The sequence below is a fragment of the Vigna angularis genome, chromosome 1 (genome assembly GCF_016808095.1).
Source record: "Vigna angularis cultivar LongXiaoDou No.4 chromosome 1, ASM1680809v1, whole genome shotgun sequence".
Lineage (NCBI taxonomy): Eukaryota > Viridiplantae > Streptophyta > Magnoliopsida > Fabales > Fabaceae > Vigna > Vigna angularis.
In genome coordinates this window covers 8,458,455-8,527,768 of record NC_068970.1, presented here as the reverse complement: position 1 = coordinate 8,527,768, position 69,314 = coordinate 8,458,455, and the positions used below count along the sequence as shown (strand labels likewise).

Sequence of the window (69,314 nt, the reverse complement as noted above, 5' to 3'; positions counted from 1 at the left end):
AAAGAATATTAAAAGATAAAATAATAAATATAAAGTGCGTATAAAAAATTGTTTACTACCCACTTTCAAAAGTTATTAAGAAAATAAATTTTTATATTCTTAAAAAAATTGAAGAGTAAAATAGTATGTATTATGTGTAAAATTTTTATTGGACGTTAGAATATTAATGTCCTATAAAAAATGCTTACATATTTATCTTTCTATCTGTTCAAGTGTTGATTAGGTAGTATCATCATACTAGTAAATTAAAAAAGTTAGTATGACATTTACTAAATAAAATTTGCTAATGACAGTTGTTGTTTATTTTTTAAATCAAAGTCTTTCAGAAGTCATTTGGCTTGCTCTTGTTTGGCTTTGACTTCTACGAAATGAGTAAAATTAAAATAAATAATTTAATCTGTCAACAACTACTTATTTTGTTCTCCTTAAAACTAGTTATCTGGAAAAAAATAACTTTTTCTTGAATCATTGTCCTTGTAATAATAGTTAAAAAGTAACTAAATCCGTATATTTATCCTTGCAATAATAGTTAAAAAGTAATATAAAGAAAACTATGTACTAAATCCGTATATTTATCCTTGCAATAATAGTTAAAAAGTAATATAAAGAAAACTATGTACTAAATCCGTATATTTTTATTTTTAACATTAAGTATTATATTTTCATAATTTTTTAACCAATATAAAAATAACTGTCTTATAGGGTTTTACACGGAGATTAAGAAAGTCGGTACAGATTCTCAATTTTAGAAGAAAACCACGTCTCTCCATTTTATCAATAATATTTCATTTCCAACAAAATGGAAACACCGTTCACAAGATAAAATTGAACAACATTAACAAATATTTTTTGTTTTCAAAATAATAACTAATTAGTGAAAAATAAAAACATTTTAAAGTGAATTATTTTGAAAATGAGGGAATAACATATATGAAGAAAGTACAGTATAACTTGAAATTAAGAAAAAAAATCACGTCTGAAAGAAAGTTCGACAAGAAATTTAATAGTGTTACAGTATTAAATTGTTGTATACACGTAGCAGCCTTACATCAGCCAAACATGGCCTAAGGGAAAACTTAAAAGTGATTTTGAAAATAAAGAAGATCAAAATTAGTTTTGGATGGAGAAGGGCTAAAATACTTGCCATTCGTCAACTTAGTTTATAGAGTCAATGGGATTCGTTTGGAAGTTTGATTCCTGGAACATCATTAGTGGCAATATTTAATAATATCATTAAGGTTTAATAACTAGTAATCAAAATTAAGGTTAAGATCAGATGCAGTCTTGATCACACGGTGCCCCATGAGGTATAAATCCAACATGTGGCTATTAGCCTGTGGTAGGTGTCGTGAAAATAAACAACAAATGATTAGTTCAGCTTTTATTGGATCTTGAGTTTCCATTTCCATTAGTTTATTAAGGGTCACAAAAAAGTCTGAGCTAAAACTCTAGAATATGTGATGTTGATCATTAAAAACATTTTCTTCAGCTTGCTTCGGATTGTATTTCTGTCTGAACAATGTTGTTTTATTATCCTAAAACAATGTCATCATTCGCCAATGAAATTATTCTCTAGTTTATTATGGTATGATAATTTTGTTAAAGATTTTGAGTTAAACTATTATATGAATAATCACCCAGCAGAAAAACTACAGAGGGATTTTTAATGTAGAAGAATTGTTACATCATTAAAGCAGCTTATGTAGTTGGTTATTGTAAATTTGTAATGCCATTCCCAAGTGATGTTTGACAAAAGCAAAACTGGGTTATTGAAAATGTAGGTGATGAATGTCATGGCTACATTCTGGTCAATGTTAGTTTGCATGACATGGTACCTACACCTAACAGGGACAACAACAGAACTACGTTGTGATTTCCCACTCTGATAAAGTACTTATAAAGTATGATTTATGTCTAATTAAGTCCATGGACATGGTAATGGAAAGCATGCACAAAAGTCCTTCTGTTTCAGCTATTCTTGCCTTATTAATGTATTCACTTTTCAGTTCTTGATGTTGGAAACAACATTATTTCCTCCATCTTTGTTAAGTGATTTAGCTAATTTGATCATGTATAAACTAATTTCTTGTGTTCCAGTTCCAACTTATATATCAAAATCTACTTTCTGAAATTCAAAGTAGTGGGACAGTAGGCTATTATGCCTAATAAAATGGTTGGGAGATATATGATTAATTATCCATTAAAATTCAAAGCAATCAATGGATAAAATTTACTACATTTTAAAGCAATAATCTTTATTATCACGTGGCTTCCATTTTCAATAATTTATTATCTGATAATTTAATTCTATTGTCCAAGTGGGGGAAACTTTCAGCTAAAAAGAAAAGCAAAATGCTAAAAGGTGAATTAAACCAACTTAGACCTACACCGTGCTTAGCTTAGCTTAAACCACATTTAATTATGGACCACTTTCTCTGGATTTTTGTAATTTAAGCCCAATGCTTTAGAATCTATTTAGGTTCGGGTGGGTTAAGAAATTGGAACCGGGGTGTGTATATTAATTAGGTGGTTCAACATGGAAAGTAGGGGTAAAAATTTATTCCTCAACATTCCTTCAATGTAAGGAAAGGTATAATTAAAAAATAAATAAAAAATCAGGGTAATATTTCCCTTCACGTCTCTTTTGGTCGTTTTAACTTTTTCTTTTTCTAAAATATAAAACTCTAACTAACATTTTTTTCTCAAATATGTTTTATTTAATACTCATTATTAGTTCTGTATGCATTAAGAATCAAGGAATTAAATAAATATATTTTTTATTAATATAGTAATTTTCACTTTCATTAAATCTTTATTAATTCATGCGCTTATCCTTAAACAGCTAAAGCTGTGCAAAGGAGGTGGATTTATATATTTTTTTACATTTTCTATCTATTTATTTTATTCAAATAAAAATGATTTTAATATTTTAAATTATATCAAACTATTCTTTTTCACGAAATACTTTAGTAAATTATCAAAAATAATTATGAAAAGGTATTGTAAAATTGAATAAATTGGATTTTATTGAAATTGATTTTCTATAATAAATTTTAAAGAGAGGTAGTTTTTATGTCAAGATGTTTTAAACTTATTATAAAACACAAAACTATCTAAAATATTATTATAGCGGTGACTTCTCCCACACGCTAACTCCAAAGATGAATCACTGTTTACAATCAGATTCAACCCCTTGGGATTTTTTTTTATTTTTATAAATTAACGTTTTAGATCCTTGTTTATGTACAATCATCTTTTTATATTAAAATAGATTACTGATTTAAAAATAATATAAAAAAAGGGTGTGTATGAGAAGTTTCATTAAATTATGAATATACTGAAATTCAAATATCAGTATATATACAATGTGTGAGAGTGTTAATTGTGTTAGATTGTTAATTTAAGAGCGCATTAGATTTAAAATGTTATTGGAAACATGTTAATTAATATAGTTTGGGGTTTTCCAAAACCTATTTAAACTAATTCAAAAGCATTTTTTCATTAGTGGGAAGAAACAAAAAAGGAAGCAGAGATGAAGAAAACTAGGTAACCCTAGTAGCATACGTCACATAGCATAATGAAGCGACAGAATTGGATGCAACAACTATGGACACTTTTTGAAAACAAAATCCAAACTGTTAAATCAGTCTAAAAAGTTAAAAAATAAAACTGAACAAAAAAGGCAAAAATAAAAACTCATTTCTATAAATATATTTCTATATTATATTATTTCAATTAAATACTTTGCAATAATTTTCTGTCTTTGATAGTATAATTTAAAAATTATAAAGCTTTTCCCGTGTTATTTTCGAAAGAAAGGTTAAACAATGCTAACTTATACAACGGAAAGGATTAACCGAGGACCAATACGTTAGCATTGAAGCATGATCACCGGAGTAACATTTTATCCTTCTCCTTCACAACAAAATTGTAGCGCAGAAGAAACGCGGGAGGAAAATAGCAAGAAGAAGATTTGTTATCGTTTTAAACAAAGGCAATAATACTTTAACATTTTTTTAAATATTTTAATATTATTTAAAAATTGATTTAAAATTACTCCACAACTAATAATAATAATTATAAATATAATACACATAAATAATATTAAAATATTATTATAAAAATATTGTCACAAAGTTTTAATTGTGTAGAAAAGAGGTTAGTTCTCACTCCTCACGTGACATCGGCACGTGGTTGATAATTTGGTAGACCTTTAAAGTATGTGTAAAATACTTACAACTTTCACCAGTAAAATAATCTAGTAAACAAAAATAATTCAATTTTTTTTCTTATGTTCTCGAAGATGGATATGAAGGGAGAGATGGAGTTGTTTGTCTTAAGAAATGAAAAATTAAAATAAAATAATTTGAAACTAAAATTTATAAAAATTTGTAAATGATATGATGAATATGATAGATAAATAAATAAAAATATTTTAATAAATAAAATTGTTACATTATAATTTTATCTTTATAATTAAAATTAATATAAAATAAAATATAACCATTATTATTTGTATTAATATTCGGTGTAAATGTTGTCCGATGTGTCTTTGTTGTTCCTGGCTGTCTGGGACGCTTGCTCTTCTTCAATTGTTGTTGTTCATACTCGCCAAAGGAGGGGGAGGTACCTGCAAAGATACTCCGACGCTCAAGTCAGATGTGAGTTATGGAGCCTCAGCTCTCAAGAGAGTGATTATGATACTGCTCTGAAATATTATTTAGGGTCTCTAGACATAAAGAGAACGTACCTGAACTTTTGCCCTGTCATTGTATTTATAAGCAAAATAAAAATAACCACCTTACCTAAAAATGTGGTGAGTTACTTATAAATATCTTAACCGTTTAAGATATTTTATGTAATAAATATCTTACTACATAACATGCCCCCCAAGTCCGAGTTAACGGTTCCGTTTTTACGGACATGGTAACTATAGGACTTATGAGTTTGAGGGAGGCTGTATTCGCTGTATTAGAGAGCGTGTTTCTGGTTGTTGCTCATCTGTGGTTTTAACGTTTCAAACCAAGGATGACCGAGCGGTAGAGTTTGAAGGACCAAAAAAGATGTGAAGCCAAACGGCAAAAAAGCTGGAACGAGTGAGGCCGAACGTGAGAACCTGGATGGCCGAGTGGTAGAGGTTGTATAGCCGAAGGTCACAGAAGCTGAATGCTTGAGGCCACGGACGGTAGAGGTCGAGTGGCATGTGGGGCCGAATGCTTGAGGCCACGGACGTCATGGAACGAGTGAGGCCGAATGTCATTGAGGCCGAATGGACAACATTAATAGCGTCGAACGGCCGAATACTTGAGTGCTCGTGGGCATGGATTGACGAGCGGTTGAAGCCAAGGGGACGACTATCTTTGAGGTCGAACGGCCGAATGTTTGAACGCACGTGGCTATGTATGGTCGAGCAGTTCAAATCAAAATGCGAATACCTTTGAGGCCGAACCGCCGAATGTTGAACGCTCGTACGCATGGATTGACGAGCGGTTGAAACCAAAGGTCGAACACCTTTAAGGCCGAACGGCCGACTGCTTGAATGCTCCTACATCGGGATTGTCGAGCGGTTGAAACCAAATGGAGGCCGAACGGCCGACTGCTTGAACGCTCGTACACATGAGTTGTCGAGGGTGGTATACCGGGTGTTCAAGGGAGAACAGTTACCCGTGGGAGTGTATCCCGAATGGAGTGGGTGTTCAAGGGAGAACAGTTACCCGTGGGAGTGTATCCCGAATGGAGTGGGTGTTCAAGGGAGAACAGTTACCCGTGGGAGTGTATCCCGAATGTACTGGGTGTTCTTGGGCGAACAACTACCAGAGGGAGTGTATCCCGTAGAACGCTCATGGACATGGATTGTCGAGCGCTTGAAATCAAAGGGCAAATTCCTTTGAGTCCGAACGACTGAATGTTTGAACGCTCGGTTTTCGGTTGACCGTCTACTGCGACCTGCATAAGATATGTAATATATATATAAAAATATAGAGCGTTTTAAACCTGGCGGTCGAACGTCAGTGAGGCTGAGTGTTGGACGCTTTAGGCCGAGCGTTCGTGAAAACGAATGCTGGAATGCTTGAGACGCAAATCGCCGAACGACTGAGGCGAAAGGGTGGAGGCCAGGCGGCCGAACGTCATTGAGACCTACAGCTGAACGACTGAGGCAAGCGGACGAACGTTATTGAGTCTGACTGGCTGATCATCATTGGGGTCGAATGGCCCAATGCTTGAGTGCTCGTGTAGATGTATGGTCGAGCGGTAGAGGTCGAAAGACCGAGAGTCAATGAGGATGAGTGGCCGAAAGCAGGAACGTTCGAGGTTGAATGTTTGAACACATGAGACCGAATGGTCGAAAGGTTGAGTGCTCGGGAGGCCGGATGGTTGATCGCCAGGGAGGTCGAATGGCTAATGGCCAGGGAGGCCGAAGTGTCGAATAGTTAAGGCCCAGGTGCCGAACGTCAGGAGGCCGATCGTGAGTATGGCCGAATGTTGGAGCGCTCGTGTGGGTGTATGATCGAGCGGTAGAGACCGAACGTCAATGGTGAGCGAAATGCCGAACGCTTTAGGCCGAACGGCCGTCAGAATGAATGCTGAAACGCTTCATGCTGATTTTTCGAACGTCAATGAGGGTTGTTGGCCGAACGGTTGAGACCAAGACGCTGAACGTCATTGAGGACCAATGGGCGAGCATCAGGTTAGTCGAATGGGCGAACGCTTATGGATCCGAATGATCGAATGTTGGAGTGTTCGAGGCCATGGATGACCGAACGATTTGAGGGCGAGCGAACGAACGTTATTAAGGACGCCGGCTGGACGTTTGATGCTAAATATTGTCGAACGGGAGTCCAAGTGTCTAGACGTTATTGAGACGGGTGGCCGAATGGTTGAGGCCAAGCTGCCGAACGTCAGGGAGGACTAATGGGCGAACGTTATTGAGGCGGGTGGCCGAATGGTTGAGGCCACGGGTGGCCGAACGTTGGGGACCGTGTGGACGAACGTCAGGGACGCTCAATAACCGAGCATCATTTTGGTCGAATGACCGAACGCTGATTGAGCCGAGCGTCCGCATGCTGGAGTATTTGAGAATGAAGAACCGACAAAAGGTGAGGCCGGACGGACGAGTAGTGGTACGCTTGTGGCCACGGAATGGTCGATCTGGACATTGTCGAACGGTGATGAGGAAGGTTTTGTCGATCGGTCACGGTCAACACTCGATCTTGCTGTCGACCAAGGTGGACGACCTAGGTGGCGGCTTATTCGTGATGGTCGACAAGGAAATGGTCGAACGACAATGAAGAAGTTTATGTCGATCGGTCACGATCGACACTCTGTCTTGTCGGTTGACCAAGGTGGACGACCTTGGAGTGCGCCGAATGGTTGATCGCCAAGGAGGTCGAATGGTGCGGTCGGATGACCAAAATATTTGTGGGGGCGAACGGCGAGAATTTCGGTCGTTCGGCCTCACTGTCGTTCGGTCGAGTGCCACAACGCTTATGGTCACTGATGGCCTCGCTGTCGTTCCTCTAAATAAACGTACGATCGGTTAAGGATGACCGTATGTTGTCGATCACCAGTGGTCGACAAAGTGGACGATCAATCGAGGTGCTGTCTCATCAGTGTTCGACAAAAATGGAGGATCGTTGTTGAGGCGGGTGGCCGAATGGTTGATTGCCAGGGAGGCCGAATGGCTAATCGCCAGGGAGGCCGAAGTGTCGAATGGTTAAGGCCCAGGTGCCGAACATCGATGTGACGGATGTCGAACGGTTGAGTCCAAGCGTCCGAACGTCGTTGAGACGGGTGGACGAACGTTGTTGAAGTTTGGGGAATAAAAATTGGGTTGGATGACGTGGAGGCAGAACCGAACGACGCGTGGGTTGCGCGAGGGTTGCGGAAGACGTGGAGAATGGGTCTGACAAGACACCTAAAGGGTTTACCCTGGGTGACAACCGTCTTCTTCCTGCCACTCTGTAAAATCCCTTTCTGCCCCAAAAAACCCTAGAATCAGCCACACTGCAGAACGGCCGATCCTGAGGTTGTCGTCGACGGAAGCCGCGATCCAAGGTGTCGAAGACCATGGAGTCCCCAGGCTTGGGATGGACTGGCGAATTTGATAGCGATGGCCCTGGTGTGGTTGTCGCTTGAGCTGCACCTGATGGAGTTTGGAGATGATGGAGGATGGAACCAACGCTGCGACACTGAAGAGGATAAGAGCGCGACAGCGGCTCTTAAATCACGACGGCGGTGGGCGGTCAGGACAGGGCCCGGTTTGGGGTTGTCTTTGGAACACATTGGGGATTGGGGTTTGTGGAAATTGGGAAATTAGGGATTCCCGGTGTAATTGGATTTTCATTGATTGGAATTGTGGTTTTGATCGTTTTGTTTTTGCGAGTAGAGGTTGTGAAGTTTTCGAATTGGGGTTGGTTTTGATTGCGCGTTTTGGGATCTGAGGAGTGGCGCCAATGAAGGTGTTGGTGTGGGCTGTTCTTGTTGAGATGCATCGTGGATAGGAGTTCGGTGGTCTCCACCACTGTCGTAGGCTCAGCGTGACCGTGTTTGAAAGGCGATGGGGATGAATTAATGATTCCCCTGTGACAGCGGTGTCCGGTGGCGCGACGGAGGCTGATGGATGGACCTGATTTGGAGGCGTTCTCTGCGCTGGGTCTGACCCGCAAAGAGGCACAATTTCGCAAAGGTGTTTACAGTGGCATTAATGGCTCACGGGGGAGAATCCTTGCGATGATGCGGCAATAGCTTTATCCGAAGAAGGGATTCATCAAGGCCGAGGCTCCTCTTGTGGCTTCTTTGGGTTGGCACTCGGCCCCACGGTGGGCGCCAAAATGTTTCGGTGTAAATGTTGTCCGATGTGTCTTTGTTGCTCCTGGCTGTCTGGGACGCTTGCTCTTCTCCAATTGTTGTTGTTCATACTCGCCAAAGGAAGGGGAGGTACCTGCAAAGATACTCCGACGCTCAAGTCAGATGTGAGTTATGGAGCCTCAGCTCTCAAGAGAGTGATTATGATACTGCTCTGAAATATTATTTAGGGTCTCTAGACATAAAGAGAACGTACACTTTTGCCCTGTCATTGTATTTATAAGCAAAATAAAAATAACCACCTTACCTAAAAATATGGTGAGTTACTTATAAATATCTTAACCGTTTAAGATATTTTATGTAATAAATATAATATCTAAGATATTTTATGTAATAAATATAATATCTAAGATATTTTATGTAATAAATATCTTACTACATAACAATATTATTATTATTTTATCTTTGTCGTTACTATTATTAAATAAATTATTATTTTCTTTTTATTCTTATATATTATAATTATTATTTGGTTATCTCTTACCATCAAGGATAACCTTTAAATGTGAACCAATAAAACTCTTTCGATAGTAATGAAGCAAGATATTTATCAACTGAACAGAAGGCCACACCACCAACAATGAACTACAACGTCACTGGTATGAAACCAAGATCACTCACATGCAAAAAACTAAAATCACCACCTGCATAACACAATGACCAATGTAACACAACTGTGAAAACAACACACTCTCCACACCAACAAAGGGAAGGGCATTTTTGTTACTCTCCACCCAACTCATTCTTTTGTAAAAACATATATTTTTTTCGTGTTACAATGACTTATTTCACATTTTTTTTAATTTCATTATTTAAAACAAAACAACTAAAGTAGAGAACTTTTGATCCAAAACAAAATTACAATAATTTTCATTATGTTTTTAAGTAACTTTTCACGCCAACAATTACATGACAATATTTTACTTGTTTTATATGATGGTTTGAATATATTAATAAATATGAAACATAATTATCTATACCGATCAATGGATTTTTTTTTTAAATTTTATCATTTAAATATTCTTTTATAAAAATATTATTAATTTTACTTTTTAAGTGATGGTTTCTTGTAATTTTTTTTGTTGGTTTGACATTTTTTAAATTTAACTGTTTTTTTAATTATAAAATTACCTGCCAAATAAATAAAATTACTTATAATAAAGTTATTTTTAATTTTATAGTAATAATAATAATTTTATTATTTTTTATTATTATGAAAAATGTGAACGTAATTTTTTTTAATTGTTTTTATCTTTATATCTAACTTTTAATTCAGATATCATTATTATAAACATTTGTTTTATGCATCATATCATACTAGTGTATTATGTCGGGAGTATAAATTTTAACATGTAAGAATTAAGATTTCCGCTCCTCTTAAAGTACTTATTTATTTATAATTCCCAATCAAGTGCTGGCAAACAGTGCATTTAAAAGGAAGAGACCGGCGACGGAAATGCAATTCCGCGGCGCGGCAGTGGGCCTCTAGTCTCTTCAACCGCCGTTGCTGTTCCGATCACTTCTACGATCTTTTTTTCACTCCAATTTCGAATTTCCGTTTCAATTGCTTTCTTCACCCTTCCCACTAATTCCCCTAAAATCTAACATTCATTAGAAAAGTGTAAGCGTTCTCAGTTTTGCTTATTTTATTCTTGTTTTTCTTATTCACTGGTTAGGAAATTTTTGACATGCTTTTAGCAAATTGGTTAGGGTTTCTCTATTGTCATGGAATTTTTGACATGTTTTATCTGCAATGAACTTTAAACAGGTACTGTTCTTCCTATGTCTTTGTGTCGAATTTGTTTACATAAATGTCAAATAGTTTCAGAAGTGATAATAGCTGTCCCTTAAACGCGGAGGAACTTAGAAACCAGGTAGTCATCCCTTCCTTTTAAACATAACTACTTCTTGTTGAATTCCTAATTTTATGAATGTATAATATTACGAGGTCTGAGTAGAATGGAGTATTTTTTCTATTTTAATGTTGTAATTTTCAAATATTGATTGGCTGTTCCACGCAGTTTGCGAGTGAAGTTATGCATCATCTCGTTTTCTTTAACCACTATATATTTTGTCTATGATTTGCAGAACAGAAAAGAGAAGCGCGTTTTACAAAGTTCTCAGTCCCTAAGCATTCAATCAGTCAAGGTATGTTACGTGGTTGGTAGGTTGTTGAGGTTAGTTCGACAGCGGTGTTATGAGATTTTAATGCTTGTTGATCCTATATAGAGAACTCCAGTGTCAAATTTTACTGCACACACTCTTCTTGCTGAACTTCAAGGTCAAAATAAAGCATGCTTAAATGTTAACATCACTCAAGTAGACATTAGTTAAAGAGAGAGGGAGAGAAAACACTTCTTAAAGGAACAATACAGAGTGAAGTCAAACCTTGCATAGATCCGTTTGAACTTAGTTCGGTAAATCTTGCTGTAGTGGTATATGTTGAAATAAAAAAAGAGAGACACAGACTGAATCCCTAATATGTATAGAGCACATAGAATTATGCATTTATAAATACGAAAATCTAGATATAAGAGCCTAAATCCATTACATCTAATACTCTCCTTCAAACTAGTGCATACAAATCATATATGTAAAGCTTGTTACAAATATAATTAATTTTAAATCTCTATAATGATTTGAAAAATACATCTGCCAGTTGATCATTAAAATTAACAAACTTAGTCTTGATTTACGATGTAGATGCAGATACTAGACCAATGTGAGAAGTCATTATCAGAAGCTCGGGCAGGAGATAAGAAACGCATTCAGATGTTGGAAAAAGAGCTGCTGAACTGTTCTCAAGAAATAGGTAGTTTGTTTTCTTTAATTATTTTTATTTTCGTGGCATACATTTTAACTTCCATGGATAAAAAACTTGGCAGCAGAGATCGTTGTCTTTGAAAGAGTAGTCCTTCTTTACCCCTTTCTTACATGTCTCTTTTACCTCAAAATTACTTTTTAATAGTTGTTTATATGGAATGCATTTATTGAATGCTGCTGTAAATTTTTTGAGGTTTTTAGCACTCTTTCACCGGCCTAATCTGTTTGTAGTTTATACAGATTATCTTCAGGATCAACTCAGTGCTAGGAATGCAGAGGTGAACTATCTGGAAGAGCGTGCTCACAGCCTTGAATTGAAATTAGAGGGGATGGAAGTTTTACAAGATGAGGTTGTCAGCTTGAGGGAAGAGCTGAAAAGATTCAGTTCAAAGCAATTTTCGTTGATCCAGGAACTAGGTTATAAAGAAATAGAATTAGAGAAGTCCGCTTTGTCCGTGGAGAAACTAGAGGACTCAATTTCATCCATAGTGTTAGAGTCTCAACTTGAAGTAGAGAGCATGAAGCTTGACATGATGGCCTTGGAACAGAGTCTTTTTGAGGCCAAGAAAATCCAGGAAGAAACTCTGGATGAAAATAATAAATTGAGTAAATCAATTGAGGAGCTCCAGGTTGCATTGCAGGATGCCCAAAAAGTAATTCTCTGTCTAAATGAAGAGAATAGAGAACTTAAAGAGAAGCTTGATACTGCCAACAAAACCTCTAAAATTTCTTCTCAAAAGGATGAATACTGGCTAGTAAATAAGGACAGACCACTACTCAAGACTCAATCTTCCTTGAGTAAACAAGGCAACAATTCTACCATAGCGAAGGACACGAGGTACATATTTGAAGCTATATTTAGATGTTTGAATAATTATTTTTAAAATGGGACCTTAAGTGTGTTATGTTAGTTGCATATAGTTTCGGAAGGATGAAGATGTTTTCAATGGGATCTGTTGTTATCTTTCGGGGCCTTGACCTTCAATTGATAGTTTCATAGTGGGGACTTATCAGTTAACATTTTAGTGTTTAAGATTTAGGATATCAAGAGGGAGAACCAAGCCACTTAAGTATTTCACTGAGCACCTACCCTGATAGGACAAGGAATCTGGGCTTAGACAATAGTGGTAAGCCCAAGGTTTGGAGGGTGTGTGAGAGGAGAAAAAAAAAGGGTGTGAAGAGTAGTGCTGAGGTGGCAAAAGATGTAACAAAATCAACTTAGGAGTGAGAGGGATAAGAAGAATATAAGGGAGTAAAATAAGAGACAGTGGGGGGAGGAGGAAAAATCTGTTAAGAGGGAGGAATGCTGTATTCCTTTGAAGGAGCTTGCTGTGTGTCAGTAGGATCATTAATCCTATTGTATTTCTGATACTTTTTGAGTAATAATGCTGAAATTATCCCATCCATATTGTTATTCTCTTAGTTCTTTCTTGGTAATCCAGTATACCCAAGTTCGTATCGCTTTGGATTGGATTTTTAAAAATGATTCATACGTTTCCACTAAATTTTCATGTAATGTTTTTCTTAATATTTCCTCAGCACTTCTGAAGTACATGGTCCGCATGTTGGAAGATCTGTAATCTTCTTAGATCCAGCTGCAGATTCGAAATGGGAGATGGAGAGGTCACAACAGATCCAAGAATATGAATGTGTTATCAAGAAGCTTAAGGTATGTCCATCCATCCAAACCTAATCATTGAAGTGGTCTATGTGAATTTGTTAATGACACTATGTTTCATAACTCCACGCGAATGATTTATTTAGCTGAGATTTATATGGTATTTTGAACTCCTCTGCTAGGAAGAATTAAGAGAGGAAAAGTCGAGGGCTAAAGAAGAAGCGGAGGACTTAGTTCAGGAAATGGCAGAGCTGAGATACCAATTGACCAATTTGCTGGAGGAAGAATGTAAGCGTCGTGCTTGCATTGAACATGCATCCTTGCAAAGAATTGCCGAGTTAGAGGCTCAGGTATGAATTTACAAGCTGAAATCTATTTTTTATATTTATTTTTCTTTCTCTTGCTAATTCATTATAGTTCATTGAAAGTGCAACTTGCTTACATTTTCCTATTTTGTTTTTATTTCAGCTTCAGAGAAAGCCTAAAAATTAAAACCCCATAAGTGCTGCCTGTCTCCTCCCTCAAATGTAGGCTGGGACTGTTCTAATTCGTCCAGAGTCAGCAGTTGATAATGACCTCAAAGGTTTGTATCAATGTGTCTCAACAGTTTCTCTCTGAACATAAAAGTAGCTTACTAAATACTGTTGTCATTACAACTATCGAATTCAAAATGCTGGTTGGATGGAAAGTCCAGCCCATAATCCTTGTATCTTACATCTCTAACCTTTGACCAGACTGGCTTGTGTACTTACTGAAGACAGTTTGGTAGTTTTCAGGCATTATAGCTGCATAGTTCACATAGTGCGGCCAGAAATCAATTGAGGAATAATTTTAATATCTAATTTACGGAGGAAATGAAATAATAGAAAATTTTAATGGTGGAAGAACAGAATAAAATGAAAATGCAGTGATTCTCCCTTCCCTTTGTTTGAGTCTTTAAAAATTGAAGTTTGCTTCATTTTTCAATCCTGAAGTATTGAAGTTTGCTTCTTGGCAGTTTCTACAACATTCATGTCAATTTTCCTCTTCCATTTTGACTCTTTTCAGTCTCGTTCTTCAGCGTCTTACAAAACCGAGTCCACTAATTCGATTTACCATTGTTCCTCAGGGTCCTGGCAAGAAAATTGCTTTATTCTGGACAACAGCACAGTCCCTCTACTTGTGAAGTAAGATTTCTTTAAGACGTCTTCTTATGGTTTCTATTGAATCTGAAAGAATCAAAGTAGATAGCATAGAAGAACAGGGGAAGACCTGCAGAAGTGACTAAGGATGCCCGGAGATATTTACTTTTTTCCTTTTTGTGTGTTTAGGGAGCAGGGAGGGGAGAAGATAGGATTGTAGGAATTGTGCGTCATCAACGTATGGATTTAGTTGGCATACAATTTTTTAATGAATGATTCTTGACATAATTCATTTAAGATTGATAAAAGTAAACGATTATGTTTTTAAATAGCAAATGCACGTTAAAAATAAGATGACTTCCAGCATGTTGTGCCTACCTCTTACCATAATTTTACTTTCTCTCAAATGTCAACGGAGTTTTATCAGAGGGGAATATTTTCTCCTTACAAATTATGCACATCTCCAGAAAAGGAAGGATAAAGATAGAAAAATTGGTCACTCCACCAGTACACGTTTTCACAAAACAGAGTGTTCCCCTTGTATATAGAATTATGACATCTTCGGACAGTGCTTAAATATTTTAAATTTTCAAGGTAGTAGTACACCAATTACCAAATTTTAGTTGCAAGTTGCATGTCTTTTCTTGAATTCGGAATATACAATCTTATGTTTCTTAACGTGATAATTACGTTAATTGTTTTCATTATGTAATTTAAATACTTGTAACAATTATAGATGATTAATTATAAATTTTGAAATAATATAATTTAATTTAAAATAATTTTATTACCTTAATTTTAATTATAATATGTACAGTCTGTAATAGTCATAATTAATACAACAATATATTTTTATAAACCAAAAACCAGCGTTACATCAACGAAACACTATCATTTTGCTTTACTTTAATACCTCGGTATAGCTTTTTGCAGCAATTCTGACTCTGGTGTATAATCGATTTAGTATTATTAATTATTTAAGAAGAAAATGCAATTATTTCTGTAAAATGAATCTTCCCGGCAATTGTAAATCCTAGGGCTGTAGCAAAAGAAGAGTGTAGCGAAAGTTTTGCATAGAAAAGGTTGTATTTAAATTTAGGCTTAATACTCCTCCCCTAATGCTTCCTATTTTCGTTAGGTGTGTTCGATTTGGTCTTAATTTTTTTTTTCTGTACTAAAGAATGTAATTTTTGTTTAATTTAGTCATTTTTGCAAACGACGTTTAAATCGTTAACGACAGCCAGTCCAGATGTGCACAAGATTAATGAGATGGCATTTAACTTCTGCCATGTCACCATCTTCTTCAACCTTCAACCCAAAATTAAGGTTCTGCATTTGGGGGAAATCTTCCTGCACCTGCGCCACGAGAAGGAAAGCGCTGCTTGCAATTTTGCTTCAATGGAGGATGATTTCGCGAATTGTGCGGCTCATGATAGCATAAAGAAGATGAACCTTGTTGTGTAAGAAAGCACTCATGGTGGCCGGTGGAGGCAAGCAGCGGTGCGATTTTAGGTTTCTTTGATTTGGGATTTTTTTAGATTTCGTTATGGTTCTCTATAGGTTGGAGAAGATGATGACCTAGGAGCTTTGCGCGACAAGGATTGTCGCGCTGACGATGAAGCTCTCGATTTGGTTGGTGCGATTTGGCTTTCTCTGTTTCTGGCGGTTTGGGTGGGCGGCTTGAGAAAATCCTGTGATGGCAGAGGCGCGAAGGTGATCTGGATAGCACGACAGCTTGAGGAGATCGCGACTTTGATGGTGGTGGCCATGGAGGTTGCACGTGATGGCTGCCATGGTTCTCTACAGGAGCGGCTTCGCGACGGCATGGTGACTTTGGATGATCTCTGCGACATGGTGACTTTGATCTCTGTGACGGTCAGCGTTAGGGTTCGGTGGCGGCGCTATGATTTCGGTTTCTGTTTGGGCTGAAGGTTGAAGAAGATGGTGACGTGGTAGAAGTTAAATGTCATCTCATTAGTTTTGTGCACATCTGGACTGGCTTCCGTTAGCAATTTAAACATCGTTTGCAAAAAGGATTAAATTGAATAAAAATTACATTCTTTAGGAGAACATTGAATAGAAAAAAAAAACTGGGACCAAATCGAACACACCTAACGAAAATAGGTCCATCAGAGTTATTAAGCCTTAAATTTAAGAATGAATAATTTTGTAGTCAGATAGAAGGTGAGAGTATAGGCATTGAGTGATTGAGTAATAGTGACGAAATTGAGCATAGAGATGGTGTAGTGTTATATAATGGAAGAGAGTGAGAAACGAAAGGAAGCGAAAAGGTTGAGATGCATTTGATTACATTACATTACATGGATTAAAAAATGATACAAAGTGAGCGCATAAACATCCCACACTGGCTTCCTCTATCTGATCTGAGAAGAGAAGAAAGAAAAAAAAGTAAAGTGAATAATAATGAGGGAGGAAAAACAAAGCACAGAAATGGAAAGCGAGAGAGAGAGAGAGAGAGAGTGAAGAAGGGACCTTGGGAAGGGAATGAATTGGGCTAGACATCCTTGGCAATGAGGTCACCGTTGATGAGCTCTCTGTAGGCAGCAACGGGCCAACTGAATCCCCGGAAGAGCAAGCGAGAGGCGAGAGGAACGTCGATGATGATCTCCTTCATCGTCGGTTTTTTCTCATCCCTGATGGCAATAAGGTAGCTCCGACCCACCCACCCGATCCACCCGGCGATGTACAGGAATAGGAACCCAGGAGTGATGAACTCGCCCCAGTGCCTCTGGTCCCCGCTCACGATCAGGTGCGGTAGCCCGTCGGCGCCGCACAGAAGCCCCTGCTTCGCGTAGTTGTCGAACCGCCGCTTCGTCTTCTCCACCGACGCCTTTATCGCCAGGGCGGGAGCACTGTCCGGCTCGTACAGCTTCAGCGATGACTCCAGCTTCTTTATCGACTGCTTCTCGCGCTTCGCGAACTGCTTGGACTCCTTGCACGGGGTCAGACCGGAGATGTCCGCGACGGCGGGGAGCGGCGCCGAGAGCAGGATGGAGGAGAGGGCGAGGGCGGCGGAGAAGGCCTTCAGATCGGAGGATATGATGTTGTTGTTGTTGTCGGAGTTGTTGGGAGTGGCACTGCAGACGATGGTGGGACGCAGTTTGGAGCCTAGTTTGGGGCGGAGGGCGGCGGGCTTGGATAGATTGGTGGGAATTGTGAGCGACATGGTTGGTTGTTTGGAAAGGGTGTGTGAGAATGGAGTGTAGGGTGGTAAGAGAAGTAAGAAGGAAAGGTCTTTAGATTCTGATAGAAGCAGATTGGTGGTTGTTAACTAAGGAGAGGGTTATGGATTGTGGATAAGGTTAGGAGAGTGAAGAAGCTGAGTTGGATTCTCGTTATTGGTTGTGCCTCAGTGCCACTCTCTCATCTGTTATCTACTTTGGGTCGGATAAGCGAACGTCATGTGCCTGCCTCGTGCCTCATACTTTAATCAACACACTCCTTCCTTCCTTTCTTCTTATATCTTAGCATTCCTATTCATATTTTCCGCATCAAGTTTCATCTTTTATTCACAATGTGGATAAAAATATCCATGATAGATACATGGGCACTTCCATTTCTACTCTACACCCACACAACATCAATAAAATTTTATTTTTATTTTAAATTATAAAATAGCTTAAAAAGAATTAAAAAAGTATTAACTTTTATTAGATGTTAGGGATAGAAAAATTAATGATGTTCGTATAGAATTTTTCTATCTAAAACTTGTAGGAGTTTTGTTCTTATTAAGGATCATGCACATTGAAAATGCAATCATTCCTGTTTATCTTCAAGTAGTATTCTTAGTCACATCAAATAACATGTTAAGTTTTGCTAGTTATAACTTGGCTCAACTGCTGAAGGAAAAGCTTCATGTTAAGCGGATTTTGGGGTGTCTATGGTAATAGGCTCAATTGTTCATTGTCCGAATTCTGTGCAACTACGGGATTCGGCCAAGTACAAAACTCCACCAGACCAGTTTGTCATATAATGGAACATTCCAAATTTGGAACAGAACTCCAAAGTTCCAAAATTTTCTAAATAACTAAAGTAGGATGTTACATATATCATAGTATATTTGACCAAAGGCATAAAATATTTTTCTTAGCCTTTGATCAGTAAACCATATAACTCAACTCAGAAGAATAATCAAAACTATTTGTGTATCCTCCTGTATAATTAAGCCCAAAACAAAACGTACTTACTGTTGCCGTACTTTGTTTTAAACAAAAAGCCACTAAAATAACTTCTTCACCAATAACAAAATAAAGATTATTGGTAAACATTATGAATAAGAATAGCAAATAAACTCTCCGAGCACATTCTTGCTTGTGTAAAAAGACTCAACAGCCATGTCCGAAGCATCCTCAAACCTCGAAAGCTTTAAAAAGGCGGAACAGCAGACACACGAGTGACATGCCAGTACTTCTAACTGTTAACTTACCTACAGAGATAGATAGGAAAACAGAGTCAACACTAACAAAAACACATAAGCCACGGCATCTGGACACACGCAATTAAAGTGAGAATTAACACAAAATGATGCCTTCCTTTCATGGCATCTATTGAAATTCAAAGTTTGTAATCATCCCTATCCTAGTCAACCATATAACGTGAACACTGGGCACCCTACAAGTCAATTTACAAGCACAAAAATTCGAATATATTTTTGATGAACCACGAGGTCTTCCAGCCATGACCAGCATATAAAATCATAAGTTTTATTTATCAGATAGAAACCTATTTTTCTTACCAGGAAGGATACAGCATTCAAACAATAATACGTCTCAAAAAAAAAACACGTGAAACCATCATAAGCATAGGATTCAAGCTAATGCAATCAAAATTATCAATTTAAATCATGATGGATAATTCGATACGCCTGAAACACATTTCAAAGTAAAGTGAAGGAACTTGACACAAGTTGAAATAATTCAAGCTAGCTTAAAATGTCTCTAAACTTACTAAAGAGCCAATCGCCCCCCCCCCCAAGTAAAAGTCAAATTTGTTAGATTTTGATAGCTTTGAATATTAATATATATACAATATTTGTGTCCATTTAATAAATCCCACTGTACTAGCATAATGCCTTATTTCTGTAATCTATCTGTCATATCCCTGTACTGTGATATCTGCTTCTACAGTATTGGGGCATATCATATCAGTACATGTGGCCTTGTCTAATGATATTGATCTACTTTCTCCTTTTAACTGAAGGTTTCATATAATGTAGGCATACATGTAGGAACCAATGCATTCCATTTTTGTATAAAGTCATAAGCCAATTTGAAGACTTACAGAAGATGAATGGAAGAAGGACCAGACACAGCAGCAGCCTTCTGTGCCCGATGTGCTTCAAATCTATAAAGCTCTTTTGTTTCTTTTTTAGTGCGACGTGCCTCACGTCGTTCCTCCTTCACAGCAGCCTACAAAACAACACAACCATTCCTGTCATTGTAAGTGGTAATAATAAGAATTGCGTATAAAAGGAAAACATCAACATAGGTATCATAGAATCAAGTAGGCAATATAGATACCTTCCGTTCTTTCTTCTCCTCCTTTGTCTCAAGGCCATGTTGTTTTCTCTTGTTCTGTTCAGTTTTCGTAATGTTCTGGCCTTTAGACTTTTCAGTGGAAGCTTTCCTACTTCCAGGAAGGAAGTCTACAGGAAGTTTCTCTTTTCCTCTAAGGGATATTATTTGATCAGAGGAACCCAAGACTGCAGACACAGTTTGAGCCAATCTCTTTTTCCTAGAGACTCCAGGTGCTTCAATCTTTCCAGGATGATTATCTAAATTAGAATATGTTGAAACAATAGTCTCACAGTCCCAAACTTCTGATTCATCACTACTTTCTTGTACAAATACAACATCCTTGTTCTCATCTTCAACTTCATACCCCTCTGCGTATTCCTTGCAACGACGGATCACATCAGCAGCAGAATCATCTTGTTCCTCCTGTGGGGCCTCTTTATTCTTCAATAAATCTGCAGGAACCTTATACTTGTCATCATCAAGTTCTACATCATCCATCCCATGATTCTTAAGAGAGTGTTTGAGCTTCTCAGCAAGGGACTCATCTTCATCGGCTTGATAATTTTCATAATAATCACCATCATCTTCATCTTCATCATCATCAGTTCCATATTCTTGACGTTCAAGCTGTGAGAGAAATATGCAGAGAATGAGAAACATAGGCTAAAAGGCACGGACAGTCAATAAAGACATAATAATACTTGCAATTATAGCAACGGAAAAATTAGGCAAATGTATCCTCTTCAGATACCGGAAAGAAAGAGGCTCGACATGCCTCATTAAATACTTTGATTCCTAAAGAGAAAGCAACAGAGGACCAAAGTATTGACACACATAACAAAATGTTATGTATAGAAAAACTCACCAAATCAAATTGCTCATCCAGCAAACGACGAGGTCTTGGCTTCTCACCAACACAGTCCACCCCTGGTACACCATCTGTTACCCCATGAAAAGGTTCATAATCATCTGTATCTCTGGAATGGGTAGAAACTTGCAGTACATGTACACTGCTTGGATTTCTATTTACCAGAGATTCCTCAGGAAAACTCGTTTTATTACAAATTCGATTCTTCTCTTCGTCATCTTCATCTTCAAGGAGATTTGCCTGAACAACAAAGTCTTCTTCCAAATCCTCAACATCAGATCCCAACCGTGACACGTCACTGTCATCTAGCAATGCAGCCACTTCAGGATCAACCGCCTTCTGCACCCTTACGCTGGTAGTCTTGGATGCGACACTGTACAAAGAATTCTCCTCGGGCTCTCCATGGGACTCAGAAATTTGCAATCTCGAAGCATCATATGCCTACACTCACCAGCGAAAAAAACGCAAACAATCAGTTTCCACTTCAACAAGCAACCTAGTAATCCATCGCTTCAATATTAACATCATAGACCTCACAATTTAAATGCCAAACGAAACAAAAATCACTAAGGCCGAGTTTGAGTTTACAAAATGCCAAACGCATCCATAACTTCAATCGCACAACTACAAATAGAATTATAACTTTGGGTGGGAATGTTCGTTTGATGTCACCTTTCATTATTCCAGGGAATGTGAAGATGAGAACAAATAGTCCTACATTTGTTAGCAAAAAAGTACACCTTCACAATTTGAACCGTTTCTATCATCAAAAAGAGTGAGTCTCATGTTAAACAGAAATATAACTGCCTATTCCTGCTAGGCTATCTTTCTTCAATTAATTTATTTGCCATTTTTTATTTATTTATTTTCTAAAATTAAATATTCAAACCTAGCCTGTTTATGGGAGTACATCACTGGGTATAGTATTCCTGCGACCACAAAATCACACCCTAAAACAAACGCTTCCTTTCTTATTTGCACATATCCTATGAACCGGGAACGAAAATAAAAGACACAGACCTATCTAAAAGCCACAAAAAACGAGACAAAGGTGGGAGCACCTTAACATCACGAGGAAGGTGCTGAAGCTTGAACTTGGGGTTCTGAAAGAAAGCAGCACCAGCGCCAGTATTCTTGATTTCCCTCAAGTGATTCAAGTAGTTATAGCCATCATCCGGAAACCCTAGCTCCAGAATTTCCTTCCTGACGTCCTCAGGCAACGGGCCACCGCTAGCTCCATCATAGTCGTCGTAGTCACCAGTAGCATCGTCGAAGCCGGCGTCTTCAGCGTCGGGGAAGGAAACGGGGTTGTTGTCGACGCGGACGAAGACGCGGTCGGATTGGGAAAAAGAAGGGTCGGAGGAGTCGCGAGCGATGAGTTGGAATGTGGCAGAGTTCTTCTTGTCGATGAACTTCTTCTTCCTCCCTCCCATTCTGCCTTCCAATTGTTCGACGAAAGGAGAGACTCTAACAATTACAAAGTGTGTCAGTGTTTCGGTAACGGTTGGGCGGCCGTGTTTGTTGTGTTTCTCACAGTGCTGCTCTCAACCTTTGGGTCTTAATTGCGATTTGGAAATTGGAACAGTGGTAGGACTGCCAGAAGAAAAACGGAAACCCTAAGTACCTCCTCTCGTCCAAGAAAATAAAATAATATTTTTCTAGTTTTAAAATAAATAAAAAATCATTTTTATATTTTTAATAAAAATAATAATTGTTTCTTTAACTTTGTTTAAATATATATTTTCCTTTTATTTGTATTAAATAATATTTGTTTTATTCATTTTTTAATAACTTGATATTCGATTTTTCTTACTTTATTTAAAATGGTTTATCGACAAAAACCTTAATATTAAAAGAATAAAATTTACTTACATTGAATTGTTTTTTTCATAAAAACATAACAAAAGTGGCGTCAACTAAATGTAAAACACACACAAAATTTATTATTTTAATAGGCCAAAGTATGAAAGATTTAAAAATTAATCATTAAATAATTTTCAGAAACAAAATGTATCCTAATAAAAAAAACCAAATAGTGTATTTTTATTGTTATTTTATAAATAAAGCTATATTTCTTTATTTTTACTACTATACAAGAATATATATATATATATATATATATATATATATATATATATATATATATATATATATATATATATATATGCGTAAAATAGAAAAATAAAATATACATGAATCTGTTATTATAAATCATGTGAATATAATTGTTCCGGTAAGAAGTTCAATGTTCTGAGAAAAAATATATAGAGTGAATAATTTAACTTAAAGTTAACAATAATTCAAGATAAAAACTCTAAATTCTTAAACCTTTGAGTTGTTGTCTTGAACCTGTAAGGTTTTAAATCATGTGTTTTTAAACCTAAAGATATAATTATTATCAAATAATAATTATAAGACATAAATCATAACCATATGTTAATAAAATAAAAATATTCTAAGAGTATTGGTCTAGTATTTAGATCCAATAAGTTTTGTACTATCTTCAAAATTATCTAATAAATCCAAAATAAGTATCACATATATTTGGGTTGTTCCCTTTTCGAATTCAGATTCAAGCTAAATCCCAAATGACAGGAATGGTACAAAAATGATTTTTAAAATATTAAATATTTTAATATTTTTTTTCCCATGATATGCAAATCTAAGTTTGAATTTGGATTTCAGGGTTTGGTTTATTTTTTTAAAACAGAATTCTAAATCAAAATGATTTTTTCTTTAAAGTTATATTCCATGTAGTAAATATTTTAATAACATTTTTCTTAATGATGTGCGGGAGGCCATCAACTTAATATTTATATATATATATATATATATATATATATATATATATATATATATATATATATATATATATATATATGGGTTTACTAACGCGCGTTAGCCTGTTTTTCAGTTGGTATATTTTAGCAATGTGTACCGGATTTTAGCAATGTGTACCGGATTTTAGTAGACAAAAATACCCTTATATATCATGGATTCTAAGTTTTAAGGTTAAGGGTATTTTAATAATTTTCATTCTCAAAACTTAAAAAAAAAAAAAAACCCAAACCCTTACTCACCTCTCTCATTCCTCTCAATCATTTCTCTTTCATCTCTCTCACTCCAACCGTTTCTCTGTATCCTACTGTAGTTCCAATTGAAAAAATCAAAAACATTTGCCTTTAAACAATTTGCCTTTGTAAAGAGTTGAGTCATTGACATATTCACCTTCAGGCAAAGGTTCATTCAAGATCTCTTCAATTTCACCATCTTCACTAACCCTCATCATCTGCATATGTTGAATCATCATCTCTAAAAAAACTCTCCAAGTCAATTACCAATTCTTTTGGATGTCATTATGCTTGTGAAAATTAGATAAAATTATATACGACAAAAATTATAAAATGAAAACTCATTATAAAGTCAGTTTTTGTAAGAAATTGTTTAACAAAGAGTGTTTCTGATTTTTTCCAGGCCAATTACCAATTCCTTTGATGTCATTATGCTTGTGAAAATTAGATAAAATTAGATAAGACAAAAATTATAAAATAAAAACTCATTATAAAATCATTTTTTGTAAGAAATTGTTTAACAACAAGTATTTCTGATTTTTTTCCAGGTCAATTAGCAATTCCTTTATGCTTGTGAAAATTGCATAAAATTAGATAAGACAAAAATTATAAGATGAAAACTCATTATAAAATCATTTTTTTTATAAGATTGTTTAACGACAAGTGTTTTTGATTTTTTTTCAATTGGGGTTACAGTAGAGATGACAGAGAAAAGATTGATTGGAGTGAGAAAGATGAAAGAGTTGAGAGAAATTTTTGATTTTTTCAATTGGACTACAGTAGGGATGACAGAGTTAAAGGTTTGGGTTTTTTTTTTTTTTTTAGTTTTGAGAATAAAAATTATTATTAAAATATCCTTAAACGTATGCGCGTTAGCAAACTCATATATATATATATATATATATATATATATATATATATTATGACATTTAATAAAATTACTTTAAGTTAATTGTGTTATATTTAATAAATATAGTATTTAAATCAAAAGATTGTACTGTCACTTTTTTTTACTCTTGAATGCATCACAGTCCATAATAATGCAACCATGTTCCTGAATAATTTAAAACTCGTATTGGTTTCGGTGATGAATATTTTCTGTTTCAAACAAATCCAACATAAACCCTAATAACAACTAGTATTATATATTAAAATGATTTTCACTGAATACACTGATCTTTATTGCGATATGATTTAAAAACGTTCCACTTAGTATGAATTAAAATTATGAAATATTTTTAAAATAGATAATAATTTCAAATTATATTAATCGAGTAATTAAGTATATTATAAACTCATGACATAAAAAAAATTACAGGAGACTACACAAAACAATGTCACTGTGTTTTTATTAACCTTTTTATTTATTAAGTTTTTTTTAACTGACTTTCTACCCTTTAACTCTTTTTTTGTTAACTATTATTTTTTTTTGTCATACATTAACATGAAAACTTGTTATTAATATGAAATGACATTATGAATAATATAAAAATATAAGTAATTTTTATTGTTTTAATTGAAAAGACATTGAATAATAAAATTTTTATAACTTATATATTCATTTACGATAAAAAATCGTGGCTGTTACAAGTGAATAATGATACAATATATCTTCAATAAAAAAATTCACTTATGATTTTACATTAATCTTAATATAATTTTATATTAATACAAATCTCACATTTTTAACACAAATATACACGTGAGCAAGATAACAATGATGAATAATACATCACGTCACGCCATTCAATCAACAAAGAAATTAATCGATAAAAAATTAATTAAAAATTATAAAAGTATAAATACCTAATAATAACTTTTAATAGAAACAAAAATAAAAATACTCAAACTTATTTATAAAAATTGAAAATTAAATCCGGTAAAACTTATAAATGATAGGATGATAATAGAGTTAGAATCCTTGTCTCATTTTATTATAATAAATAACAGTTGTTGAGTTTGAGTGACATCTTTGGGGTGCCACTTGCTTTTGGACTGACCCAACACAATACTATGTCAAATGGCCGGCAATAATTTATTAAAAAAAGATATATATTGCAAACAATTATGAAGTTTAGATATAATTTTAATTCCTATTTTTCAGAATTGCATTTGGCACGGAACTAGGTAACTAATAAAAAAGGTTCCACATGGTTATCTCAAATTAAAAATCCCTTTTATATTTATCTTTTAAATATTTAACCACCAACCTATTTCAATTAAAAAAGTTATATTACGATTTAAATTATTAGTATACATAAAAATATTTCCATTTTTTAAATATTTATTTATTTATCATGAATTTTAATATTATAGTATAACTGTATATGCGTAAATATTTTCTCTAGTACAGTAAATATTCTTAAACACTAAAAAAATTATTATCTATGAATAATTTGTTTGGTATTATATTCAATATAAAGAAATATTTTCAAGTTTTGTAAAAATATGCGTAAGTTTAAGTGAGAATCCCAAACATTCTTCTTCTAGTATCCCTCCCTTCCTTCACATATGAAGGTAGAATAGAATCCTCTTCCTTTCCCTTTCCTTGGAATAATTGGTACCCTAAAACCCCAAAAAAAGACTTTCATTTTTCGCGTTTGAAAAAGTTTGAAAAAGTCCTTTTCATTTTTTTTTCCTGTTTGGAGTGGCCCCCACATAGCACATCTCAAAAGGTCCCACTTGATCCATTCAACGTCTCAATTCAAATGACGCCTCCAATAAACTAACATATGAATAATAATATTTTTTAATTAAATAAACGAAAGAACAGTGCAAGAGCGCATCAACAAACCCCCCAAGAGAAAACTTTCACTCTCGATTTTGCCTTGCGCACTGCGATTTCTTTGCAGTTTCCACCCTCCAATTCTGACATTTCTTGACGCGATTTTGGCTTTACCAACTTCTTATAGAAACCATCTTCTTCTTCTTCCGTTGTTTAGATCTCTCAAAATTTGTGCTTCTTCACGAGTCTTTCTGAGCACTTATTTTCCTCTCTCTGGTACCATCTTGCTTTCTCTTGTACAAGTTTTGATTTTGATGATTCTGTTACTTGGATAAGCCTTTTAGTCTATCTGGGTCGTCTGTTTTTGCGCTCTTGTACACAGGCTTCGGAAAAAGAAAATATCGGGTTTCTTGATCTTTTTACACAGGCTTCTGAAAAAGAAAATGTTATTTCATTTTCTGTTGCTAATTTTTGTACTTTTTTTATTCTCTAAATCCGTTTCCCTGGCATTGTTAGGGGTTGTTGATTCCGTTTTTCTGTACGTTGCTTTACACTTAATCGCTTTGGTCCGATTTTTTGGCTCTATCATTAACCTGCAGTTTTAGTCAAGTTATGAATAAGGTTTCTTGACAAAATTAGTGCTTTTGTGATAAGTGATTTAAGAATTTTATATTTGGGTTTCTTTTGCTTGTTGAGGAACATATACAGTGATTGAATAGCACTTGCTTGTCTTGCAGGGAAAAATTACGTTATCTTTTTAGGTTGAACCAGATTTTGAGAAATTTACTTCTTAATCTGCTTCTGAATCAATTTTGCAAGAAGAGAGATAATGTCAGGTGCAAAGAAATCTCATTTGAAGGATGCTAAACCTAGTTCTGTTGAATCTTGGACTAATCCATTTGATTCTGACGATGAGGAGAAGAATACCAAAAAGTATTCTTCTTCCAGAAAGACTTCTTCGGATCGCGCACTAGTTACGCTGGAAGTTAACACTAACCCCTTTAACGATGACATTGATGCCACTAAGAAATCATCATTGACATCGTATGCGTACAAGAATGATTTTTGCGATTCAGGCGGATTAGAGAATCAATCGGTTCAAGAACTGGAGAGTTATGCTGTTTACAAGGCGGAAGAGACCACAAATTCAGTCAACAATTGTTTGAAGATTGCAGAGAATATAAGAGAGGATGCCACCAAAACACTAGTCACCCTTCATCAACAGGGTGAGCAAATTACCAGGAGTCACCATGTTGCTGCTGACATTGACCACGATTTAAGTCGGGTATCAATCTTCTTCACGCTGTTTTACCTTGCTGAAAATATTGTGATGTTATGAATCCCCTTTTGAATTGAAATATCATTCTGCTCTAAATCTGACTAATTGATTTTTCCAGGGGGAAAAGCTTTTGGGAAGCCTTGGTGGCCTCTTCTCCAAAACTTGGAAACCAAAGAAGACACGAGCAATAACAGGCCCAGTTATTGTTGGAGGTTAATGTCTTCTCCGCATAGTTTTCTTTTGCAATTTTATTTTTTTGTTGTTGTATCATTGACGTACTCACATGATAATTAGCATCTTTGAAACCTTTTGGTTTTAACCAAATCAAATGGCGTGCGTGATCCATGTAACGGAATAAGCCTTTGTTGTTCTTAGTATTGTTGTATCATTGACATAATGTGGTTCATGATCTGCAGATGACCCAGTGAGGAGCAAGGGCAGTCATCTGGAGCAGAGAGAGAAGTTAGGACTGACATCTGCCCCCAAAGGGCAGTCCAAGCTGCGGACCCCACCTCAAGAACCATCCAATGCAATTGAAAAAGTTGAGGTTCGTATCAACTAGTTGGGGAAGATTAAATTGTTGTTTAAAGATTTAATGTGTTAGGTACTGTTATGGTACCTGTTATTCTCTATCGTATCTGATTTTGATGTAGTTAAGTAGTTTTGATGGTTACTTACAATAGTGTCAGCTCATGACCATATCACAAGTTTTTACAACAAGCCAGTTTCATTTACAATCGTTACCAATTTTACTGACTTTATCTTCATAATTCTGCCACTAACATTAGACTCTAGTCACTATTGGACACATTATGTTTATTTTTAATATTGAATTGAGGTACTAAATGAAATGTCCCGAAACAGGTTGAAAAAATGAAGCAAGATGATGCGCTATCAGATTTAAGTGATCTGCTGGGAGAGCTTAAAGACATGGCTGTTGACATGGGATCCGAGATTGAGAGGTTAGTGAATCACATTGTCTTGTATCGCATTCAATAACCATTACTTCTCAATTGATTCATGAACTTTAGATTTTAATATACTTGTAAAACAAGGTTATAGTTTACCTAACATTTTCATGAATGCCATTGCACTTGCAGGCATAACAAAGCATTGAATCATCTGTACGATGATGTGGATGAGTTGAATTTCCGAATGAAAGGTGCTAATCAACGTGGCCGTCGCTTACTCGGAAAATAAGAATGATTTCCACGCTTGCTAAAATTTTTATTACCTCCCCTACCCTCTTTCATCATTGTTTTTTCTTTGGATTATCACTTGTTATAATAAAACAATCTTTTCATTTACTTTATACCTGTGTTGCATTGTATTCAATTTGCAACTGATTCAACTATTCTTTTTGCAATACTACATTCAATTTGTTCATTTCTCACCCTGCTTTTTTATGGGTGGATCCCCTAAAGTGCTCTCTATCGACAAATTTAGTAGTAGTATTTCAACTTCTTATCCTTCCCAAAGTGTTAAAATACTAACAGGGAATGTAAAAATATTTTTAGAAAATGAAATTAGAATTGAAAATAGATTTTCAAACACCCAGTTTTCCCAACGTGATTCGATTTTGATCAATAAAAGTTATTATCTGTGTGTGCATTGGAGAAAAAAAAAACACTTAGAGGTGTAGTTACTGGAGAGTATTGTTATATTGCAGTTCCAATAATTTTTTTTATCAAATTTTCCTCACCAAAAGCAAGCAACTGAATAATAGTATTTCTCAAAAACCTTGTTTTGCAATGCAGAATTGACCTTGCACAGATTTATTGTTGGGACAAAAATCATGGTTCGAATGGTTTTTCTGTTTCCAAAAAAGCAATCCGTTTAAATTAACTATTTAAAACAATTTTTGGCAGTAGAATTGTGTAAAACTATAATTTCTTATTTGATTGAATTAGCGAATTGAAGTAGGTTTTTAAATATCAAGCTTATCAGAGCAATGAAACATTTTTATAGCATTACTCTCTTAATCGCATTCATTTATTATTAGTTGATATTAATTAAGCCAAAATTCACTCTATTTATGTCAAACTTATAATTTCAGTAGTTAATATTAATTAAGCCAAAATTCATTCTATTTATATCAAACTTGTACAGTCAATAATAAGTACATTGCTTTTATTTTATTAATGATTAAAAAATGTTAACAAAATTAGATATAATTTAGCTGCAATATCATTGCTTATTATTTTATCAAAAGAATTAGTAAAAAACAAATACATCAAACTTTTTTATTTAAACAAGATAATTTTATTGATAACCAACATAATTAGGCAAAAGACTTGCTCAATAATAATAAAAAAAAACTCAGTCAACCACTTCATCAAGCGATAACATATTTACAATAGATAGTTTCACTCTAATCTAAATTTTATCTAACAAAATTAAGTGGTTGAACTTTTTCATGGACTAGAGACAAATTTTAAATAATTTGAATAAAGTGTAAAGGTGATTACAACTTCGACACAAGTATATATAAGCTATTAAATACATAATGACAGACCTAATAATTAGTAGTCTACAAGATTCACTTAAGGAGGGTTTGGGTTAAAGTTTTGTTTGAGCAGCACAAGGTGGAGCATCAAAATAGGGCAATACAACAAATGCAATGGATAAAGGAGCTAAGTGTATTGGAGAGTGCACACTAATGAGACGTGGTTCCGTCTTCGGAATTTCTCCATCATTTGTCAACTCTAGGGGAACACCATTCAGCAACATGGTTTGGCTTCTAAGGTAATTATCTTTTGCATTTAAGTGGTACTCCTCCCTGAATGTCACATCTGATCCTTTTCTTCCAATCCAAGAAAATGCCCTCTTCAGATTATTTATGAATGAATTTTCTACATGTATACTTGTACCATTTTCATGTCCTCCACTACTCAGAGGCACTCGATCACGAACCATCAGTGTGAAACCAGTCTGATTGCTCAAATTGATCAGCAGTAATGTTATACCATCCTGTATAATCAAGTTAAAACAAAATTATAGGAATGCTTATCGTGCAATTCAAACTACCTACAATTCAATTCATGGATGTTAATATATATAATATCACATTGGTTTTTCTATGAATCGACCTACAATGCAATCTAGCATATAATAATGTATGATTGTTGGATGTTATACGAACTTAAAATTTCACAAGTTTGTAAGCAAAGATCAGATATAGAAGAATGAATATCCTATTGTTCCTTCGCACAATTTATGCTTCTATAAGATTATATGACACTTACTCTGCCTTTCGAACAATGTGCATAAGTGCGTAAAGAAGGTGAAAAAACATCACTACTGGCTGCTAGAACAGTCTTCCCCATTAGCCGATGCCACAAAAGTGCACTGCTCAAAACATCATCATGACATACATAGATTAGATATGTAAAGCAATATATTTTTAGATTATTATAACTACTCAAGAATATAGAAAAACGTATTTATATATTCCTTTTCTCTTCATTTACATTTTTTAAATTTACACTTGCCTGTAGTAGTCAGGATTAGGAACGAAAGTAGTGGTATCGAGAAGTCCATAGTTTCCTCCAATTATAGTCTGTCTGCAGTAAACCTTAGTGTTGTATCTGGATGCCATTCCAAGTTGATCTAAGTACCTGTAAGTTACCTCAATCTTAGAACTCCTAGATTAATTTTAATGATGTTTTTTGTAAAACAAGATATTATAATTAAAGAGGAACAGAAAATGACGCAAGGAAGAACCAAGATTACCAAAAGCTATCTACAAATGTGTTAGAAATTTGACGACCACCGCTGTTGAATGCTCCACCAGCTTCTCCTACCCATGCAGAAGACCATTGGCCATATTTTTTAATGGTTTCTGAAAGACTTCTGAAAATTGATTCCACCTTGCTCAAGTGTTCGGGATCTAGAATCTTCCTGTCAAGATGCTCGTCACTACCTGAAAAAGAAAAGAAAAGAGAAATTTACTTAACACACTAACCAGAAATGATTAGACTAAAACACTCTCCGTATAACTGTTTTCTTTCACATCCATCATCTAGTTATGTTAGAATGTGAACTATTCTCTAAGGATGACTATAGTAGAAACAGTAAGGTAACTGAAAACAAACCTGGGCCCAAATTATAGAGATGATGAGTGAGCACATTGACTATGCCTGGACCTGTAACCTGAAGAAGCTTATCGTACCAGTCCTTAGAATAGAACCCTCCAGGTGCTACAAGTAAAGGTTTGAAATCGGAGTTATTGTATAATGAGTTTAAAACTTCTTTAAGCTTTATCAAGTCTTTCCCGTACTGTACAGCACTCACACTTGCTGCAATGCCCTTCCCACTCAACTCGTTACCTATGACAGCACAGACAAGAATCAGTTCCAGTGAAGCAAAAATTGAACATACCAAATAGCTTTGTCTTCTGTCCTACCAAATTCCCATGAGTCAATCTTGTACCCCTTTGAAACAGTGTAATTGATTAAACCATAAGCATTGGAAGAGTCCCAGTCTCCTTTCCAATCAGTATTATGGCCACTGGGGTGCCTCCCCTTGAGTGCATTCAAACCAAATGTCACAATGGCCCTGCAAGTGTCAAACTCAAGCTGTTACACCACAGATAATCACCTCTTCCCCACCCTTTTCTTCTTTCCTTACACTACAAATGTGCTTAGGCTAGCACTCAAAATGCATGTGAACAGAACTGAGGTTTCTGACAACTTTTATAGTTCCAGTTATTGAGACATAACTCTAATTTTAATTTGCTTTACTTAAGTTGTGGAACCCTACACAAGAGTTTTCACGTTTTTGCTTTAGCCGGAAGGAAAAGGGGAGGGAGATGGTGAATAAAACAACGATCCGAATGCTAAATTCTCACCCTGTATTATCGAAAAAATGATTCAGCTCATCCCACCTGTTCATTTGCAAACACCCCTTTGAAAATCCGAACAATCCACCTTTCATCTTTTGAAATGGATGACAAGGGGACTTCAAACTTCCTACCTCATACAGCAACTGATCTTGCAAAGAACCTCCAACTCTTATCCTCAAAGGCTTGAGAGCTATCAAGCAACCATTATGGAAAGAATGATATCACACTAGTAAATATTCCAAACATGTTACCAACAATAAAAGTATATTCAGCATCAGGAAGTCACAGAACAGAACAATAGAATTTCATCACAGTGACTGATTTTCTACAATATAAATACCTTGGATTGCCTTCACAAGGAAAGGATGAGACAAGTCCTGAAAAAACCAATCCACATTGAGCAATGACTAAAACTTCTGCAAAGCTTTCTAGACTTCTAAATGAGTCATAGGAAATAGGAAGAATACGTATACTCTTTACGTAAGTCATGTTGTATACAAACAAGCCCAAAATACTCACCAAATTTGCAGCAGATGAATTACCCCAGGGGCAATTGTTGTAATCACACTTGTCATGAGGCCACCAATCAATAGTTGCACAGATGAAGTTATCATCAGTTTCAGCGATTGCTTGAATTCCTTCTACTAGAATCAAACCATGTTCAACATCTTGAGATAAACCCAATCGCAGAGAAGCCAGAAAGAGAAACAAGACCAGCTGGATTCCCATGAGTAGATCAATTACCACAGAATCCAAAATTAACTGCAGTAAAAAAAGGAAAAAGAAAAAAGTTAGGTTTTTGTGAAGGGTAAAAAAAACATTCTTTTTATAATTATAACTATATGAGCAGAAAAGGAAAAAACAAATCAAACCCTATAATTTAGAGACAAATCTTTTGAAGCTGCATAATTGATATTTTCTTTATCTAATATCTGTTTCTATATAAGCTTTTAATGATTAGCCCGTGGTTAAAAACTTAAGACAACAAAAATAAACAAACAAATGCATACAAAAAGAACGAATTTTTTACTTCCAATCTTCCACGAAAATTGAGCCAGTAATGTCTAATTCAAACTCTAGTCAAGAGTCAATAATTCGTTTACTTTGACAATTTCTCCATTACCAATTTTTTAAACAAGGTACCTGACGTTCAATGAACGCGAATGACAACGAACTCTTTATATATATGCATATTCTATTCAATATGCCTATATTTACAACAAGGAAATCGTTAATCACAATGACAGATCTAAGAACTCGGAAGCATTAGCCTATGGATCTAAATACAACACCACACCATAACCAGCAAGGAAAACTGGTATTCTCACAAGACAGGACGAACCCAGAAGAAAAGAATCAAACTTGAAGAACACCCAGATAGAGAAACAGTGAAAAACTATAAATCATAAACACAACACCAACCTCAACCTTGTATTGACTTTTTGATCAAGCACAACCTTTAAAACGAAAGTGAGGCTCAAGTGTAAGGCAAGAGGTGTAAAAAAGACAACAACAAGAACAACATTAATAATAATAATGTCTCACGTAACTGGCAAAGAAGGAGCACTTTCCTTGCCTCGTACTGTCCCAGAGAAAAAAGGAAAGGTTTAAGAAAACGAAGCAGCCATGATGAAGGACAAGATTGTCGTGATGTAAAGTTAGATTAGTAGTAGTTGGCTGGATGTCTGAGAAGGGTCGTGGCACAACTCACATGCACTGCTGCTATGCTAAATTAATATTAATTTTTAGCTGAAGAGGTTTTCTCATGAGGTCATTGTTGCCTCTAAACTTAGTTGTCTTTGTGGTAGATTGGTTGAAGGTATGCATCGTTTTAGGAAAACATACCAACTCAGATAACGGGTGCAAGCAAAGCAAGGGTCAATTCTTTCCCTCTTGCTTAATTGGACCAAGAAAAAAAAAGTACACAATTGTGTTTCTGATAAAACCAGAATGGAATACAATTTTTGCAATTTGCTGATATTTCAAGTCGTCTCTGTCTTGTCTTTCCTTTGTGGAGAAGCTATACCTTCTTTCACAAAACCATATTCCACCACATCAATGTACCGTCTCAAGGGGAGACTTTTTTTTAATTCATTTTATTATTTCAAAACAATTATGCCTCTTTTTATCTAAATGATTTTTTTTAAATAAATTTAATTAATTTAAGGTTTTTTCTCTATAGAAAAAAAATATATTTTTGCTTAACACTTTTTTTTAAACATAATTATTGAATGAGTAGTTATTTTGTTTTTGATTGTTGGGAGTTGGTTTCAATATCCTGAAACTGCCCGTTGGTTTTTACTTATTTAGAAGTAAACGCAAATGGAAATTGAATCTATATTTTGGTTGAGCTTAATGTACATTAAAGGAGGTTTAGGTTAACTGTTTGTCGAAATTAAAATTGCAGAAACTTTGACTTTAATATTATAATTGCAATCGCAAATCACGGTGTAGTCCTTTGCATGGTTGTTTCAGTTTATTTTTTTAAAAACAATCTCTTGTTTATTTATTTATTTTAACAATTTGCTATTATTTTCTTAACAATAAATAATTTCAATTAAGTACATCTTTTAATAACGCTTAATAAACTAATTAAAATTAAAATAATATGAAAATACGTTTTACTTCATATTATAAATTTCAATCTTATTAAAATATTAGAGTTGATTAGAACGGAAGAAAATATTTTGCTCTCAATTTTGTTTACAAGTTAAATATCTAACATCTCCTAAGTATAAAATTAGTAAATAAAAAATTATAAAATTTATTATGCAAAATATATAGTTAATATATATATATATATATGGTTATTAAAATACAATAACTATAATAATATAATACACAACATAGAATATATATAGGCAAGATATTTTAGAATTTTAGACTCAATTAATCAGATACATGTATTAATATTTGATGCATGGAAGACGTTCACTTATAATTTTTTTTGCTCTGTAAAGTTATTTTTAATAAATTTTATGCTATCACACAAAGTTAAATTTGTGTATCAATTGATTCCTACTTTTGAATTTTAAGAGATTTGAACAATGTAAAATGTATACTTTTCATATAATTTTTTTTCTTGTTTAAAAAATAAAAAATCATATCATATTTAAAATGTTTCATATTTTATTTAGATAAAATCTTAACATTAAAAAAGATCAAGTAGCTTTTAAAAAGAGTGTAACTAAATTGAATGAAAATAATAATAAAAGAAAATAAAAGACAAAAAATTAATTAATTAAAATATATATTAAAAAATTATTATTTCACGAACTTCTAGCAGATAAAAAGAAATAAAAAAGAAAAAAGGAAAAAAAAAAGAGAAAGGAAAAAAAAAAGAGAAAGGAAACAAAAAGAAAGAGATAAGATAATATAAGATTACATTAATGTAAGAATAACTTTAAAAAAATTAAAGTAAAATGAAAATTTAACTTATAAATAGATGGAGTGGAAGAGAAAATGTGAAACAATGAATGAAATAAGATACTAGAAAAAGAAAAAAAGAAAAAGAAAGATGATTTGTAGGAAGGGTTTGTCATAAATTTTAATCATCTGAATGTAATTACAAGGTGTCAATAGAATCAGTAAGGTATCTCATTTAATTTATTCCAGTTAACTCATTGATTATGTTTATTTACTTACTCATGTTATTTAATTTATTATCATTATATATTGGTCTTCTTCATTAAATTTATGATTGTGTTATTTAATTTGTTTCTAATTATACATTAATTTTATGTATCAATTTATATCTTTATTACTATTTTTGTTTATGACATGGTGACTCGTATCTATTTATTTATTTAAAGTTAATGTTTTGTTTTTATTTTATTTTTGTATTATTTTAAAAACCATCATTTATAATTCAAATAAATATGTATAAAATAATAAAATAAGGTAAAAGTAAATAATGTTTTATTTAATGAACTTAAATGAAAGTTATTTATATATTCTTTTTTTTCATGTGTTGATGATGTATAGATTATTAGTAAACAAAAAAATTACATATTTTAATACTCACCCAATTTTATGATTGTTTAAGAGTATGTGATTTGGAAAAGAGTTTTATATTTGGTTAAAATGAGATGAGATCAAATTGATAAAAGAACGTGTTTCAAAAATCACAATTTGGACATTACATAATGAAAGATAAAGTAACATCTTGGACTAATATATTTACAAACCAAACTTGAGACTGCTCAACATTAATGTTAAGGTTGGAGAGTGAATATATATGTTTTTTTGTAGGTTGATAAACGAGTTTTATAGTTGTAGGTCAAATCTCAAGTCTCATTGTATGTATTATATGTTTATTAAGATTTATATCAGAGACTTACTAATATCTCACTCTATATTTTTATTTTGTATGTACTTGCTAAACGAGTATAAGAAGAACAAACTTTTATTCAAGAAATTTTTGAGAGATACTTTTATAATGCTCATGGAATATTTATATTAATATCCTTATAAAATATTAAATATATAGATAATTCTCTATTGTGATGTATAACTCTTAAATACTATACAAAATATGTTTTCACCTTATATAAGGTTTGAAGTCTGAAGCTAAATTAGGTGTAATATGGACTATAATAAAGTCTATAAACCCAAATAAAAAAAGATAACTTAATACAAAGAAAAGTCAAATTCACATATTTAGTTTACAAATTTTCAACAAATTTAGCATAACTTAAAAACCATAGGAATAAGTAGAAGAGTCCAAATATATTATATATCTAAATTAAAGCTTTTGAAGTATCTAATATAATAAAATCAACAAAAAAAATCATTACCAAAGTGGAGGATATACAACTTAAAAATGTAAATTTAAAATAAATATGTCAAATAACTCAATTTATGATAAAAGAATGGAAATGAACCAAAACCAAAATAATATATAAATATGTTTACTATGTCTTAACACCCATCTTAATCCAAGACGAACCATCTAAACCTATCTTAATTTATCCAAAAGTAGATTCAGCTTGATTTGAACTCAATCTAATTTAATATATCTCAATATGTGTTTAGTCCGATTTAATACAACTTGAATAAAGTTTAATTTTAACTGGACTTAAATAAATATGATTTGTGTCAACTTAATTAAAACTCGACTAACTTAGATCCATTTTAGTTAACTTGAGATTATGTGAATCTCACAAAACTTGACCTAATTTTATTTATATTGACTTTAGATCTGAAGTGTGTAAAAAAAATTTGAAGTTACACCAAAAACAAATAATTCAAACTATTCTTCTCAAATCTCATATCTTAAATAATGAGTTTTTACATGAGAAATCTATTGTTCTGTTTTATTTTTATTTTTGCAAATTCATATAAGCAACCTAACGCAATCATCAGAATATAACTTCTCTTGCATCTTCTCTTAAAATTCATGAACAAAAATAAGAGGAACGAAATAAATTAAGGTTAAGAGTCGGATGGAAAAGTCCAATACTATTTTAATTTGGATTTTTAATCTTCATTTATTCATATTTTTTCTCACTGAAAAATATAATAACCTTATAAATTATCAAAGTATGTACTTTAAGACAAAAAAGAAAAAAATAGACATATCAATTTCAATCCTAATATATCTTACGATAACAGATTGATTTGAGCTATCTTAATTTTTCTAAGCTCACTTATTTAGTGATTTGTTTTGTAATAGTTTAATTTTTCCAAGATAAAAAGCTTCTCACATCGGTTACCTTAATCATAATTTGTTGTTTGATGTTTGGAAGAGATTCTTTAAAATAGTTAATAAAACAGGAAAAAAGAAAGAAAGAAGAAATCTGTTTTATGGTAAAGTATCTGTACTGCACCGACCCAACCAACAAGAGAAAATAAAGAAAGGGAAAGAGAAAACGCAATGGTTGTGTGGTGTCTGCAATGCATGCTATTTCTCAACCCACCTATAAACCTCATTCCCTCCTTTTCAACACTCTCTGTTCATTCCTTTTCCAAATTTTCCTCAAAACCCTAACCAAAACTGCACAATCCCCTTCTTCCACGCTACCCTTTCGATTTTTCTCTCTGTTTTCTTTTCCATCGTCTTTTCCACTCTAATTTTCAAGAGTAATTGCTTTACTCGCACTCTTTTTTTGGTACAGTATTTCAATTTAGCTTTCAAATTCCTTCTCAATCGATACCCTTCCCTCCGTGCTTCAATGATTCTCGATTTCGACAGCGTCTTATTTTATCATCCCTATGAGAGTTTTTACGAAATGTTGCTAACTTTTTTCACGTAATCACTTATTGCATTGGTCGTTTCTTGATGGAGGATAATGAAGTCGTTGATGATCGGAACTCAGGGTGGTTCCAAGTTAAAAAGGTTTCTTTTTTTTTTCTTTAAATATTTTAACTCGTTTGAGATGTATTTTACTATGACATTTTGATTTGTACTTGATGAGAGATAAAATTGAAGACACAATAAGGAAATCTGTAGACCTAGTGTATAGTTATTTACTAATTAATGCATTCACAGTGGATGGATCAGTCATTAAGTATTCATATATTTGCTCTAACCTTTAATCTTATTGTTCAATTTGATTGTGCTAATTCTTAAATATAATCACTCATCTCCTTTGGTTATATCTGAGTCTTGCACTGAAGATTATTTTCTTCCTTTTCTGCGTAGCTTATTGTACAAGTGTTACTTACATGTTCTAATTTTGTCATTTCTTTCTTATCCAGAAGCACAGAAATACTTCGAAATTCTCTTTGCAGAGTTGGGTGGGAGGATTTTCGGGCAAAAATGCCTCTAACTCTTTGCACACTCAGCATTGCATTACTAAAACCGATGACAGTTCACGTAGCCAGCAGAAAAATAATCCTTCAAGGTCAGGGGAAAATTTTTCACAGAACCCTGCCTCTGGGAGTGTGTCGAGTTCTCTTGCTGAATCAAATGAAAAAGAGAGCACAAACTGTTTTAATACAGGCGTAGTTAGACATAATGCAGAAAGTCAGAACTCAACTGCATTAATTACTGTTGATTCTCAAGGTAAACATGAAGAAGTTAGGAAATTACAGCAAACTGATAAGCCTGACTTAGCCCAGAAAATAAGATGGGGTGATTTAGAGGAGGGGGGCTTGGCACAGCCCCATGAAAACTTGATTGGGGTTGGGATCAAGTTCGGTAGTATTGGAGATGATAGTTTGCTTAGCTGTAGAAAGAATGAGAATATTCCTGAACCTTGTGATTCATATCATGCTCAAGAAAAAGACTTAATGGTGAATGCTATCAATGGAGGGTCTGCTTCTGATCAGATCCCTTTGATGAGACATGAAGATGAAATACTTGGGGAGAATGGTAAAGATGTTAAGAATGTATCTTTGGAACATTTTAACAATCAACAAATGGTTGAGGAAAGAATTGGTCCAGAAGATGAGAACAATGACGAAGGGAATAAAACAACAACCCATGGTGCCGTAAACAATGACAGTCTGTCCACCAAAGATGCTGCCGAGGTCACAAGTCATGCACATGCCTCTTCTAACAATTTGGTAAGTGATAAAAAAATGTGTGAAGTGCCAGAACAAAATGGCAGTTTAAGTGAAGCAGTTACTGCCCACTGTACCGAGTCACAAGTGCCTGAAATTGTCAATGATTCTGTGGTTTCTACTGAAGCCGGTAGGGTTTCACTGGATCGTAATGGGGAAAATGTTGTTTCAACCTCTCAAAATATGGGTTCTCTCGAAGAAGGTGATTCCAATGAAAGCAAAGAAAGGTTTAGGCAGAGGCTTTGGTGCTTTCTGTTTGAGAATCTTAATAGGTCTGTGGATGAACTTTATCTTCTTTGTGAACTAGAATGTGATTTGGAGCAGATGAAAGAGGCAATTCTTGTTCTTGAGGAGTCTGCATCTGATTTTAGAGAGCTAATCACTAGAGTAGAGGAATTTGAAATGGTTAAAAAATCTTCCCAAATAATGGATGGCGTTCCTGTCATCTTGAAGAGTGATCACCGCAGGCCACATGCTCTATCATGGGAGGTATGTGCTTCACATATTTTTGCTATTTATCTGCTCCCTTCCTTGGTTAAGTTCATATTTTGTGGTTCCAAGATACTAAATCATAAATTTTATATGTTGTACATGACAACCGTGGATCCTCTGTCAAAGAAAATAAAATTTATTCACTAATAATGAATTTTTTTTGAATAATGTCTATATTTTTCCGTCTTGTTAAGCAAAAATACTAAATATACTTACACTTGTTATCATTGAATGCGTGAGACAAATTGAGTGTAATTATGTGCATTTATGCAGAGTGCGGAATAATTATTCGCTAATGACATTATATATACACCATCCCTTTTCATTTCCTTCTTATTTTTCTTTTATCAATTGTGATGAGGGCATAATGAAATTAGAAGTCTTGATATGTATCTGTAACTCCTGCATAAATATGCATCTGTCTTGATGATTGTACGTATATCTAAAGTTTCTACTTTGTCTGATGGGTATGATAGATGTTAGGATCAAATGAACTAAGCGTGAACGTACTCATCTAACACTGTTACAAGATCAAACCCACCATTGGATATTATTTGTTTATTGTACTTTTATAACTTTTGCATGATGAAATTCAAGCCATCCCAACTGGTTTAGACTAACAGTTATTGTAGTTTAGACTAACAGTTATTGGTTTATTTGTCTTGGACTAAGAAAAAAATATAAATGAAGCATAACATTTATTTATTTTTATTTAAGCATGAAATCACTTATGGTCTAGACATGTTTACTTGTTTGCTTTCTGGTTTCTGAAGATGCTGATCCATAATATGAGTTTATCTGTTAGAAATCTGTACAATCTGGCTTTCTTATGTTCTTGATGTTTAGATGCTCTATGGATTCTAGGTCCGAAGAATGACAACTTCACCACATAGGGCAGATATACTATCTTCATCTCTTGAGGCTTTTAGAAAGATTCAACAAGAGAGGGCTATCTTGCAATCAGGTACCACAGAAAGTTCCATGTCTTTGACTTCTGAATCTATTGGCAATACAAACAAGTCTAGGGTCATTAATGGGACAGATGCTGTCAAATATTTGGTGACGAAGTCAAGAAAGCATGTTGGATCTTCAGATGACAGACAAGGTAGCCTGAATGAAAAAGAGCATATTATTGAAGGGGGAAAATCCTGTGACTCAAACACAATGCTAAATGGATGTAACCCTCCAGAAAACATATTAATTTCAGAAGTTAAGTTATCTAAATTACCTCCATTGGAAAATTCTTTTGCTTCTGCCACCACCAAGGGTAAAAGAAATCACCTTGGTTCTGGACTGGACAAGACGCTTTATAAGAAAGATAAAGTTCTAACAGAAGGTGTTAATGAGAAACCCCCCAGATCCACAGATAACATTAGGAGGCAAATGTCACTGCCTGAAAAAGATAAGGAGAAAAGGAGTACTGCCCCGGGAAAGTCTTTGAATGCTTGGAAGGAAAAGAGGAACTGGGAGGACATACTTTCATCTCCATTTCGTGTCTCTTCCCGCATGCCATATTCACCAAGCCTGGGCCGGAAAAGTGCTGAGCGAGTACGTACTCTGCATGATAAACTAATGTCTCCTGACAAAAGGAAGAAAACAACTTCAGACTTAAAAAGGGAAGCAGAAGAAAAGCATGCCCGTGCTATGAGAATCAGAAGTGAGTTAGAGAACGAAAGAGTCCAAAAGCTTCAACGAACATCACAAAAATTAAATCGTGTCACAGAATGGCATGCTGTTCGTCATATGAAGTTACGAGAGGGCATGTATGCCCGCCATCAGCGTAGTGAATCTCGTCATGAAGCTTTCTTAGCTCAAGTGGTGAAGAGAGCTGGTGATGAAAGTAGCAAGGTTAATGAGGTTCGGTTTATTACTTCCTTAAATGAAGAGAATAAAAAATTGATTCTGCGTCAGAAACTTCATGAATCAGAGTTGCGGAGAGCTGAAAAGCTTCAAGTGCTGAAATCTAAGCAAAAGGAGGATTTGGCAAGAGAAGAAGCTGTTATAGAGCGTCGAAAACTCATTGAAGCTGAGAAGTTACAGCGCCTTGCTGAGATTCAGCGGAGAAAGGAGGAGGCTCAAGTAAGACGGGAAGAGGAAAGAAAAGCGTCAAGTGCAGCTCGGGAAGCAAGGGCAATCGAACAGCTTAGGAGAAAGGAAGAAAGAGCCAAAGCACAACAAGAGGAAGCTGAACTTTTGGCCCAGAAATTGGCAGAGAGACTTAATGAGAGTGAACAGCGTCGTAAGATTTACCTGGAGCAAATTCGGGAGAGGGCAAATTTGAGGGATCAATCGTCCCCTTTACTGCGGAGATCATTAAATAAGGAAGGGCAAGGTAGATCTACCCCTACAAACAGCATCGATGATTCTCAAACAAATGTTGTTTCTGGCGTTGGTTCTACTAGTCTTGGAATTGGCAATATCACATTGCAGCACTCAATGAAGAGAAGAATTAAGAGAATTCGGCAAAGGCTAATGGCTTTAAAGTATGACTTCCTTGAACCCGCTCTTGGTGGTGAAAGTGCTAGCCTGGGATATAGAGTAGCAGTTGGTGCTGCTAGAGCAAAAGTTGGCCGGTGGCTTCAAGAACTTCAAAGACTTAGGCAAGCAAGAAAAGAAGGGGCCGCAAGTATAGGTTTAATAATTTCTGAAATGATCAAGGTATTGTTTTTTGTTCACTGGTAATTATATCTCTCTCCTTATGAACCGATGTATGTTAACACGTTCAAAGTTAAGAATGTTTCTGTGGGTAAAATTTTGTATGGATAGATGTTCTGTATTTGCACTTCTGTTTTCTGAATCCTGTGCTAATTAAAATAGCACTTCTTGGAGAGCTCTTGTTTAGTCAGTGAATAAATATTAATCTGGAATAACTAGTGATTCTTGATGCTGTATTTGTTTTAGTTATTGCTTAGATTTAGTTTGTCTTATCTGGTTGGTGCTTGCATATGGTCTTCTTACTGTTGAATCAGAAATCATAAATCACTTAACTTGCACGGATAATTGTCCAACCAATCCTTGTTCCTGACTAAATGTTGAACCAAGTTCCTTTCCCTTAAGAATATTTACAGTTTAAGCGAGTGCATTTCCCCTTTTATATTGTGGAGTTTTGGGTTAGTAATTTTTTTCAATTGCTATTTTTTAAATTTATGTTAATTTATTCATTGATTATTATTTTATAGTATTTGGAAGGAAAGGATCCCGAGTTACAAGCATCTCGTCAAGCTGGACTACTTGATTTTATTGCTTCTGCCCTGCCTGCATCTCACACATCAAAACCTGAAGCATGCCAGGTTATGTTGCACTTGTTAAAACTTCTGAGAGTTGTGCTGTCTACACCTGCAAATAGAAGTTATTTCCTTGCACAGAATCTTCTGCCTCCAATTATCCCAATGCTTTCTGCAGCTCTTGAGAATTATATAAAGATTGCAGCATCTTTAGGTGTTCCTGGTAACTTCAGTTTGCCATCAAGTAAAGCATCAGTTGAAAACTTTGAATCAATTTCTGAAATATTAAATAACTTTTTGTGGACTGTTACTGCGATTTTTGGTCATATAAGCTCAGAAGAGAGACAACTTCAGATGCGAGATGGCTTATTGGAGTTACTGATTTCTTACCAAGTTATTCACAGGTTAAGAGATCTTTTTGCACTTCATGATAGGCCACAGACGGAAGGGTCAGCATTTCCTGGCCCTATTCTCTTAAGCATACAACTTTTGGTGGTTTTGACCTACAGATCTGGAAGATTTTGTTATATCGACTGGGAATCTTGCCCTTTGACAATGGAGCAGGAAATTGGTAGTGAAGGGACCAAGCTTGCTGATTCTGCACATTTTGTCGTGAATAATTCCTGGGGAGATTACACTCCCCTATCAATGATCAATGGCAGCTCAGTTGTGCATTTACCTGATGTCCCTGAGGACAGACCATTAGATGAAATGATTAAGGTGAACAAGAATAATGAATCTATTTCTATTGGGAAGGATTCTGAATTGGAGCATGATAGTTCTGTTAAATTGAAACATGATGATATAGAAAAGATAGATCTAGATGAATCCAAGAAAAGTCAGAATGGGGATATGACTAATTTGTCTATTCCCCAAAAGGACGAGAAACATACAGTGGTAAATGCTACAATACAGAAAAACGAAAAAGTAACAAATTTGGGTCAGCCAGTAGTATTTCTTCTTTCAGCTATTTCTGAAACAGGACTTGTCAGTCTCCCTTCTCTTTTGACTGCTGTTCTTCTGCAGGCAAACAATAGATCATCCTCAGAACAGGTAGGTTTTCTACAACCTGCAAGTTCGTTCACAGAAGTTGTATTGAATTGTTTTGAAGATCTTTATTGTGAAAAATCAGTAGATTTCTGATATTGGCCTGTTAAACAAATGTTTTCTTCGAGGATAATTACTCAGGTCTGAGTTCACCATGCAGTCAATAATTGTCATTTATCAGTAAACCAATGTTTTCTTTGTTTTTCTGAAGAATTTGCCGTTAGCTAATGTCACATGCCTAATTATGTCCTTTTATTGAAAGGATTGCTTGTAATTGTCTGTTTTGTACATACAAGTATTCTTATTTATAATGAAAAAGATTTACAGTAATAAAGAACAAAATCAATGATTAAAATTATGAAATATTTCCTTATTTGACGTAGTCAAATCATAATATATTTTCCTATTTAATGTAATTAATCATATGTTTAACAACTTCAATTGCTCGTCTGTCCTTGTAATAAGTAAATAAGTAGCTATTATTATTTTTGTTGTGCTATGTCTAAGTTGAATAACTTCATTTTCTTCTAGGCCTCATATATCCTTCCATCTAATTTTGAAGAGGTGGCAACTGGAGTACTGAAGGTGCTGAACAACGTGGCTCTTTTGGATCTTGTGTTTTTGCAGCGAATGCTGGTAAGTTTGCTTATTTTCCTTGTAATAATGATCTATTAAAACAGCTGCATGTTAAATTAAGATCGCTAATATGTTTGATTTTCTCTTTTTCCTGGTACTGATTATTGCTTATGTATTCCTATTTTCCTTATGCTGTTATACTTCCAGGCTAGGCCTGATTTGAAAATGGAAATTTTCCATTTGATGAGCTTCCTTCTTTCTCATTCTGCCATCAAGTGGAAATCTCCCACTGATCAGGTGAATCACCAACAACTTGAAATGCTTTCATAATCTTAAGTGATACAATACTTATGTTGACCTTGCTAAGCCTAGCTTTCCTAACTAATATTCATAATGGGAAAAGACCCCTTGCCTCAACTCTTCATGCATGGTTGGTATTTGGATGTACCTTTGCTAGAATGCCATAGTTACTAAAATGCCATTGCATTTTTTTTTCAGGTTGGTTCTCTTGTGCTTGAATCTTTATCTCTCCTTGGTCACTTTGCCTTGTTTCATCCGGGAAATCAGGCTGTTCTTCGATGGGGACAGAGTCCCACCATCCTCCACAAGGTCTGAAACTCTAAATATTATTTAATTTTGGTTTATTTGTTCTATTTATCGAGTTAATCTAATGTTCACCCATAAGAGGACAGGTTTGCGATCTGCCATTCGTTTTCTTCAGTGACCCAGAGTTGATGCCGGTCTTGGCTGGCACATTAGTTGCTGCTTGCTACGGGTGTGAGCAGAACAAGTTTGTAGTTCAGCAAGAACTGAGTGTTGACATGCTACTTTCCTTGCTGAGGTCTTGTAGGAATGCTGCACCTGCAACTCAGCTTAATTCCGCCTTAGACAATTCCACTACAGATGAATCTAGTGAATACAATCAACTAGGTGCCGAAATTAAAAAACCGCATGTGGAAATTCCTGTAAAATGTGCCCGTTCCAATGGCAAAGCCACTCGGACTTCCTTTGGTAAGAATGGTGCATTGGGAAATAACGTAAAAAATGGCAGAATAAGAAGCCAACGGGACGCCAAAACAACTAAGCATTCTGAAGAACTGGCTCCTAAGCACGGCGAGCCTTCGTATTTAATGTTGCACTGTAGATTTCCCTCCAGTTTCATCGATAAAGTAGAGCAGTTCTTTTCAGCTGAAATTGCTAACGGGGTTGATGAACTCTGAGGTTAAATATCGTGAACCCATTTTTGTTGGTAATGCACGGATCTTCACGCGTTAACTGAATATGGTCCCTTATACATGTTTCACACTGCTAATAAAGCCACACCAAAATTCTTAAAGCTGACGTCTCTGAAGATTAACCTGCCCGAGTTATAACCAAAGGTCGTTTCTTAGTCAATGCCAAAAATATTGTACTTTCTTGGAAGTAATATATTTTGTAGTAGGAGTTGATGAGCATTTTTGTAATATATAAACTATAGAAAAGTGGCGGTTGATAACAGCCACCACTAATTACCACTGCTGTAATTAATTATAGCTGATATGGTTCGGGGGTAACAACCTCGGCCATATATTTGTCTTGTTTACTTCAAAGTTCAAACCTACCTCTAAGTTATGGATCTTTTATACAGTGAATTTTGTATGCAATTATGAAAATACTTTCGATAGTTTTTACTAATTTGACGGCACAGATGAAAAATAAAGAGTAAAGAAAAGATGTGCTTGCGAGCTAGCTTTTTTGTATATATGCAACTCTATTCACAAGATAATCTACGTCTCTGCCTGCCCGTAAACGTGCCATTATACCCTTCCACTACGAGGAAAAAAAGGAATAGCTTCAGTTTAGGGGCGAAGTTTCTGTTCTGATATCTGATAATCCTTAATGTACCAAAAGTTGATTTTGTGACAAATACGTCTTTTTAGTGAGAAAGAAACCATGTAAATAAAACTGTTAACAAGTTGATGATAAAGGTTTATGTGCATGTGGGTGTAGTTCAAGGAAACGGAAAAGAGAAAGAGACGATACTTTGCATCATCTAGAGGCTGCTTGTAAAGCCTATTTTGCTTTGCTTGTCTGCATGCAGCTTTGGTCTCTGGCTGGAGGCTGCCTTACGTATAAGGCCTGCTCTCAGTTCATCTTTATACAGTCAAGCAGGTTGGAAATTAGAAGTTCAATACTGAAAAGTCTGCACAGATTTCAATTTCAAGGAATGGAAAATAGACTCCACCAAAGAAGGTATTGGTTTCGTAAGTGCAAGTTGTGATGCCATTTGTTGTTTATCTTGATTTGAATTTCTTTATGCCGTAATTTCGTTCTGTACTGTTTCATATATTTCCTTGGTTGTGAGCTGTTTATGTTTCACATACAAAAACATCATTTTTGTTTCCTGCCAATTATATCGCTGAATAGGAACCAAAAATTTCTGGTCTCTATTTCAGAGTGTCATTTTCTGATCCCCATTCTCCAAAACACCATGGATCAAGTGACAAGACTTGGAACTGGCTCCCAAGGATAACTTCTCACGATGACCACATAAGAGACGACGAGTACGTAACTTCAGTTGCAGCTACGGCATTTGCGATTCATTCTCTTGAAGAAGCAGAGTTACATGGCTCGCAAAAAATGAGAGAGCACCCCAAATCTTCGAGGCCTCAAACGATGAGAAGAGAAGAGGATGACATATCAAAGCGGTTAAGTAATGGTAATTATAACATTCTACCTAATATTGTAAAGTTTCACTACTAGCTGCTATGAGTAATTGCTATATTTTGTGTAGCAGGGGAAACTTCCATGAAAAGGTCACTCGGACAAGACCCTAGGACCAAAGAAACTGCTTTTCCTGTTAGACGTCCAAAGAGTACATCATCTCCAATACCTGTATCTCCTGCACTACGGTATCAGAGGCAGCAAGGGGTTCCATTACCACACAAAAATACCAAAACCAGACCAGAAACATGTGAAAGGGCTCTGAAGAAAATGATTCAAAAGCAGTAATGCTAATTTCTTGAGCAGCTCATTCAATATATATATTTTTCTTTTCTGAAAAACTGTTGCCTATGATGCAAAGTGGTTGTCAAATAGGAATCTGGATTTAGTTTCCTCTTATATTGTAGGCATAATTTTTCAGGTATGAGATAATGAAGTCCAAAATTCTTTCCTGGGAGTTTGTGAAAACGATTCAGGCCAGAGTCCAGGTGGGAAGTGAAGAAGGTTTTCCTCAATTCTTGGAGATGTATTTTAAATATGTTAATTTAATAATCTCATTGGTGATGGAACAACAGGGAGCAAGGAAAATGCAAAATTACCAGAGTAAGGTGACAAGGGAAGATATGATAGCGCAAGGAGCTAGAGCAGGGTTAGAACGCAGAAGAAGAGAACAACTCGAGACGAGAAAGAACTCGATCAAAAATCGAAAAACAAGCAAGGTCCCTGTGAAAGCATATTGTTGTCTGGCATGGAAATAAAAGCAGCTATCAGTGACTAAATGTAATTCGTGCTTAAACTATTTTTATTGATCAATAAAAATGCTTGCAAAATAAACGAACGTGCACTAACTCATCAATTAGAAGTTAGTGTGCTTTTTTATTTATTTTGCCACCACTCCATTGTATTACCCTTCCAATCATATAATCCAATCTTAAGTTTCTTTCTTCTTATATTTGGATTCCTTTTACGTTGCATTTGAAAATTATTTCAAAAGAAACACAGTTTTACATAAAATCCTTAACCGTAAATCTCTTTTTCTTTGAGTCTTTTGATATTGGAAGTGTAATAAATCACGGATTAAAAGATAACGTGCAATGTCCTCCTTTTCATATCATCTTATTCTCTTCAACTTCAGCAGAAACTTTTCTGAGGAACGTAATCCAAGTGAGAGAAAAAAGAGGTTCCAAAATCATGTACAAGGAAGAATCATATATAACTTGGCCATGAAGGTAGAAAGTTGTTCCATTCAACACAAACATAATGGTATTAGCATAAGAGTTACCACATATCCTGACAATTCAGAGCAGAAAAGCTATATCATTAACGAACAAACAGCCCACTCAACACACCCAGAGAAATAGTATTATTCCTCAAATCTTAATGACACCAAAGGAAACTTTTTTTTTATCAGCAATACCAAAGGAAACATTAAAACACCATTAACATCATTAGCCAGATAAACCCAATCACCAAATTAACAGTTATATGTATGTTGAAGTTGAATTCACAAGAATCCTTAGGTAACTCAACTTGTGCTGCTTACTTCCGCTGCAGTGGCATCTTTAAGAGAATCAAGGGAAATCACTGTTTCAAACGCACCAACTAGAGCCTTAACTTTGCTCTTCCTTTGCTCAGTAAGAATACTAGCGGTCTCTTCAATCACATTATTATACAAACGTGGATTTTGTTTCTTCCCTCCCACATCTTGATGCTTCAAAACCACGTTCTCAGATCCTGATTTTGAATCCCCTATCTTGCTCTTATCTCCACCAACCTTCCTCCCAACAATAATTCTCCTTTTACTTACCTCCACGTTTCTGACTTTTCCTCTATGTTTCTCTGATTTTGTATTTGCAGCATTTACCTCATCACCACCTACTTTATTATCCTCAATGGTACTTTTTCTTGCACCATTTATATCTCTTCCAATGTCATCATCAAGAATGCGTGCTGGCCTGAATTTGAGTCTCCTTGGAACGTTGTTCATCTGAGGCTCAAGTTCGATCACTCGTCCTCTCCTAAAATTCAATTTCCGGGATGCAACGACACTTTTATTGGTGAACCCAACTTTTGTGCTCATTTTTGGCTTGATTTTGTAACCCATCTTCACATCTTCACCTTGATGATGATCATGTCGTCTTTTGTAGAACCTTGATGCAGCATTATTTTTTTTCTCAGGGAAAGATTTGGAAGTGAAAATAGATGATGACGACGACGCAGATGGTGATGATGATGGTGAAAGACTGCGCGTTTTGAGCTGCATAAATACGTTCCCTTTGTTCCCGGTCACAGATCTAAGGCCCTTCCATGAAGATGCAGGAGACTCGAAATTTTTCTTATTGGTGTGCTTGCTTCTGTCCCCTGATGATGAAAGTGAGGGTGAAGACAACTTAGCATCACAAGCCACAGTAGGGTCCTCAGATGAATTTGCAGAGGCAGGTTCGGTGACATGAAGGATCTTTTCTGGTAAGTTCATAGAAGACTCTCTTGTCATGTTCTTGGGACTATTGGAACTTCTGCTTCGAGGTTTCTTGCCACTGCGTTTTGAAGACAATGGAAGACTTGTTGAGGTTGATTTTTTCTTGCCTCCAGTTGAAGGTTTCCCGGTCTGTTTGCTTCTGCTGTTTGAATTGTTTTTTACCATTTCCCTTTTTGTTTCACTTTTGGAACATTCCTGTTCTTGCTTTAGGTGACTGTTGTTACGCTCCGAGGGAACATCTGTTTCTTCAAAAGGTGGTGAGTTTTTCTCTGATGTAACTGTTTCTTCATATGTTACTACTTCCTTGATGTCAACTGGACTATTGGCCTTCTCAACTTTTGGTGTTTGAGAAGGCCTTGATTTTTTTCTCCATGCCAAAGAAGTCACATTCTCTTCTGGAACTTTGGTTTTCCATTCCTTTGTGGTAGCCTTTCTCAGTGTTAGTATCCATGGTTTGGCTTCAACGGCCTGTGGGATGCCATATTTGCAAAGATCATGGCAGGAACGTTTTGGACCACTAAGATAACGCGAAATAATCTTCGGTGGAACTTTTTTGTTGGTTAAAATCTCATCAGGATTTGCTTTCTCATCAACATCTTCAGGCTCAATTTTCTCAGACTTTAACTGGTTAAGACTACTTTCCTCTTCCATCACTTTGATTCAGAATGGAGCAATAATTTCAGAGACCCCTGCAATAAACAACAATCCATTTAGATATATAGAGGAAAGGGAAGTATATATGCTGGTCAAAGTTAAAGCAACACGAAATGTGTACAACTTCTTTTCACCAATCTAGATCATTGGAATGGTGCAAAAACTCATTCCAAGGCGATAATTAAAAACTTGAATGTGCAAATAGCATGCCTAGCCTCCAACGATAACTAGATCCACAGAATAAAGCCTTGAATGAAGTGTTACTGACCATGCAGAATGAGAATTCATTTTGACAAAGCGAGTTACCTATCAAGTAGATTTTATATAAAAAAGTAGGGGCAAAATAATTCTAGCATGTTACTAAGATAATTACATTGGTTGGTTCATTTTCGTGAATGACTGAGTTAATGAAACAAAACAATGAAGTGGCACACCTTGAAGAATTTTGCCAACACTACCAGGAGATAGACAAATAACCTTAATACACAGTTTTACAATAATTAATACTTTTGTGCAAAGCTAACTCCATGATTAGAAGACCGCAGACAATATAATATCCATCTTTAAGTTCCATAATAAATTTTACTCCATAAAAGTTTGAAATGAATTTCACTTTTGATACACAACCAATGTTAGGTTAAAGATAGTTTAAGGAAAGTCCAAACCAGAAAATTACAGATTGAAAATTTGGTTTTAAAAGGAAAAAAAAAATCTAGGTGTTCTACATCACAAACTGATTCAGATTTCTGACCAAAAGCGAAAACAGAACCGCGTGGATAGAGAAGAAAAGAAGGAAAACAGAAATTAAATTAGAAACTGAACAAGATTATCTCTTCACCATCATGATTATGATCTGATGAAAGGAATGAATATAATAATCCCTTGAAAAGTTGGATCCTGTGACACATTCAAGAAATCATGGTCATCATCAACCAGGCATCCTTTATGGGTTGCCCTTGCGATTGGTCATCATGAAATTCGTTTAAAAAGAGAATAAACAAAAAGAAACAGGAAAAGACGACCATAGGAAATTATTTGTGATGAGAAAAGAAGTGGTGGCATACCTTGGTGTGTTATTGTTAATCTTAAAAGGAAAACATAGAAGGTGTTAAAGTAATGATCTGCAAATGTGAGTTAGGAATGGTTGGATTAATAAAAGTGAAAAGGGTGGTGCAAGTTGTTGTAATTGGAGAGGTTGCTTTTCCTGCTAACCAAAACAATGCGTTCTTGAGAAAAAGTAACCTTAACCAATACTCTGTCAACCAAACTACCCTAACCATGCAATATTATTGCATGGCCACATGGGACCATCAATGGAAGAACCTACGTGAACATCCATCACCATTCACCATTTTATCTCTATATATTCAAAACATTATCTATATATATCATATTACTCCATCTATCTGTCTGTCTATATATATATATATATATATATATATATATATATATATATATATATATATATATATATATATATATATATATATATATATATATATATATTACTCTGGCGTAAATCAATAACTTTATAGTTATCTTTTAATAACTATTAATATAGTTTGTTGGTTTATTATTTAAGTTTTTAACTCTATACAAGTGATTTTGTAATTACATCATAATCTATATCATTATCTATATTATTATATAAAATTCTTTTTTTCAATTTTTTATCCTTATTAATTTTTATATTAAAATAACTATATTACTAACTTTATTTTTTATTTAACTTCTTTTTAGTTTAATCATTTTTTAAAACTAAAATTAATATATATAATATAAAAAATTACCTACAAAATAAATAAAAACTATCAATAATAAAATTATAAAAATAATTTATATTTATTTTTATATTATAATTTTATTTTTTCTATCATAAAAAAAGTTATGTTTTTACTAGTTTTTTTCAAAATACAGTTTTTAAAATTTGAAAAAACCATTGTACACCCGAAAAACATGAGGTGCAGAAAGATGCAAATTCCATTCTGTCTTCTTATTAACTAATCAGTCCATGATTAACCTTTAGGTTATGATTATAGGATTTTTCTACCTTATACTTTCCTTTCTCACCTAACACAATATGCAAAATGACAAATATGTTTTTATTATAATGCGTTTAAAACATATTTTTAAATTATGTAATTTAAAATATTATTCTAAATTCTAAAACATAAATATATGTTAGAAAGAAGAAGAAAACTATATAACATGATGACATGTGGTTGTTTTTATGAGCCTCATAATATAACATAATGTAAGAGCTTATTGAGCACAACTCTTTTTTAGCCAATATGAATAATTTTTGGTCTATAAGTTTTTCTAAACTTCATTTATAAAATTATTATTTTATAAGTATAAACAATAAATAAAGCTAAAATTAATTATTGCTAATTTCTTATGGAGATTCTTCATTGATGTTAATAAGATGTTTTTCACTTGATGTTTATTGGATTCTTCTCGCTGTGAAGATTATTATTCAATTCATATCACCAGTGCTATCTTTACCAAAATTGTTTATAACATCTTTTTAACTTTGAGTACAGAAAAAACTTTTTGGATATTTTTTTTTAATGCTAGTTAAGAGTATTTTTAGCCAACATCTATTTAAAGTAAAAAAGAAAAATAAGATAACTCTATCATCCATGTCAAAGCAACATTAACATTGTTAAATAAAATAATTGTATCTGACATTAACCAATAAAAGAAAAATCAATGCCGATATAAAATCCTTATTGTCAACTAAAGTTTTTGACAAACTTACAAAAAAATAATGTCAATTTGATTTTTTTTTTTGAATTATCTAATATTTTTTAATATTGAAATGAGTTTTATGATTAATAATATCACAACAGAATATTTAAAAAACAATTTAGATTGAGAACTGTTCAACTTTTTTATATTCTAATCTCCAAAGGTAAAGATAACAAAGTTAATTAAACCTTACATACACCAAAAGAAGATTGATATATTGGTTAAAAAAGAGTCATTGATATGTATAGGAAATATCAAAATATAAAATCCTAATGCTAAACTTGCTACTAAGTTCATTATTGGTTATAAATAAGAATAAAATTCATTAATTCTATTCCGTGACGTTCTCCTCTCATTTATTTGTTTAATATTTGTATAGTAATTTTTGTAACAATCACTCAAAGTTATACAAAATTTTAAAAAGAATATAAATACATTTAGATTTTCAGAAGATCATGGGTATGATTGATGTAATATCCCAAAAATACAGGGTCAAAACCATATAATGGGAACATCACAATTTAATAATATTACCACTACAAAAAAGAAGGGCATTACCGAATGTCAAAAGCCCTCGGAAACAGCTCAAAACCGTCGGTAAAAGGTAATTACCGAAGGCTTATCGACGGCCAAAGAGCCCTTGGTAAATCCCTTGTCACTAACATTTATCGAGGGCTTTTGCCCTTCGGTAATTATCGAGGGCCAAAAGTCTTCAGTAATTACCGAGGGCCAACAGCCCTCGGTAATTACCGAAGGGCAAAAGCCTTCGGTAATTACCGAAGGGCTAAAGCCTTCGGTAATTTTCGAAGGACTAAAGCCTTCGGTAATTTCCGAAGGGCGAATTTTCTGCTGTCCAGTACCCAATTATGGTGTAGTTTATGATCTGCTTTGATGCTAATTTCGTGTGATTTTTTATTACTCTCCTGCATTGTGGTGCAGTTTATGAAATTTTTCATGACATCAAGTCAAACTAACCACTGATATTTCTATTGGAGAAGGATAATTGAAAAGGAGATATCAAATTATATTGCATAATATGTTTGTAGTCTTTTACATAAGATACTTGTTGCCACAACACTACAAGTTTTCACATCTCAGTACATAGGAAAAACATTTAAATTCTAAGAGCAAATGTAAACGAGAACTAATAATAAAGACTATAAAGACTATCCAAGTTCAAGCGGCATGATGAAGCAGACTTTGATCAAGGTGCCACACACCTGCAAACCATAAAGTATAAATGTAAGTAGAAGTCATAGGTATTGGGAGAAAATTACCATATTGCTGGAAATGTACATCAAAAGTATATTTTTTCAACCAATATGAGAAATAACGGTATAAATATTAGCAATATATCTATAATATGATATTATATAAAAAGTTATTAAGTCGAGAAATACAGAATTGTCAAAAAAAAATGTTTAATTTTTTAAAGACAATATAATTTAAAAACACTATAATTTAAACATGATGGGAGATTTATAAAAGTGATTGAATCAAAAGTTTAAAATAGTACAGTTTCCTATATGCATCAGTTTGTGGACCAATTCATTCATATATTTCACTTCACTTGGCATATAGGGACCCAGATGAAGAAATGCTTCAAGCATCAATTTATTTATGCAACAGTTCTTCAAGGTATGCATCAACAAAGTGTGTGTGTGTGAACCAGCGCAAGAAGAGCAAATTTTGTTTATCCTACTACAATACCTACTCTTTACAAAGATACCACTATTGAGTTATCACTTCTTTTACTTGTATAAATTAAAACAGGAAAAACTTGTCATGGTTTCTTACACCGACAATGCATAGAAATTAAACACTTGTTTGGATTGAATAGTATATGCGTTAACAATCTAGAATTAGTCAATCACAAAGCATCATTTATAATGAGTTTGTTAACTGTAATAACATGACAATGCTTAGAAATTAAACTCATTTGGTTCATGCTTGCGGAACAGGAAGAGATAGCAAAAGGCAAGCCCTCTGGAGAGGCACACACATGGAAAGACCTTCCAAAGATGAAGTACACATGGAGAGTAGCAATGGAAACTATTAGGATGTTTCCTCCTATTTTTGGTGGCTTCAGAAAGGCTACTGATTCAGTTGGAAGCTATGTTCAGACAATTTCTTCAGTAGGGATCCAAAGCCAGTACCATCTCAAGGGCTACTAATTCAAATTTGGCCAAGGAGACTTTCTTAATGGTCATTTCAGTAACAGCTGGTCTTATAATACAATGTACCAAAAATAAGTCAATGTTAATAATCAAGGAGTAATTATTACCTTATTTTGTATTCACACTTGAAAATAACTGAGTTACAATCTTACAGGAACAAAAAAGAAGAATAAGCAAACACTTAAACTACACTATTTAAAATCATTTCTCATGTATCTCCTAATTTGCATATTCCATCATTTGACAGAATTGTAAAAGTTCCGTTTTCAGATCCAATTTCTTTTGGATTATAATTAGATTTTTAAAAGTGTTTCTAAATTAGAAGTAATGGAGAGATGATTAACCCAATTTCTTTTAGAGGAAGATACAGAAAAGGTTGAAAAGCAATAGAGAGATGATTAACCCAGATTGAGAAATTTAGAGAATAAGTTTATGATAAGTTCAATTAAAGCATTCTGGAGTAGCTAAAAACTGCACCAAAAACTGATATAATAAGACAAATATTACAATTAAATGCTCCATGCTGAAATACACAATGCATTTAAAATCAAAGCTGAAATGTCTACTTTCTACTTCAAAACTAAGTTCAAAACTAAGTTCAAAACCAAGTTCATATTAGAATTTACAGGTTTATAATGATATAACAGAGCATCTAATAAAAACTTCCAGTTAAACGATGCAACACGGTCCAATTTAGGGGCAAAAACATACGCTCTCTCACACACAAATTAGTCAACAAAATTGGTGCAGTTGATAATAAAAGAATTCGAATTTCGGTAAAGATATGATCTTGCTGGATCCAAGAACCACCCAGTTCATGTAAACTTCTTTTTTATAAACAAAATAAAAGAAAAAAAGATCTACATTTTACCTTGGTTACAGGATTCTAAAAAACAACCTCAAAACACGAACCAAAAAAAGAAGAAAAAGTAAAACAGTTCCAAAACACTCCGTAAAGTTTTGAACAGTACTAAGCAATCAACCAGGAACAATAAACATGCTGGGAATTAACAAAAGAAAAAAGACAAATGCTTGGACCTTTTTCCTTGGAGTAAAAGCGAAAATTAAAATTTAAAACTTTAATTTGGTAAGAGAGAAAAAATGAGTTATCTGCAGCAAACGGTGTTGAGGAGTGGTTGTTGAATGAGAGGACGATGAATCGTAAATAGGCTGCGATAACTCAATCTGCTGAATAGCATCGAAGAGGAAGAAATTGGAAGAGGTCTATGGAGGAATCGTGCCGGTGGTGATGAGGTTGTTGGCGGGATCCAAAGGGAAGACGACAAAGAAAAAGAGAAGTGCAAAGAGGAGAAGAAGAAGGACAACTTACCAGTGGCCGCAAACGATGGCGGAATAGACGACCAACCACAATGGTCGGTAAGAGGCTCTCTGATAGGTGACGAGAACTGAACAAATGAAGCAGACGGCACAAGGGAGCCTCTGTGAAGGAAGAAAGGTGCTCAATAGGGATACAGAGAAAAACGCTCACAAAGGAATGTTTCATTCGAAGAGGGAAACTAAACCCCAAAAATGTTTAATCCAATTTCTTGAGCCCTTTACCGGCGGCCCACATCCTTCGGAAGATCCTTCGATAAAAAAAGATTATCGATGGCCTATAGGCCTTCGGTAAATACTCGCCGGTAATTTTAACATTTCTTGTAGTGTACAACTCAGTCTTACAAAAGAGTAGAACGTACGGTTGTGGCCGAACGACCTTACAACATAACTAAGTTAAAACAGCACCCTAGATACAACTAGGCCGAACGGTTTACAGCAGACCTATACCGAACGATCCTACAAAAGAAAAGGACAAAAGATGATCGAACGGTCATTCCAAGAAAATCAATAACTGACCGAACGCTTCTACTATTCGGCCTTAACTTCTACTTCTATCAAATTTTCTTCTTCTACCAGCGCTTCTTCCAGCAACGCTTCTCCTTCTGCTCACATCCACACGGATGATCATTGCCACAGAAGGACACATACCGAACGTACAAAACGGACAAGACAGGAAAATAGGGTAAGCTCATGTAATTCAATTTAATCATCAACATGTATTTCACACAATTCACATAAACAAGATCATTTCATTCACTCTTACATGCAAAGCCTAATACTAGACTCTGACTGTCCGGACTGTATGAATTCTGTGTAGCTACGACGTTCGTGCACCCGAGTGATGTAGTAACTGGGATACCCTCAACAGCTGCCACCCGAGGTTAGTCCTATCTGTCCAAATTAACCATAAGGACTAGGACCTCCTGCCATTCCCACGCATGACTTACCCTTCTCTACGTGAGAAACGGGTAATCACGGAATATCAAGATGAACCGCCAGCTTAGCATGCCCACATTCATACTTTACCACTTTCCAATATACATTCATGAGCTATTCCTCCCCGGAACGCTCGTTCATAATCCAAAACATTTCATCCACTCTTAAAGAGAAGATGAAGAAATCTAGAGAGAAGGAGGAGGAAATGGAGTTTCAGAATTTGGAAGAGAGGTTGCATGGAGAGAGTGGCGTGAGTTTGGAAAACTAAGCTTTGCTACAACCGTCAAGGACGAACGGCCACTTTGCTGCCCACACCTGTCTCCCACTTTCTGATTTCTAGATTTCCTTCGCTTGACACCTGACGTCCGCTCAGAGTGATTTTGGGTGCATTTTTAATGAAATCTGACAATTAATAATTTTTTTTTATAGATTTTCAGAAGATTATGGGTATGATTAAGAACTTTTTTTTAAATAATACCGAGGTTATGTTCTAAGACGCAATTGCATTCTTCTTGAACAGAAATGGTGATTTCAACTGTCCATCTCATTTAAAATAAAATTTCAAAAATCTACTACCCTATTCTTTAGTTTAAAATGTAAAAAAAAAACTTGTTTTAGAAACATAACTTTTATAATTAATATTTTAAAATATAATTTATTTTGCTACAGTTTTTATAAATAAGATATCCTCAATTATTGGTTGTCGAAAGGTATGCAAAACATTTTTCTTTATTTTAGAATGGCCATTCCTGTATCACCACCGAGAACATTCTGAATGGTTTTATTAAATATAAATCCGACAAAGTGGAAGAGAGGACAAGGAAAAAAAAAAAAGAGAAATTGAATAACTCTTTTTTCCAATAAAATAGATGTAAGAGTTTCTCCATATACTACACGTGATTTTACTTGGTGAGAAAATTGCACTATAAATCCTTAGTGACGTGTTTCCATATTCACACATTCAGAACATGGATTCAGAAAGAAAAGAATCGAAGAGTGTGTGTGTGATTGGAGCGGGACCATCGGGGATAGTGGTGGCGAGGGAGCTGAGAAGGGAAGGTCAGGAGGTGGTGGTGTTGGAGCAGAACCATGACATTGGAGGGCAATGGCTATATGACCCAAATGTAGAAGAAGAGGATGACCCTTTGGGAAGAAACCCTTGGCTGAAGGTGCACAGTAGCATCTACCAATCTTTAAGGCTGATGTCCCCAAGAGAGGTGATGGGCTTCACTGATTTCCCTTTTTCAGTGAAGAAAGGTAGAGACCCTAGGAGGTTTCCTAGCCACAGAGAGTTCCTTCTCTACCTCAAGGACTTCTGTGAATGGTTTAAGGTCACAGAGATGATCAAGTTCAACACAAAGGTGCTTTATGTGGGACCCTTAAACTATGGTGTCTCTACTCAGGATTTGAAATGGCTTGTTAGAAGCAAAGAGAAGGAGAGTAATAAGGAAGTTGAACAAGTCTTTGACGCTGTGGTTGTGGCCACTGGCCATTACTCTAAGCCTAGATTGCCCTGCATTCAAGGTACCTCCATGCAATAATATTGCATACTATCTCATCAAAATTTACTACAGACTCTTAAATTTATGTCTCATTCAAATTCATATATATATTTCATGCAAATGAAAATGACATTTCTAATCCCGTTTTTGATGCTCAGGAATGGAGAAATGGAGAAGAAAACAAATGCACAGTCACGTTTACAGGTCTCCAGAGCCCTTCCGAGGGGAGGTACATGACCAGATACCACCTTAAACTTATATTTTCTTTGTGGGATTTTTTTAGTTTTTGTGGAAACTTAAATAATGCAGGCATATCTGAATTATAGCTGAGCCGTTTTACATTAAATTATTAAGCCAACACTCCACAAAATCACTGAATTTTTCTTTTATTTATATATAGATAGTGGTGGTGGTTGGAAATTCTTTTAGTGGACAAGAAATATCAATGGAGCTTGTGAAAGTAGTGAAGGAACTGCACCTGAGTTCGAAATCACTTGAGATTTACGAGGGTTTATCCAAAGTTATATCCAAATACGAGAACTTTCACCTTCGTCCGCAGGTATCACTTCCTGATCTTCATGTTCTTGTCCCATGAAATAGATCTATCCATTGCTATTTTATGTTTTTTTGTAGATCGACAACCTTCGAGAGGATGGGAGTGTCACTTTCACGGACGGTTCCTGCATAATCGCAGACACTATTTTATACTGCACTGGGTAACATCTCATATCATCCTAAAATTAAGCTGCCAAAAAATTTATTAAACGCTTACAAAGCTTCACAAATTTATTTAAAAAAATTGTAAATATTTATACAATTTTTGCTTAACAAAACAATAAATCATTCCATGACACAATTATCCAAGTTTTCCGAGAGATTTATTGAATTTTTTACTTTTTCACGTTATACTTAATAAATAATGATGGAAATTGAATGGATTGTGTGTAGGTATGAGTATTCCTTCCCTTTTCTTGACACAAAGGGAATGGTTGTTGTGGATGATAACAGAGTGGGTCCTTTGTATGAACACACTTTCCCTCCATCACTTGCACCTTCGCTTTCACTCATAGGCATCCCCAGAAAGGTAATTAAATTAACTTCAATTATATCTGATAAAGCTGATATTTGTTAGTAATATGGTTGATATATATATAAGTGGTGCAGATCCTAGGGCTCCCTTTCTTTGAGTCTCAAGGAAAATGGATAGCTCAACTGCTTTCTGGGAAAAAGGTTTTGCCATCATACGAGGAAATGATGAAATCAATCGACGACTTTTATCATTCAAAAGAGGCTGCTGCTATTCCTAAACGTCACACCCATGAAATTGGAGACTTTGAGGTTAACTTTTATTTCGTTCGTATCTGCTAGGGCATGCAAATAATGTTAGTCATATATATATATATATAACAGATAAACTTGTTTTGCAGTACTGTGACAAATATGGAGAAAATGTTGGATTTCCAAAGTTGGAAGAATGGAGAAAAGAGTTGTGCGTATCTTCCGTAGTCAACTACTTTGTCAACTTGGAGACTTGTCGTGATTCATGGTATGATGATGAGAAGCTTCAAGAAGCTCTGAAATCTCCATACTTCACTCAACTTCAAGATCCTTCTTTCTAAAACCTAATTTGCTTAATAATTATATGTAATTCTATTTCTAAGTTCAAAACTTTCTTAATCTTGACTCGTCCAAATCTTTAATTTGGCCAAATGAAATGTCACCATAAAAATTTCATGTAAAATTTGAATACTAAAATAAAATCTTCCAAAATTTACTATCTTTAGTCAATTTTAGTTAATAATAAAGTGATTCTAGCTAAGTTCACGCATATAAATTTAATCTTTAGTATATAAATAAAAAATCTAAATTATTCGATCAATTTTGAATGAGACTGGTTATTGATTACTATCATATTCAGTGTAGTTTATTAATATTTTAAATAGCAGTTCATTGGGACAATACTAATCAAAATTCAAAAGGAAAGGCTTTGTTAAGAAGCAAACAAAATGAGTATGCAAAAGTTGTATGCATACGTGCCCATTTTAACCAAACATTTTATAATTAATAGTTTTTTACCATGTGATGTAACATCTGATTATCGTTATTTATTTTATGTTAAATGAAAAAAATTTAAATAAATGTCATTAGACATTGATTGAATGTGAAGTGATTCAGAATTATTCAATTATTTAAATTATTAGATAAGATAAAATAAGTTGTTAAACAGAAACACAGATAAGATTTCCAAGCTTTTAATTTAATTATTCTCTTCTTTTACGTCATCACGAGTGAAAGTTTTTCCAATAAATTTTGCATACTATTTTTTTATGCCAAGGTTAATTGTCCATGAGGTTGAATCTATGGTAATCTACTCTATATTTTAGTACTGCTTATATTATTAACTAATTGTTGAGAAATCTAACACAATCTTTTAAAAGCTTTCAATAATTTAGCCTATAGTCCTGGCCTATGATTTATCCACGGTAAACAAACAAGGTTAAGTTTTTGTCGCTCACTAACACTAAATCCACTGTCACATTTTTTCTTTTAAATTCTCTAGTTGTATATAAAGAAAACTTTTTACATTAAAAAATATAACCATGCTTATGAGGCAGAACTTATTCCATACCATTAATTTATTTAAACTCTATAAATTTTAATTACTAATATACTAAAAAAACTGAAATTATTGTGTAAAGCACTTCCATATTAATTTGTATGAATATATATACATATATAATTGTTAAGACAAAGAAAGATGTTTAACTAGTTGAGGTTCTTGAAGGACAATGTCAACGTACATGTTTGGCTTTTTGTTTGCAAGATAAGAAACCGAAATTTCACACTTTCTAATAAAGCTGAAGTGTTGGGAAACGTTTTCCAAACACACCCTACATGGTCATTCTTCCACTTATTTCAATAATTGCTGGTCCACCTCTGAAGAAAATAGAGATGTGCACCAATTTTTACTACATTACAACAAATATTATCGACGGATAAATATTCGTCGATATATTTCAATTTCTGACGAAATTATCGACGACTTTTTTATCTTTTTCATTGACGGTCAAAAGTTTTCGGTAAAGTCGTCGGTAAGTGACATGCACATTACCGACGGATTTACTGAAAGCTTTTGGTCATGGTAAGTGACATGCACATTACCGACGGATTTATCGAAAGTTTTTGGCCGTTGGTAAAAAGAGCAGAAATTTTCCCGCCCATTATTTCGCTTGACGACATTACCGACAGATTTACCGAAGGCTTCTGACCGTCGATAAAAAAACAGAAATTTTTCGGCCCCAGTTTCGCATCTAGTGCCAATATATGTGGCAAACACTCATTTCTCCTTCTCATTTCTCTCCATCTCAGTGTAATACTTCTTCCTATCCTTGCTCTCCACCGTCGCTGCTCTCCACCACCGCTGCTCTCCACCACCGTTGCTCTCCACCATTGTTGCTCTCCACCACCGCTGCTCTCCACCACCGCTGCTCTCTACCATCGCTGCTCTCCACCACTGCTGCTCTCCGCCACCGCTGCTCTGTTGCAATCCACCACTGTCCACTTTTCAGCCTTTCCGACAAGGTCAACTTTTCCGGCGAGCTCAACTTTTCCGGCGATCCATTGCAAAGTTGATTTTTGCGATTAGGAACATTTCTCTTACAAATCTGAGAATTGCAGAGAAACTCTCCATGATTCTCTATGATTTTAACTATTGAAAATAAATTGGTTGTTTGATTCTTTGGAAATTAGTTTGTTACTAGCGTGATGCTTTTTTGGTGGCAGAGTTCATAAAAACGAAAAAAAAAATGACACAGAGGGAGGAAGGAAGGAAGAAGAAGAAGAAGAACCAGATCGCGATAATTACCGACGAATTTACCGAAGGCTAGAAGCCTTCGATAATTACCGGCGACTTTACCGAAGGTCAAAAGCCTTCGGTAATTACCGACGGATAGCCGTCGGTAAAGGTTACCCACAACATTTTTACTGACGATATTTTGTTCGTCGGTAAACCGTCAGTAAACGACAATTACCGACGAATTTGATACATTACCAATGAATTACCGATAAATTGGTTTGTTTGCAAGATAAGAAACCGAATTTTCACACATTAATCCCAACGTTTTCCAAACACACCCTAGATGGTCATTCTTCCACTTATTTCAATAATTGCTGGTTACAGAGAGTGGAATCCACCTCTGAAGAAAATAGACATGTGCACCAATTTTTACTAAGGTATTTTTCCAAGCTGCTATTTTTAGCTTGGTCTCCTTGACGTAACATTCATATAACAGGAAAACAAAATTGTGTCTTTTTTTATTTATAAATTCATATTAATTAGTTATTATTATGCGTTTTGAAATGTCGATTAAGCTGATATCTCAAACTACAACAATAATTTCTCTTCGCATATAAATATTTATAAATAATAACAATAAAAATATAAAAAATATAAACTCATGTAATAAAAAATTAAACAATTCTGTAGATAGTTGAAATCTATTATAAAAAAATCAAGTTATAACTTAGAAGGAATCTACTATTTATACAACAACATTTAATTTTCTAATCCATAATAGCCATAATATTTAAATTTGACTAGTAAAATGGAAAACCAAATTGTGTTTTCTCAATATGAAAACTGTGGACTATAATATAAGGAGAAAAAAATAATCTCATTTAAAATATACAATTAATTATATGATAATTTCATTTAACTTATGAATCGTTAATTTATATTAAAAAAGTAAACTTTTGACAATTATTATTTTTTAAATAGTTACTTAACTCCTGATAATAAAAATATAAAAAAAAGTTTAGATTAAAATAATAATAATATATTTTATTGCGTAATGGATATGTAAAAAAAGATAAAAGTGTCATAATATTATTACATTTTGTATATTATATTATTAGAATTTAGTTGTAATCTAATTTTTGTGTGTCAGAGTATTATTTTTTTTATATGAATAATGATATTTTCTCATTCTTATATTTTATGTAACTAAATGTATTATTAATATTATTTCATAATGTAATGTTTCTTATTATCATTTAAATATAATATTTTATTATTAAAAGAAAGTTATTAAGCTATAAATATAATATTTCAATATTAAATGGAGTTGTTTGAAAAAGAATAGATTGTGAATAAATAATTTTTCTATACAATAACATATTAACAAACTCTCATAAAAAGCTAAAATTTTAGTGAGTCACTGATACCTAATACTCTTTTAAAAAAAGGATATATTTGTGTCTGTAGATACAAATTACAATTAATTATCTTAAGGTAGCAAATACAAACTGCTCAAAGTGTGAGCTTTTGTTGTTGGGTGGTGGGTCTGAATTTGCGTTTAATGTTCTTGGTAGTATCCATAGATGAAAGAGATGTGTTTATTGGCACGTGCTTTTTGGAGTACTTCCTTTTAAATATTAAAAATTGTCACCTTCTCCTAATCAATTTGTTATATTGTGTTTTTTTGCATATAATTTAGTATATTATAATATATCAATAAAAATTTACTTTATAAATTTGTTTTGTTAATAATTAGAGATATGTCAAAATGTTTTGTTTTGTTTATAAACTTTTTAAAAAGTTGATAGTTGTTTCACTGTAGAGAATTATATTTGACGAAGGTGGTAGCAAGTGGACATACACAATCGTATAAACAAATAAAGCATGCGATATGTTGGTGTCTGCATTAATTATAAAGAAATGTTATGAATAAAACAAAGTGATAGATATGCGATCTTATTCAAAAAGGAATCTATATTTGCCCAATGATTCACTTAAAAATTAAAATAAGAAACATCTTTTTTGCAAAAGTACTCATTGCCATTTTGAAAAAGTAAATTGTACAAATGAAAAGGAAAGAACGATTGGAATAATTTAGCTAAAAAATAGCATGAAATAAATTATTGCTGGTATGAAGTTCTAGATAGATTTTTTTTTTATTTCATTAATTTGAATTGAAACAAATTATTGTCGGTATGAAGTTCTAGATAGATTGTTTTTATTTCGTTAATTTGAATTGAAACAAATTATTGCTCGTATGAAGTTCTAGATAAATTTTTTTATTTCGTTAATTTGAATTGTTGGAGACATGGATTGTGGAAGAATTTAACAATGCTGTGCAGCTTTTTAAAAAATATTTGAACTAACAGTTTTAATCATTTTTTCATTAATTAGGATTTCGTTAGGAAGAAGTCATTTTTACCAATGAGTCACAACTTCTGTTTAGTATTTTTTTAGCCAAAATCGTGTTTAAGAAATTCAACTTTAAATCGTTTGATTTTTTTTAAACCATTGGAGTTATACATATGAAAGAGGAGTATATTTTTTTTTTCTCTTTAATTGAAATTGTGGAAAGTAAAAGTACACTTATGCTAAGTTGTGCTAAACTAATATTGGTGGAGCAATATCATTGTTATTGTGATTATGTTTGTCTTTGTTGTTCTAATTTCAATTATTGGATCATTGTAAATATAAGATTGTATGTGGAGATGTGTTTTTGTGAAAATACTATATATATATATATATATATATATATATATATATATATATATATATATATATATATATATATATATATATATATATATATATATATATATATATGATAATCTAGAAAAGATAAGTTTTGAGATGAAAAAATATTATAAAAGTGTAAGGAAATTATGGAAGACATATTGATAATGATGCATATATTTAAACATTATAGTTTGTCGAAGACTAGAAAGATGAAAATGATCTAGTCACAAAACCATGATTAAGTGGATAAAAAAAAGATGGAGTCTCACTAACAAAGATTCCACTAAAATTTTAAGAGTAGAATACTGATTTTTTTTTTCTTTTTTTCTTAACTGTGTACTGTAGTATTTAAATGAGTGTATTTTTTTATTTGTTTGACAAATCTTATAATTCTTTGTTTTGAAAATTTTACTATTAGGTCAATGTGGTGCAGTGGTTCAGGAAGTTTCTCTTAACATATAAGGTTGAAGGCTTAGAAAAAAAAAACAAAAGAGGAGATTGTATAGAAAGCAATTAACGTAAAATATACAGAAAAAGAAGTATAGAAAATATATTTTGTATAAAATTGCATAATATATCTAATAAAATAAAAGGTTTAACATAAATATAAATCAGCCTTTTTATTTCATAAACTATGGACAAATTTGAAACCGGCTCAAGAAAAAGTTCATTTCGGCTTAAAAACTTTTAATGATCAGCTGAATCAGCCTAAATTGAAAATAAATAAAAAAATTTAAACATTATAAAATGGTTATCCATGGACACAATTATTAAATTTTATTTTTTCCCCTCTTATATTTTATTAATTAGTTTTGGGAACATCCAATTTTATATTAGTTATTGCAATATTATAGTTACAATTATTCTTCTTAAAATGAAATAAAATTAATAATAATTTTTGAAAGAAAACTAGCCAAAACTTAAAAATGGAAAAATGAAAAGACAGTAAACGAAATGGGCCATTTGTAGCCAACACAAGAAAGGTGAAAATAGAAACAGAGGCAAAACCAAATTTCCAGAAAAAAAATATTATACAACAAAAACCTCAAATAAGATAAAATCCATGGTTGTTTTTCTATTGAGAAAGAGTCTAAATTCTAGTTGAAACCATTAAAAAATAAATAAAAGCTTTATCGTTAGAGTACATTGAAAGAAAGATAATTTTGAAACAGATTTTTATTTCTATCTTTTATTCTCTATAGTTGGGTTTAACTCATATATAATATTTTCTTATTTTTCGTTAATTTTACTGTTTCAAGATTGGGCTTGGCCCATTTCACTGTCACGGGCCGTTCCGTTAAATAACATTATAATTCCAATTTCTAAACAAATGAAATTTGCAAGCAGTAAAATACTTTGTTAAAGTTATCATAAATGTACATATTTAATTTAGAACAAGTTACTCTACATTATAAGTGGAAACACATAACATGAATGTTAACCTTTTTTTTCTTTTTATATTGCAAAAAATAATAAAATTATAATAATAAAAGTAAATGTAAATAGTTTTTATAATTTTATTATAGATAATTTTTATTTATTTTATAATTAATTTTTTATTATAAATAATTATTTTAGTTTAAAAAAGTGATTAACTTTTTTTAAAAAAATTTAAATAAAAAATGGTTAAATTAAAAAAAAAAGTTAGTAAAATAATTATTTTAATTTAAATAAATGATTATTTATTATAGAGTAAAATTAAAAAAATGTATATAAAAAAGGTGATAATTCCCTATAAATTAATGATTGTTTTGTTCCAATGAATAAATTTAAATACTTATTCACAGTGATTTTAGGTAAACTAAAAAAATTAATTCTGAAATTATAAGCTTAACTTAGTTTTAAGTATATTGAAATTTTGTATACTTTTAATAGACTTATACATAATATCATAACTATTATTTATATCTTTTTGTCTCTAATTTATTTGTTGATTAGTTTTTCTTTTCCTCTAATAATTTTTAATCTCTCATGAATGAAAAGAGAAATCCCAAATCGATTAATAAGTCAAAGGAAAAAAAAAATATAAGTAATAATTTGGATATTTTAATTGAATAAGGTTATATTAAAAAGTGGGTATAAATTACAACTTATAGGTTATATTAGGTTTAAATCTTATTTTCTAAAGTAACATTAAAGTTTGATTATAATTTATTTTAACGAAGCTTGTTATTTATTGATTTAATATTTTATTTGTTGTTAGACCATTTTCTGCCTATTTACATATTTAATCCACACTATGTTTTAATGTAAGATACATGTGTTAAAAATTCCAGGATAATGTCAAATTATAAATAAATAAAAATATTATTTTATAAGATGATTTTGTTAAATTGAATTAGATTTAATATTTACTTTTTAACAACAGTTTTACCATCTTATTAATAAAAGATGTATTTTAAAAGTAAATTATATCAACTTAGGAGCGTTTGATATTAATTAACGTTAAATGGTCATTTATATATGTTGATGAGGTATTGCAAACAATAATTAGGAAGTTTTGGGGTCCAAATTACAATGATAATCTTTTGGAAGGATTCACAAGTGCTCCAATTTAGCATTTGCCCAATTAATAGCCAAAAATGTGGCATCTGCTTCAAAGGTAGAAAGGGATATGGATGGGGCATCTCAAACTCATCAACAAAGT

At 33.7% G+C, this 69,314-nt stretch overlaps 8 protein-coding genes across 24 annotated transcripts; 4 read left to right on the top strand and 4 right to left on the bottom strand.

Annotated features, from left to right (window-relative positions):
• The first annotated feature begins 10,218 nt into the window (after positions 1 to 10,218).
• LOC108320163 (uncharacterized) lies at positions 10,219 to 14,792 on the top strand. 7 transcript variants are annotated; one of them, XM_052871247.1, is made up of 10 exons: positions 10,225 to 10,486; positions 10,634 to 10,739; positions 10,954 to 11,013; positions 11,569 to 11,677; positions 11,920 to 12,526; positions 13,228 to 13,357; positions 13,489 to 13,656; positions 13,775 to 13,889; positions 14,415 to 14,472; positions 14,617 to 14,792. In XM_052871247.1, the coding sequence occupies exons 2-8, from the start codon at positions 10,677 to 10,679 to the stop codon at positions 13,796 to 13,798; spliced, it is 1,161 nt and encodes a 386-aa protein (XP_052727207.1). In that variant the 5' UTR covers positions 10,225 to 10,486; positions 10,634 to 10,676; the 3' UTR covers positions 13,799 to 13,889; positions 14,415 to 14,472; positions 14,617 to 14,792. The 7 variants fall into 7 exon arrangements, with proteins under 7 accessions (XP_052727214.1, XP_052727207.1, XP_052727209.1 ...); XM_052871249.1 differs by having other exon boundaries at positions 11,575 to 11,677; positions 14,415 to 14,792; XM_052871239.1 differs by having other exon boundaries at positions 14,415 to 14,792.
• Positions 14,793 to 16,653: 1,861 nt separating this feature from the next.
• LOC108343904 (photosystem I reaction center subunit III, chloroplastic) lies at positions 16,654 to 17,701 on the bottom strand. Of its 2 annotated transcripts, none has more exons than XM_017582347.2 (2): positions 16,921 to 17,699; positions 16,654 to 16,811 (listed from the first exon to the last, which is right to left on the bottom strand). In XM_017582347.2, exon 1 carries the CDS (start codon positions 17,612 to 17,614, stop codon positions 16,943 to 16,945), a length of 672 nt encoding a protein of 223 aa, XP_017437836.1. In that variant the 5' UTR covers positions 17,615 to 17,699; the 3' UTR covers positions 16,654 to 16,811; positions 16,921 to 16,942. The 2 variants fall into 2 exon arrangements, with proteins under 2 accessions (XP_017437836.1, XP_017437842.1); XM_017582353.2 differs by having other exon boundaries at positions 16,708 to 16,806; positions 16,921 to 17,701.
• A 734-nt stretch (positions 17,702 to 18,435) lies between these two features.
• Positions 18,436 to 22,445, bottom strand: LOC108343890 (uncharacterized). The gene is made up of 5 exons (XM_017582324.2): positions 21,894 to 22,445; positions 20,830 to 21,273; positions 19,968 to 20,591; positions 19,729 to 19,856; positions 18,436 to 18,874 (listed from the first exon to the last, which is right to left on the bottom strand). The coding sequence occupies exons 1-5, from the start codon at positions 22,263 to 22,265 to the stop codon at positions 18,871 to 18,873; spliced, it is 1,572 nt and encodes a 523-aa protein (XP_017437813.1). The 5' UTR covers positions 22,266 to 22,445; the 3' UTR covers positions 18,436 to 18,870.
• A 4,210-nt stretch (positions 22,446 to 26,655) lies between these two features.
• On the top strand, positions 26,656 to 29,219 carry LOC108343898 (SNAP25 homologous protein SNAP33). Its single transcript, XM_017582333.2, has 6 exons — positions 26,656 to 26,904; positions 27,366 to 27,913; positions 28,026 to 28,119; positions 28,324 to 28,454; positions 28,772 to 28,869; positions 29,008 to 29,219. Exons 2-6 carry the CDS (start codon positions 27,458 to 27,460, stop codon positions 29,105 to 29,107), a joined length of 879 nt encoding a protein of 292 aa, XP_017437822.1. The 5' UTR covers positions 26,656 to 26,904; positions 27,366 to 27,457; the 3' UTR covers positions 29,108 to 29,219.
• A 990-nt stretch (positions 29,220 to 30,209) lies between these two features.
• Positions 30,210 to 34,648, bottom strand: LOC108334817 (heparanase-like protein 1). 3 transcript variants are annotated; one of them, XM_017570758.2, is made up of 11 exons: positions 34,301 to 34,648; positions 34,173 to 34,207; positions 33,270 to 33,512; positions 33,091 to 33,127; positions 32,757 to 32,940; positions 32,313 to 32,464; positions 32,002 to 32,235; positions 31,640 to 31,829; positions 31,399 to 31,524; positions 31,153 to 31,255; positions 30,210 to 30,877 (listed from the first exon to the last, which is right to left on the bottom strand). In XM_017570758.2, exons 3-11 carry the CDS (start codon positions 33,477 to 33,479, stop codon positions 30,467 to 30,469), a joined length of 1,647 nt encoding a protein of 548 aa, XP_017426247.1. In that variant the 5' UTR covers positions 33,480 to 33,512; positions 34,173 to 34,207; positions 34,301 to 34,648; the 3' UTR covers positions 30,210 to 30,466. The 3 variants fall into 3 exon arrangements, with proteins under 3 accessions (XP_017426247.1, XP_017426241.1, XP_017426257.1); XM_017570752.2 differs by lacking the exon at positions 34,173 to 34,207; XM_017570768.2 differs by lacking the exons at positions 34,173 to 34,207; positions 34,301 to 34,648 and adding an exon at positions 33,894 to 34,166.
• Positions 34,649 to 38,554: 3,906 nt separating this feature from the next.
• Positions 38,555 to 50,590, top strand: LOC108343939 (uncharacterized). Of its 5 annotated transcripts, none has more exons than XM_052875051.1 (13): positions 38,555 to 39,087; positions 39,450 to 40,745; positions 41,613 to 43,406; positions 43,928 to 45,025; positions 45,551 to 45,655; positions 45,803 to 45,892; positions 46,094 to 46,204; positions 47,676 to 47,827; positions 48,031 to 48,293; positions 48,369 to 48,582; positions 48,720 to 48,786; positions 48,874 to 49,078; positions 50,477 to 50,590. In XM_052875051.1, the coding sequence occupies exons 1-12, from the start codon at positions 39,031 to 39,033 to the stop codon at positions 49,054 to 49,056; spliced, it is 5,430 nt and encodes a 1,809-aa protein (XP_052731011.1). In that variant the 5' UTR covers positions 38,555 to 39,030; the 3' UTR covers positions 49,057 to 49,078; positions 50,477 to 50,590. The 5 variants fall into 5 exon arrangements, with proteins under 5 accessions (XP_052731011.1, XP_052731018.1, XP_052731015.1 ...); XM_052875058.1 differs by lacking the exon at positions 50,477 to 50,590 and having other exon boundaries at positions 43,928 to 44,692; positions 44,999 to 45,025; positions 48,874 to 49,240; XM_052875055.1 differs by lacking the exon at positions 50,477 to 50,590 and having other exon boundaries at positions 48,372 to 48,582; positions 48,874 to 49,240.
• LOC108337339 (uncharacterized) lies at positions 49,565 to 52,670 on the bottom strand. 4 transcript variants are annotated; one of them, XM_017573845.2, is made up of 3 exons: positions 52,496 to 52,670; positions 52,270 to 52,328; positions 49,565 to 51,466 (listed from the first exon to the last, which is right to left on the bottom strand). In XM_017573845.2, exon 3 carries the CDS (start codon positions 51,426 to 51,428, stop codon positions 49,824 to 49,826), a length of 1,605 nt encoding a protein of 534 aa, XP_017429334.1. In that variant the 5' UTR covers positions 51,429 to 51,466; positions 52,270 to 52,328; positions 52,496 to 52,670; the 3' UTR covers positions 49,565 to 49,823. The 4 variants fall into 4 exon arrangements, with proteins under 4 accessions (XP_017429334.1, XP_017429342.1, XP_052731023.1 ...); XM_017573853.2 differs by lacking the exon at positions 52,270 to 52,328; XM_052875063.1 differs by lacking the exon at positions 52,496 to 52,670 and having other exon boundaries at positions 52,270 to 52,397.
• A 6,908-nt stretch (positions 52,671 to 59,578) lies between these two features.
• On the top strand, positions 59,579 to 61,918 carry LOC108338640 (flavin-containing monooxygenase FMO GS-OX-like 8). Its single transcript, XM_017575647.2, has 7 exons — positions 59,579 to 60,157; positions 60,294 to 60,364; positions 60,536 to 60,694; positions 60,769 to 60,851; positions 61,084 to 61,219; positions 61,300 to 61,473; positions 61,563 to 61,918. The coding sequence occupies exons 1-7, from the start codon at positions 59,602 to 59,604 to the stop codon at positions 61,752 to 61,754; spliced, it is 1,371 nt and encodes a 456-aa protein (XP_017431136.1). The 5' UTR covers positions 59,579 to 59,601; the 3' UTR covers positions 61,755 to 61,918.
• Positions 61,919 to 69,314: the final 7,396 nt, after the last annotated feature.

Bases quoted from the DNA above. Each gene is read 5' to 3' on its own strand.
- LOC108343939 (XM_052875051.1), top strand. From the start codon at position 39,031: ATGGAGGATAATGAAGTCGTTGATGATCGGAACTCAGGGTGGTTCCAA. The intron at 39,088-39,449 runs GTTTCTTTTTTT...TTTCTTATCCAG, and splicing joins GGTGGTTCCAAGTTAAAAAG to AAGCACAGAAATACTTCGAA. The intron at 46,205-47,675 runs GTCTGAAACTCT...GTCTGCATGCAG, and splicing joins GTCCCACCATCCTCCACAAG to CTTTGGTCTCTGGCTGGAGG.
- LOC108343904 (XM_017582353.2), bottom strand. From the start codon at position 17,614: ATGTCGCTCACAATTCCCACCAATCTATCCAAGCCCGCCGCCCTCCGC.
- LOC108343890 (XM_017582324.2), bottom strand. From the start codon at position 22,265: ATGGGAGGGAGGAAGAAGAAGTTCATCGACAAGAAGAACTCTGCCACA. The intron at 21,274-21,893 runs GTGCTCCCACCT...TGGTGAGTGTAG, and splicing joins ACCTTCCTCGTGATGTTAAG to GCATATGATGCTTCGAGATT. The intron at 19,857-19,967 runs GTATCTATATTG...GTTGTTTTGTAG, and splicing joins AGGAGAAGAAAGAACGGAAG to GCTGCTGTGAAGGAGGAACG.
- LOC108338640 (XM_017575647.2), top strand. From the start codon at position 59,602: ATGGATTCAGAAAGAAAAGAATCGAAGAGTGTGTGTGTGATTGGAGCG. The intron at 61,220-61,299 runs GTAATTAAATTA...TAAGTGGTGCAG, and splicing joins TCATAGGCATCCCCAGAAAG to ATCCTAGGGCTCCCTTTCTT. The intron at 61,474-61,562 runs GTTAACTTTTAT...CTTGTTTTGCAG, and splicing joins ATGAAATTGGAGACTTTGAG to TACTGTGACAAATATGGAGA.
- LOC108343898 (XM_017582333.2), top strand. From the start codon at position 27,458: ATGTCAGGTGCAAAGAAATCTCATTTGAAGGATGCTAAACCTAGTTCT. The intron at 28,120-28,323 runs GTTAATGTCTTC...CATGATCTGCAG, and splicing joins AGGCCCAGTTATTGTTGGAG to ATGACCCAGTGAGGAGCAAG. The intron at 28,870-29,007 runs GTTAGTGAATCA...TTGCACTTGCAG, and splicing joins ATGGGATCCGAGATTGAGAG to GCATAACAAAGCATTGAATC.
- LOC108320163 (XM_052871247.1), top strand. From the start codon at position 10,677: ATGTCAAATAGTTTCAGAAGTGATAATAGCTGTCCCTTAAACGCGGAG. The intron at 11,014-11,568 runs GTATGTTACGTG...TTTACGATGTAG, and splicing joins TAAGCATTCAATCAGTCAAG to ATGCAGATACTAGACCAATG. The intron at 13,657-13,774 runs GTATGAATTTAC...TTTTTATTTCAG, and splicing joins TTGCCGAGTTAGAGGCTCAG to CTTCAGAGAAAGCCTAAAAA.
- LOC108334817 (XM_017570758.2), bottom strand. From the start codon at position 33,479: ATGGGAATCCAGCTGGTCTTGTTTCTCTTTCTGGCTTCTCTGCGATTG. The intron at 32,236-32,312 runs GTAGGACAGAAG...GTGCTGTCATAG, and splicing joins GATTGACTCATGGGAATTTG to GTAACGAGTTGAGTGGGAAG. The intron at 30,878-31,152 runs GTAAGTGTCATA...TTGATTATACAG, and splicing joins CACATTGTTCGAAAGGCAGA to GATGGTATAACATTACTGCT.
- LOC108337339 (XM_017573845.2), bottom strand. From the start codon at position 51,428: ATGGAAGAGGAAAGTAGTCTTAACCAGTTAAAGTCTGAGAAAATTGAG.